Source organism: Trichosurus vulpecula, chromosome 1 (genome assembly GCF_011100635.1).
Source record: "Trichosurus vulpecula isolate mTriVul1 chromosome 1, mTriVul1.pri, whole genome shotgun sequence".
NCBI classification, from domain to species: domain Eukaryota; kingdom Metazoa; phylum Chordata; class Mammalia; order Diprotodontia; family Phalangeridae; genus Trichosurus; species Trichosurus vulpecula.
In genome coordinates this window covers 434190514-434262602 of record NC_050573.1, presented here as the reverse complement: position 1 = coordinate 434262602, position 72089 = coordinate 434190514, and the positions used below count along the sequence as shown (strand labels likewise).

The 72089-nt window shown below is 39.0% G+C and overlaps 1 pseudogene; it reads left to right on the top strand.

Annotated features, from left to right (window-relative positions):
• Nucleotides 1–11776: 11776 nt before the first annotated feature.
• Nucleotides 11777–44231, top strand: LOC118839536 (annotated as a pseudogene).
• The last annotated feature ends 27858 nt before the right edge of the window (nt 44232–72089 follow it).

The following is a 72089-nucleotide window of genomic DNA, read 5'->3' as shown; positions in this document are numbered from 1 at the left end:
ATCTCGAAGAAGAAGGGTAAAAGCATCGGTGGTGGTGGTGCTGCTGGTGGTGTTGGGGTGGATTAGGGTTAAGGTTAAAAACAGCTCACCTTGTTTAATCAATCATGGAGCAATGGAATGTTACAATCAGAAAGGACCTTAGCGACTATCTAGTAGCTAGATCAGAGCTTCGAGGCCTCATGTGGCCCTCTAGGTCCTCAAGTGCGGCCCTTTAACTGAATCCAAGCTTCACAGAACAAATCCCCTTAATAAAAGGATTTGTTCAGTAAAACTTCGTCTCTGTCAAAAGGCCGCACCCAAGGACTTAGAAGGCCACATGTTGCCTTGAGGCCGTAGGTTCCCCACCCCTGAACTAGACACTCCCCTCTTTTTAGTCTAATTTCTTTATCCCATCCTTCCATCCACCTAGATGCTAGGGCCTATGCCATATAAGCATGCTGCCACATTTCCTGCTGCTTTCTGAATAGATGCTCGTCTTCTCTTTCTACCTTTTACTCTTTCTCAGAGAACAATAAGGCTCCAGATGGTTAACTTAGACTACTTTTCTGTTACTCTAATGATGCTTTGTTTTTCCAGATATATTGTATATATTCACTGTACTACCTACACCCAAACATGGCAGTTACCAGAAACAAAGGCATACCAAAGATTATGCTCCAGCTATCAGGCAGTTTAAGCTTAAACTACCCTAGTCCTCCTCCCAAGGTCTTTATATATTTGAAGGTCATTGTTAACACCTGTAAAAAGAGGTGTTTTCAACTAAGAAATTAGCTTTATTTTTCTCAACTCATATTTTCCTCTACCCTGTCCCTTTCTCTCTCTCACATACACGTGTTCCATATGCTTTATGGCACTCAGAGATGGCAAGGAAACAATCACACTCAATGATTTTACTTTTGTTTCTGCTCCCTGCAATTTGAGCTGACACTGATCATTACCTTCATTTCCTTAGTACCGCCTGGTGTTCTATGAACACTCTGCTACATGACAGCTACCTGGTTTGCACCTGGGAGCTGAAGATAAAGAGGCAGAGGACAATGGCATGGCCTTCAGTATTTGGTAGTGAGGACATCTTTTCATCACTCTGCTTGAGGTACTTTGGCATTGAGTTACAGTTTAGCCTCGCAGATATGCATCTGGAGAGAACAAAACACTCTGATTCTCTTCTTCCTTCCTTCCTTCCTTTCTTCCCTTCTTTCCTAACTTCTTTCTTTCTCTTTTTTCTTTCTTATCCTTTCTACCACCTTTTTTTCTCTTTTCTTCCCTCTCTCTCTCTTCCTTATTCCTCTCCTTTTCCTTCTTCCCTTCCTCTCTTCTTCCCTCCCTTTCTTCCTTCCTCCCTCCCTTCTGTTACTAATTATACCCTTCCTTCCTTCCTTCCTTTCTTCCTTCCTTCCTTCCTTCCTTCCTTCCTTCCTTCCTTCCTTCCTTCCTTCCTTCCTTCCTTCCTTCCTTCCTTCCTTCCCACTCTGTAGAGAACCTATAGTCTAGAGCAGGGGTTCTTAACTTTTTTTGTCTCATAGACCCCTTTGGTAATCTGGTGAAGCCTATAGACAGCTTCCCAGAATGTTTTTTCCCTCCAAAAGATTCACAATGGAAGAAAAAGCTAAATTTAAGTTAAAGGTTAGTGAAAATATAATTTTTTTTCCCTATTCAAGTTCACAGACTTCCTGACATCCATCCATAGTCCACCAGCCCCAAGTCAAGAAGTCTTGGTCTAGAGAGTCTCTCCCAAAATTCCATTAATTCTCTGTGTTGAACACAATCTGAATGTTTTTAACATGATGTTTGATTGAATTAAAGTAAATTCAATGCATTAAGGTCCTACGTTATTTATTAATTTTTTTGTTTTAGAAAAGACACAATGTTAGGACAGCTTTCATTCCCTATACATCTCCACATTTCTACCTTAATCAGTCTATTTTATATCTCTTACTCTGGCTTCTCCTATGGAATTCCTATCCATCTTCAAGTCCAATTCAAATGCTGTTCTTCTCCATAACTGGAGACTGGTATATGTTCAGGAATAGGATTAGAAGAGAATGAGATAAATATGGAGAAAAGCAAAGAATCAAGTTTGGCTAAAATATAGAGTATGGTCAGAGGCTAGAAAGTTCTGTTGGGACCTGAGGACATTGAATGACAGTTGGTCAGGGACTTTGGACTTTATTTTATAGGGAAGAAGGAAGGTTTTGAGCACAGAATAATAGGATCAAAGTGTTTGTCATGAAGATAAATTTGGCCCTTGTGTGGAGGATGGATCAGAGACTAGAAAGCCTTTATGAGTTATGAGGGTCTGAATTAGAACATTGGCAGTAGGAGTGGGGAGGAAGGAACAGAAGCAAAGAAGTACAAATTGTGCAAGGACCAATAGGGCAATGGAAATAAGGAGCGAATTGCGGCCTCCATTTTTTTTTCCGATAGGAGGTGCCAATACTAGGAGAGAGACCTGGGCTTCAAAAAGTATCATACCGCCACAATTAATGTCCCAAGGTGTCGTTTCAAAGGGTGGAGGCCATGTCATTTAAACTGGCAACAAGGGCCCAAAGGGAGGAGGTGCACACATCTGGTTTTTAGATCTGAAGCTTGCCAGCGGGTCTGCTTGCCTCATTACCATTCCAAAAAGGCTTTCAGGTGGCTCAAATAGGAAATTCTTCCACTGAGTTCATCTCTAGTTTGGGCTAGAGTTTCAACAGGTTATTTTCTCTCTAGAATTGCTTGGAGCATTTGGATTTGGGAGGAGTTTTCACAAGGTCTGAATATTTTCTCTTAGTAATATGATTACCCTTCTATCCAGGTTACAATTAATTGACTGCAATAGATTAGCTGCAGCTGATTGTAACTTCCTCTGGGCACGCTCTCAGAACTCTGGGAATAGTTATCAGGTAAGCCAGCTTGCCTGGCCCTAGAATAAATGTAAATCTGGTTTTACTTATGTGAAATAATTACCTGGAAATTATGGGCCAAGAGAGAGCCTGATGATGATTAATATTGTTCTCAACCCCAAAGAGTAAGCATTTGATCCATGACAAATGGAGTAGGCAGGATGAGTTGCATTTTTTTTTTTATTAGATGGGATAAAAGCCATTTGGTGGATGGGGAGACTGGAGCACATGGACCTTATTCCAAGGTTAGTTGGAAGCATTTTCAACAATGCAAATCATATTAGTTACAGATGATAATTATGGATCATTTACTCATGGAATTTAATGCCCGGAGAACAATAGAAAGTTCAAGAAGGGCAGTCAGATGCAGGCTGTGACAAATATTTTAGGAGTAAATATATGAATTTCAGTTCTCTTCTACACAGAAATTGTGCTAGTCTAGAAACAGACTAAAATAAAAGCTCTGGTTTTTCTGACCTGGTCTTTCTTGTGATGGACTGTGTATGCTTGACATCTCCACTTCTTGTGACTTAGCTACCCTTCCTTAAAAAGCTGAAAACTTCCATGACCCATGAAGCTTCACTAACTAGTACTTTCCTAAGATAGCACATCAGAAGTGGGCAACCAATCAGACATGCCTGATTGTGAACACACACACGCCCTCTATAAAAAACCTGGTCCTCTTCAGTGTCATTGAGCAGCCCAAGTTGATAGAATGAGTACGGGGGAGTAGAGGGGTTGGTATAATGATTGGCATGGCGGCCTCTCACAGGCCCATTAATCAATCAGTGAACAAATATTTTTAAGACCTCTGTTAGGCCTGATGATACAAAGAAAAAGATGACAGTTCCTGCACTCAAGGAACCTACATTCTATTGAGAGAGGCAACATAAATATAATATAATATAATACATATACACACACATATACACATTCAGAAATATATATACACACAGTATTTAGGTATGCATATATACATACACACATAGATAGGCACACATGTGTGTATGTATGGGTATATATATGTATATGTTATATTTGTGTGTGTGTGTCTGTATATGTACACACAGAAAAAATAGATTAAAGATGATTTCAGGGTGAAAGCACTAGCAGCTGGTAGCATGAGGAAAGGCCTTATATAGAAGAAAATGGCTCTTAAGCTGACCTTTGAAGGAAACAGAAGTGATGAGTGAGTATGTTCCAGGCATGGTGGACAGTCATGTTAACGTACAGAGATGGGAAATGGAGTGCCATGTCAAAGGAAATGTAAGAAGGGCCATTTTGACTGAAATGAAGAATTTGTGAAAAGATGTATAATAAACTTGGAAAAGTAGACCGGGTCTGAGGTTGTAAAGGACTTTTAATTAAGTGCCAAAGAAAGGAGGTTCTAGGGGGCCCTTTGGTGTTTATTAAGTAGGGATGCTACATTGTGAGAACTATGGACTCTCTGTTTTTGACCCAGCACACAAGGCCCCCTCCAGATTCTAGACTGTCTAGAAGAGAACTGAAATTCATATATTTAGTCCTAAAATATTTGTCACACTGGTGACTGTGACTGGACTACTTATATCTTGGCCTCTCTGAGGTGTAGTTGTCTCTCTTCCCCTTCTTCTACACCCCCATGTCCTTGGGTGTCTCCACTAAGCATTTCCTGGTGAGTTAAAACTGGCCAGTAAAGGGTTTATTACTTTGAATCACCAGACATTCTAATTCTTCTGCAGAGTCCCTTTAAGTTCTTGCAACAAATCACCTCAAACATGTGTATGTTATTTCTACACATAGGTTCATAGGCTCTCTAGAGCTGATTGAGTGTTAGGCAATGAGTCCAGTGATCCTCACCTTAATTAATGATTTTACGGTCAGGGATGCCAATTGTTAACAAACCCAATGAAGTCAAACCCTCGTAGACTTTTGGAAATAAAAATGTAGAAAGTAAAGCTGCTGTGATTGAGGTGAGGATCTAATTCGGTGGAAAGAGCATTGATTTTACAATCCTGACTCCAAATCCCAATTGTTTTCCTTACTGCCTTTGTAACCTGGGGCAAGGTACTTCATACTCCGAAGCTTGGGTTCCTTACCTATAATGAGGAGGATAGGCTAGATAATCTCTGAAGCCCTTCTGGCTCTAGATTGATGCCCAAAGCTCACAGATGCCCACTGCTCTGGCCCCCTTCTCTACAAATCAGTAGCTTCACTGATACCATTCAGAGGAGCAATTCAAAGCTGGTTCCTCACCCATTTCCAGTCTCAGGTGAGAGCAGCACCAGCTCAGAACAATGCAGGCACCCAAGAATCCCTCTGATTACTACAGTGAGGGTACAAGGGGAGAAGAACAACAGTTCACTGCCCCTGAGGCTCTTAGCTTCCATCAGTAGCTTCCCAGCCCTGAGTCCTTTCTATACCCCTTACTATACACTCTGTGATCTGGTGAGATTGACCTTCCTGTTTCTTAAACTAAATAATCCACCTACAGATTCCATGCATTTTTACTACTTATCCACCACGCTTGGAGTTCTTTCCCTTCTCATCTTCATATCTTGGCTACCTTCAAGTCTTAGCTGAAGTCCTACCTTCTTTAAGAAGCCTTTCTGGATTTCCCTTAACGATGGTGCTTTTCCTCTGCTGATTAGCTCCAACTTACTCTGCACATGTCTTGTTTGGAGGTAGTTCTTTGCATGTTATCTCCTCCATTAGACTGTGAGTTCCTTGAGAGCAAGGTGCCTTTCTTGGTGCCCTCAGCACTTATTGTTGTTCATCCTTTATGCTCAAAGAGGACCAATGGCATCAGGAAGGTAATATCTTGACTTGCAAGTGAATTGGATTTAAGTGAGGCGGAGCTATGCAAAGTCATCAGCCTCACCCTATCCCCCAGAGTCATCGGAATCCAGTGACAAGAGAGGGCAAGACAATTGGTGATATGCCCCCTCTCCCCCCACTCAACACAATGCCTGGTATGTAGTAGGCACTTAATAAATGCTAATTGAATGATTGGCTCCATTGACACCAAAATACATAATTATTTGCCTCTTTTCTCTCCTATTAAATGTCAACTCCTTGAGAGCACAAGAACTATGTTTTTGCCTTTTTTTTTTATCCCCAAAGCTTAGCATGTGGCCTCCAGGCTACAGGTTCCTGCTGCCCCACCTCAGAACACAATCCCTGGCACATAGTAAGGATTTAATAAATGCTTATTGATTGATTTCTATAGTCTGGGAGCTTGACCAGTTTATCTCTTGGGGTTCCATCTAACTCTCAAAACTGAAACTCTGATTTAAGACTTGGAAAACTCTAGGCTTCTGTGTTTCTTTTTCATTTTTTCTTATTGTGAGAACTTCATATCTCAGTTTTGATGGTAATATTTCTTCTTAACTCATGTACTAATGCCCTCTTTTAACATCCTACCCCAGAATGTGCTGTGTAGTTATATATAAAATGTCAGGCAAGGATATCTTGATATAAGGGTCATCTATAAAAGAAATCAGATTCCCATTCCCTGGAGGCGGCATCATTAATCCTAAGAATGTGGGTGATGTGGAAGCAGCTCCAAAAACAATTTGAGATCACTCAAAAAGATGCCAATTATTTCCTTCAGAAGCTATACCACCAAGAGCATTTTATTTTCTATGGTAAGGCCTATTTGACTCGGTCAATAAAGAGAAGGATCTTTTGTATGCTATTAGCCGTTTTCATTCTTGCTCAAGACCTCTGCTTAGGCCAGTCTGGGATCATTGCCATATGTAGAATGAAGGAAAGTATCATTAGACATATGTGACATTGGCATTAGTGGGGGGCCTTTGATGACTGATATGACCAGTATATTTTTCCTGCTATTGACAGTACCTCCTGCTCATTAGCGTCATTCAGCATTCTCATCAAAAGATCGTAGCATCATATAACTAGAGCTGGAAAAGAAACTTGGGGCTCATTGAGGCTAATAGTTTCATTTTATAGATGAGGAACCTGAGGTCTATAGGGGTTAAACAACTTGTTCAAGGGGCAGCGAGGTGGTGCAGTGGATAGGGCACCAGCCCTGGAGTCAGGAGGACCTGAGTTCAAATTCAATCTCATATACTCACTGCTATGTGACCCTGGTCAAGTCATTTCACCCCAATTACCCCCCTCTCCCGTAAATGAGTTATTCAAAGGTCACATTTAATTAAGTAGCAAAGCTGGGATTTGAACCTGGGCACTTCAACTCCTTTGTTTGTTTGAAATATCAAGTACAGTGTGGAAGACAAAAGTGACTCAGGCTGAATGCAATACTTATGGCACATGGTATATAGCCAGGTTATATTATCTCCAGGTCATTTATCCCCAATCTCTAGCTGCTTCATCCCAACCATTGTGAGCTGTTAAGTTGGAAACCCTACCCTTTGACACTCCATCCACAGAGTCAAGAAGACCTGAGTTTAAATCTGGCCTCAGACATTTACTAGCTGTGTGACCCTAGACAAGTCACTTCATTTTGTTTGCATCATTTCCCTCATGTAGAAAATGAGCTGGAGAAGGAAATGGCAAACCACTCTGGTGTCTTTGCCAAGAAAACCCCAAATAGGGTCACGATGACTTGGACGTGACGGAAATGACTCAATAACAACAACTAAATTTTCATATAAAGTGGGAAAGGGTTGCATGCCGTAGCTCCTTAAAAATAGGTATCCTGTTATCTCATCATGGTTTTCCTTCATTTCTTTTATTTAAGTCTAGTTGCCAAAAGCATTCTCCTTCAGCTCTTGCTCAGATCCATGTTTTGAATTTATGTGGGTTTTTCTTGCAATGATTTAGGTTCTAATCCACCCATTTCTTTCACCCAATGGGACTCTTGTGCATGATTTGGGTCCCAATTGAAATTATAGGCTGTACCCAAGATATCCTTCGCTCTCACTAAATGACTACCCTGCCTTTTCTATTCGTATATTCCTTTGATCATTTTTTTTATGCTGCCATTCGTAACATGGCACTGGCTATTAATACCCACAAGGTGCCTCTTCATTGCTTTTTGGGTCACTTATAATGTTGATTCCTTAGAGGTTGTTGTATTCCATGACCAGCAGTCATACAACCTCACTGGAATAATATTGGCATCTTAGGAAGAAGCACTGTTCAGTTTTCCTAGAGCAAGGCTTCTTAATCTAGGGACTGTGAACTTGATTTAAAATATGTACATATATTTGTGACTATTTCAGCATAATTGGTTTCCTTTGAAATCCTATGTGTTTTATTTTATGCATTTGAAAAAGCAAGATTATTCTGAGAAGGGGTTCATAGGCTTTACCACATTGCTGAAGAGAGCCATGAAACAAGAAAAGCTCTGAACACCTGCTAAATCTGTTGGCAGAGCTGTGAATTGGTTGAGCCATTCTGGAAAATAATTTGGAACTCTGCCCCCAAAGTTACTTAACTTTGCAAATCTTTTGACTCAGCAATACCACTACTGGGCTGACACCCCTAAAGAGATTAAAGAAAGAGGAAAAAGGATCCATATGTACAAAAATATTTATAGGATCTCTTTTTGTGGTAGCAAAGAACTGGAAACTAGAGGGGTGTCCATCAATTGGGGAGTAATAAAATTATGGTATCCTAATTTAATGGAATACTATCGGGCTATAAGCAATGGTGAAGGGTATGGTTCCAGAAAAACCTGGGAAGTAAGCAGAACTAAGAGAACAATTTATATAATAACAATGTAAAGATGAATGACTGAAAGACATGGCAACTTTGGTCAGTGCAATGGCCAACGATCAGAGGATCCAAGATGAAACATGCTACCTACTTCCTGACACAGAGGTAAGTGATGGACTAAGGATATAGAGGGAGACATCTATTTTTTGAACATGAACAATGTGGGAATTAGTTTTGCTTGATTATGCATATTTTGTGAGAGTCTTGCTTTTTTTTTATTGGGAGTAAGAAAGAAAAAAATAGATTTTTGTTAATTAAAAAATTAAATTAAAAATCTATACTTGCCCACATTAAAAAGGACCATTGCCAGAGCAACACATCCTGCTCTTTTCTCCCTATTCAATTTTGGGCCCAGTTCATCATCTGTTTATCTGTTCAAGAAAATTCTATCCTGTATGTATTGCCAGGGAGAAATTACTCTGCACTGAAAAGGTCTCTCCCTCAAGCATTTTCAGTTTTATTCAACAAGCATTTATTAAGTCTTTGCTATTAAGTTCCAGTGTTCTCACTAGGCCCTAAGTGCAAAAGACACAACCATAATCATGCCTGTCCTCAAGTTGCTTACATTCTACTGGCCTGGTAATCGAGTTATGGTCTGGTCAGGTTGGAACAAAGTACCCATAGAATATACCAGGGGTGGGGAAATTGCAGCTTCGAGGCTACATGTGGTCCTCTAGGTCTGCAAGTGTGGCCCTGTGACTGAATACAAACTTCATAGAACAAATTCAGTCAAAGGGCTGAACTTGAGGACCTAGAGCACCACAGGAAGCCTCAAGGCCACAGGTTTCCCACCCCAATCTAGTTTCTCCCTCTTATCAAACCTTCTCATTCCTCTTTCTCATTCCTTTTCTCATTCCTTTCTCATTCCTCCGATTGCTATAGGGAGCTGAGCCCTCTCTTTTCCTGGTTATCCTAAATGGGAGAAAGGATTGAAAAAGGAGTTCTCATCACCAAAGCACCCCAGGCTCTAGCTTTTAAAAGCAGCTGATTTCAATTTTTCCCTTGGCCTTTTCACACATATCCTTTTGCAAACTTAATTCATTTCTTTTCAGTTCTGGAAAAAATGTTCCGGCTGGAATGAGAAGTCAAGAATGTGGGAATTCATACATTGCGTGCATGTGTGGTTTGCTGGTGTGTGCCATTTGTACACATCACTGACTGGGGAAGTTAAATCATTGTTGGATACAAATCGTAGTAATAGCATCCAAAACACCACGGACCACGGCCTTTGAAGTTATGTTCTGTACAACCTGTTCTTGCAGCCTTTCTTGCCACCTGTGAGGAGAGGAAGTACCAGAGGAGAGGGAATATATGCCTGCTTTCAACATTTGAGCCACTTGCTGGCATTCTTTCATCCTACCTGAAAGAAGAGACTTCTCATTTTTTCTTTGTTTTCCTTCTATCTAGTGATGACATGGGGATATGAATATTTTAGCATTCTCACATTTGCTCTCAGCAACTCTAGGAAGGGAGGATTGAAAAAGCAGAGGAACAAAGAAAAGTTTACTCCTATCAGCAGATATAATTAGGAGGGGAGGTGGTGGTGCTGTCATGTAAGCAGGGCCTCCATCCTTACAGGCTTAGGGCTGGAAGCCCAGCTCCCCGCTGACTCCCAGTGACCTTTAGCAAATTGCTCAATCCTCCCTGTGTCTCTTTGATAAAATGAGGATAACGGCCACAATAATACCAACCTCGGTCTGGCAAGCCTGTTCGGAGGCCCATCTCATTAAGACAGAGGGAAAAGCTCTTTGCAAATAGAAACTGCCTCATCATAGCTAGCTAGAAGCAGCCCCTGTTCCCTGCTTCCCAGAGGTTAATGGATTTGCCGATGCTATTTTAACAGTGCTTCCTGCTGGGTTTTATAATGTGCTAAGAAGTAAAAATCCACATGACCAGAGAATTTTAAAAAGCATACCAACCCCTTAACACGTATATCAAGGGTGTCAGGTTTTAACCACTGATAAGAATTTCACAAACCAACAACTGGTTGGAGAACTGCCCACAATGGCTATGGGATACAGGGACTTAATTTGCTTCTTTCGGGTTCCCTGGTTGGGGGACAGTTTTTTCCCCAGTTCTTAGGTTCAGTTGGGGCTGTGAAGCAGCCTGGGACTTTCCAAACTGACCTTGCTGAAGGCTGTGACCTTGACTGTTAATCGTACCCCACCCAGATATGCAGCCCTCACCACATGCCCCTGCCACCCCGCCCCAGGCCAGTTCTTGTGGTTAGGAGAAAAAGAACAGAGGTAAAGCCCCAGGAAAAAAAAAAATGATCCCTCACAAGCAGGCTTGGACAGCCCTAGCCAAACAGTCTAGGCAAATTCCCACAATTCCAGGCTACTTTGGAAACTTTTCTAGGGTGGATGGCTCTCTCTCCCCTCCCTGATTCTCTATGGAAAAATTAAAAACACAGGGGTATCTCACAGACCACCAGATATAGTTCTGCCAAAGTTCTAAATCATATTCACTCGACAACCATTTATTCAGTGTCTACACTATGCAAATACTTAAAGAAAGAAATAGGCCAGGAATTATTCAAATTCATTGTCTCACACATAGAAGATTTGGGGATTTGGCTGCTGCTGGTTGAGAAGATCTCTCCCAGGCAACACCTGGGTAGCTGGGCTTTCAGCACTGGGAGGAAGTGGTTTCTCTAAGTATTACATACAGTAACACTGTTAGGTGACACTCACAGCATGCCAGTCTCTCAACTTCCTTCCCTAACATCCCACTACCACAATAAAAACTTTTTAAAAAATCACCGCCACCATGGCTGACCTAAGCCATGAACAGCCTGTGTTTATTGAAGGTGGGATGTTTTCTGTAAGGCAGTGTCAGAGTCTGAACTATGCACAAGGGAGCCATTTGTCAAAATCCAGTGACTGCTGCTTGCCAGGGTCTTTGACCTCTGATACAGGTGTACTTGTGGTAATAGGGAAGGTCTCAGAGGGCACTGTCAATGATGCAGCTGTTGCTGAGATTCATTATTGCCAAACCCTTCAGTGTCCTCTGTGCCCAATAGCTTACAGAGGAGGTGTCCTCAAATAGAAATGGGAGGCTGCTGAACTGTCCGTAAAGATCCCTGCAGGCTGGTTATTGACTTAGTTTTCAAATACAATATTATCTATGTTTTATTGTATTTTTATTAATTTTGCTAAATATTTTCCAGTTACATATTAATCTGGTTCAGGCTGTACTCAGCGGGCCACATGTCCAACACTTGTGGCTTACAGGAGGGTGCAGGTGAGATTTATCCCAGGGCCAACACAGGGGAACAGAACCTAAACACACAAAAGTGGCCATCCGGGTAACGAGATTCCCAAGAGCCGGATTCTGCTTTTCTGCAACTCTGCAAGAAGAGATCTTAAATAATTGTAACTCACCTCTGACACACTGAGAAGTGTGACAGAATCTGGGTCATTCTCAGTACTCTAGGCGGCTCTCTATGGCTAGAAGTTGGCAGGGAAGGTGCTGATTGACTTGGTGAAGGGAGTTTCCTCACCTGGAAGTTCTCTATAATGGTGACATCACACATTCAGTCCATTTCCCTATAATCATTCTCATTATTCCACATTTGTGTAACACTTTAAGGTATACTAATTAAGGCATACTAATGCTATTGTGTGGTTATTCAGTCATTTCAGTCACGTTCAATTCTTTGTGGCCCCATTTGGGGTTTTCTTGGCAGAGATACTGGAGGGGTTTGCCATTTCCTTCCCCAGCTCGTTTACTAGATAAGGAAACTGATGCAAACAGGGTGGAGTGACTTGCCCAGTGTCACACAGCTAGGAAGGGTGTGAGGCCAGATTTGGACTCAGGAAGATGAGTCTTCCTGACTGCAGGCCCAGCACTGTATCCACTGTGCCCAAGGACAGCAGCAGCAGCAACAACCTTACACTTTCCTCACAGAATCCTGAAACTTAAGTAGTACAAGCACCTCCCCTTACTCCTTTGAGCAACTGGTTCGAGATCACATAACTCCTAATACTAGACCTGGGTCTTGAGCTCGGGTCTCCTGTCTCCGAGCCCGACTTTCTCTAACTGACTTGCTTTTCACTAATAACATCCTTAGAGGCAAAGCAACATGAACAGTCTCAATGCATCTACACCGAACTCCCCTTTATGCTTTTCATAGAGGGGAGGTTTGCTGTTGGGCAGCTTTAACCTGGGCACATCCTGGGTTATCTCTCCTCTGGGGATGAGAGTATCTGGGAAGGAAGAACAAACTTCTCCCTGTTTCTGCATAGATAGAGCCTAGGAGAACGCAGCAGGGAAATGAATAGATAGTACCCGAAGACCTTTGGGAAGAATGAGCCCAAACCGGCTGTTATTTTTCTCCAAGCAACAGATCAATGGAAGTGAACTCTGTTAAGCATCTATATTCTGGCAGCAGACTAATAAAACCGAGTGAGATAGGGCTCCTGCTATGGATTGGAGACATAGTCTGATTGTTCACATCTGAATGGCAAGCACTGATGGCAAGATTATCAGATCATTTCTTTTGCCAGAAAAGAAAAATGTTGGGTTCATCATTTCCTTCTTATGGTTTGGGGCTCATTAGGGCAGCTAAGTGGCACAGTGGTTAGAGTGCCGGACCTGGAGTCAGGAAGACTCATCTTCCTGAGTTAAAATCTATCCTCAGATAGTAGTTGTGTGACCCTGGGCAAGTCATTTCACCCTGTTTGCCTCAGTTTCCTCATCTGTAAAATGAGCTGGAGAAGGAAAATGTAAACTACTCTAATATCTTTGCCAAGAAAACCCCAAATGGGGTCATGAAGAGTCAGACACAATTGAAAACAACTAAACAAAAAAAAAGTGGGGGAAGGGGAGCCCAGATCTGAGATTAACAGAGTAGGAAATTTCCTCTTCTGTTGCAGATTGGCATCTATTCCGTCTGCGGTATTGAGAGGTGTAGTAGTAGGAGTGGTCGTAGTGTAGTAGTAGTAGTAGAGGTAATGGTGGTGATAGTAGTAGTAGTAAAAGTGGTGGTAGTGGTAGTAGTAACGCTAGTAATTGCAGCGGCAGCAGCAATCAATGCCATAATACTAAACAGCGGCAGTTTATAGTAGTAACAGTGATAACAGCTAGGATTTATAACAAGGCTTTAAGGTTTACAAAGCCCTTCGCGATTGCCGTCTGCTCTGATCTGCACAGTAACTGTTAAAGGTAGATGACATTATCCTTCCCATTTTTCATATGAGAGACTGAGGTTGAGAAAGGTTAAGTGACTTGCTGAGGGCCTCACAGCTAAGTGATTTGCAATAATATGTGTCAAAGGTAGGACCGGGTCTTCCTGACTCTGAGGACCACATACTATCCATCTACTCTGCTGTGCCGCCCTCCTACATCTGAGTATCATTATAAGGCCATACATGTGTGTGTGTGTGTATAGAATATACATTTGTACAGTGCCATGTAAAGGATGTATAAATATCACAGAGTGGTGGTTAGAGCTGGCCTTGCTGTGGAGATCAAGTCATGTCTATGACACATGCTGCCCGTATGACTCTGGGTGAGTCATGGCATTTCAGTGTTCTAAGAATGGAAATTGTTGGGCTTCATTAGTAGGAGTTTCCCCATTCCAGTGTTCTTCACACCAATGAAATCATAGATCCAACTCTTTCCTTAGCTCCTATTAATACATATTCTTCATTATTAAATGTTATAAGTAATACATGCTAGACTTCCTAGCCCTTGGCCCCCTAGATCACTGGAACTAAAGACTGACTCCCCCCTCCCCTTCCCTCCTCCCCACCTCTCTCTCTTTCTCTCTCTCTCCCTCCCTCTCTCTCTCTCTCACCTATAAATATACCCAGATCTTCCTTATTCTTAAAAAAAATGAAAATAATTCCCTTATTTGACTCTGGAATCTCCTCAAATAATCATCCAATATCTTTCTTCTCTTTCATTGCTATATTCCTAGCTTTGCTTCATGTATTGCCTTAATTTCCTCACTTCCCATTCATTTCTCAACCCAACACAATTTGGTTTTCAAAACCCATCACTGCTCTCTTAAACTGCCCTCTCCAAAATTATCATTTGTCTCCTAATTGCTAAATCCAATGGCTTTCTATTACTTTCTTCAGGCCATTTTCTGAAATCTCTCTAGTTTTTAGTGTTCTCCAAATCCCCAACCTCTAAATTACTTTGTAGTTTTTCAGTATGTATTTTGTGTATACTTAATTATACATATGTTGTTTTTCCCTCAGTAGATTCTAAGCTTTTTAAGGTCAGGGACTGTTTTGTTTTTATCTTTACATTTTAGCTTTTAGCACAAGTCTTGGCACGTTAAGAGGCATTCAATTATTTGTTGAATGGAATTGATTTTTTTTACATTATTTGTGATAAATAACATGAGTACATGAAGGAGCCATGACTTCCCCAGCATACTTTCAGTATGGAAACTACTTCCTTCACCACTGGAGATAAATTCCAGTCCTTTCCTGGCTCTGTTTCTAACTCTCCAGGCTTAACCTACCATAACATAGATTGCTTCTCACCTTAAACATCCTTCTGTTCCCTTCTCCCATTGGTAAGTTTTGCCTGGAACCCCCATTTTGAAGAAAGGCCCCAGGCCAACCATCCTTTATTCCTCTCCTGGCTCTACTTCTGATCTCTAATACGTTGCTGTCATGGCCGATGTGCAGGCACCTTTCCCCCAAAATAAACCTTTTCAGCTCCCTTTTATGTGTTGTCTTCCCCAACTAGAATGTAAGCTTCTTGAGGGTAGGGACCGTTTTTCTTTTTCTGCTCGTATTGTATCTCCAGGACTAAATACAGTGCCTGGTATACAGCAAGCATTTAATATATGCTTGTGGACTGAGTGACTGACTAAAGAGTTGCTTAGGGAACATAGAGGTTATGTCAGTGACAAATTACCCAATCAGCAAATATTTATTAAGTACCTACTACATATCAGAGGTTGTGCTATGCAATGCGCATACAAATGCAAAGAATGAAACAATCTCTACTTTGAGCTTACGTTCTAATGAGGGTTACAGTAAGTATATGAAAAAATGTCTACGCTATAAACATAAAGTTAATAAATACATGTGAAGTAACATACACAACTAATTTGGAAGTGAGAACAGTAGCACTGGGGGGGAATCAAGACATACAATGCAGAAAATAGTAGGAGACAGAGACTCTGTGAAGTGGACTTATTATGCCCACTATGTGCCAGGCACTGTGCTATGCACTTTACAAATATTATCTCATTTGATCCTCACAACAACTCTTCGAGGTAGGTGCTATTATTACACCCATTTTATAGTTGAGGAAAGTGAGGCAGACAGAAGTTAAGTGACTTGCCCAGGATCATATACCTAGTGTCTGAGGTCAAATTTGAACTCAGGTTTTCCTGACTTCAAGTCCAGCATTCTATACTCCCTGCCCCCCTAGTTGAGGCAGAGATAAGGAGGAAGTACATCATGGGGAGAAGAGAAAGCTGATGAAAAGTCATGGAAATGGGAAATAGATTATCATGAGTAAGGAACAGAGGAAAGGACAATTTGGCTAGAGATCAAAGAGTGTAGGCAGGAGAGTAATGCCCAGGGAGACTGGAAAGGTAGGTTGAGGCCAGGTTGTTCAGGGACTTTAAAAGATAAACCAAGTAGTTTATATTTTATTTCAGAGGCATAATAATTCATAGGAATTGGTTGAAGAATCACTGGTAAGATCTGCACTTAAGGCAACTTGGTCATCAGCATGTATAATGGAGTGGAGTAGGGAAAAACATGAGGCAGGAAGAACAATTAGGAGGTTGTTGTAACAATGTAGGTGAGAGGTGATGATATCCTGAATCAAGGTGGTAGCTGTGTGGATGGAGAGAAGTAGGGTTCAAGAGATATGGCAAGGTAAAAAAAGGCAAGATCTAGTACTCCTGGATATGTGGAGTAAGGGAAATCAAGGAATCTAGGACGATACTGAGATTATATTATGGGAGACTGATAAGATGGTGGTGCCTTTGAGAGAAATAGGCAAGTGTGGAAGAGGGAAGGATTTGTGAGGGGAAGATAATGCAATAACAACCACACTGGCATACTCAGGATGGCTGCTAGTGCAGACTCTTTATCTACTCTACTAAGGAAAGATAGCCATTTCAGGGGTCAACAATTATTTTGTAAAAATTACAGATAATACGAATAGAGGAAATACAGAGAAAAGAAATAAAGACCATCAGACAGGGCTCTACTGCCTGAATCAAAGCTTTACATCCACCACTGAAACAAGAGAGCCTTTACTTCTGAGGAGTCGGGGAGCTCTGAACATACTGCCCCTCAGAATCTGGACCAGAGTCTCACAACATCTTTCTCATAAGCGAGCCCCCCAAGCAAAAGCTCACCCCGCAGAATATATACTCTTTCAGCTAATAGGCTCAGAGCCAGAAGGCATCACAACCCAACTCATTGCCTAATTAGCTTATTAACAAAAGGTGCACAAGCCTCCCTACAAGCAAGTAAGCTTCCCTTAATGGGTTCCACATGAAGCCTATTGAGGGGTGGGGAAGATCTTATTCCCCATTAACCTTGTAGATAATGAATTAAGCTTTAGACATATTGAGTTTTAGATATCTATGGGATATCATAGCAGGCAACCAGTAGGCAACTGGTTGTTTTTGGTGGTGGTACTTAGTTTTCAAAGAAGATCAATAACTTTATAGGATGATGTGTTGACTTTCACGTGAACTGGATTTAAGTGAGGCAGAGTTGCACAAAGTCATCAGCCTCACTCTCTCTTCCAGAGTCATTAAAGTCTAGTGGCAAGACAAAAGTCAAGATGACTTGATGATGGCCCAGGGTGCAGCAACGTCTGACCAAGCTCTAAGTGCTCCACAGTGCCTGCTTTAGACACCTTCACGGCCATCAGAATCAATTGTTCTCTCTCACCCCTTCTGCTGTGTGATTGGTGATGGGGGACTAAAGCTTAGGAGAGAGACTGGGACTAAATATAGAGATCTGGGGGTCATCTGTGTTGAGGTGATAGTGAAATTCATGGGAGCTGATGAGATTACCAAGAGAGAATCTAGACAGAGGAAAGAAGCAGGGCCAGAGCTTTAGAGACCATCCACAGTTCAGGGACACGATGAGCTAGCAAAGGCAGCAAGCGAGGTGTGGACGTGTATGTACAAGAAGTGAACCAGTAAGAAAGGAAAGAATATCCAGAATGAGAGGATGGCCAACAGTGTCAAATGCAATAGAGAGATTAAGAAGGACTAAAACAGAAAAAAATAAAGAACAGCAGGTTTGGTAGTTAAAAGATCATTAGTAACTTTGGAGAGAACAGTTTCAGTCGAGGGAAAAGGGTCAAAGCCAGATTGCAAAGAATTAAGGAGTGAATGAGAAATTCTGCATTGTAACGATGGACTCTTAATCATCCCTATCATTATCTCCTTCATTCTCTAAAGTCCCTTCTAATAGTGACATTATCTGAAATATCAAATAAATACCAGACACACATGCAATTCAATGATCCATGTTTGTTGTTATTTCATTGTTTTTCAGTCATGTCCTTCTCTTGGTGATTCCATTTGGGGTTTTCCTGGCGAGGATACAGCCATTTCCTTCTCCAGCTTGTTTTACAGATGAGGAAACTGAGAAAAACAGAGTGAAGCAATTTCCCCAGGGTCACATAGCTAGTAAATGTCTGAGGCCAGATTTGAACTCAGATCCTCTTAACTCCAGGACCAGCATTCTATCTACTGTACCACCCAGCTGTCCCATGAGGAATGTCACTTAAGTCATAAAACTGGAAGACAGTCATGCAATTCCTTCATTTTAGAGATGAGGCAACCGAAGGCAAGAAAAATTCAATCGTTTGCCCAAAGTCAACAGGTACTGAGTGCCAGAGCTTGGTGATGGCTTCAAATCCCAATGTCCTTTATATTCTACCAAATGGATTCAAAGATAGGTCAGATTCACTATTGCCATGGGGATAAAAGGTAGAACCAAAGCCCTCATACTGCCTTACTAGCTACATAAGGAAGCACTCCTGAAGCACCTCTATGCCCACTCCCCTAATCATCCCCTCCACACTGTGCTAGGCTCTAATCATATATAGAGATCAGAAGAGAACAGTCTATGCCCTCAGGGAGCTTACCTTCTGCTGCTGCCTCCCTTGTGGGCTCTATCAAGAAGAAAAGCCAGTTCTGATGGGTGTTTAAAAGACGTTGATGCCAGAAAAGTGAGAAAAATGTGAGTGAATGGGGCACCTTATCTCAACTAACAGAATATTTCCTCTTAGTGGAAATGAGCCCTTCTGCCAAGAGAACCTAAGGGAGAGATTGTGAGGTTTCACATATTATGTAAGCGAGTTTATTTTGGGAGCTTGGGGTATTGTGTGCTGATGCCTCTGTCTTTGACCACATCTGTTCTATTTCCATAATGACCACTTCATTCCTGAGAGGAGCAAGGAATGTGGCCTCTATTAATTCTGAGTGAGAGGCATTAAGCAGCAGGAGCTTCTAAACCAGCAAGAGACAGAATCTTGGTAGACTCTGCCCAGGAGTAAACAAATTGATTTTGAAAAGGTAATACACTCCCAGTTAAGGTGACCAGTTGGGTTTGGGTTCCCTCTCCAAAAGAGCAGTGGGCCCAGCATCCTGAGGGACGTTGCCCCGGTTGCCCCTTCTCTGTAGGCCCAAGAAAACAAGATCTCCTTTAACTTAGTCTGCATTCAGTTAAGGGGGGATATTGACGGAATTTTCCTCATGAGTCCTTAATGCAAATTTGTTTTGTTTCAAACCTCAATCTCTAAATGACTTTTTCTCCTTTTTTTTTTCCTGGGGTGTAGGGGTGGAGTGTATTTCGGATACTTCAGAGACTTTCCTCAAGTCTGATTGTGTATGTGACCTGGCCCCTGAAAAATCACAGCCTTGCCTCCAGCCCTTTAAATCCCCCTCCCTTAACTACCCTCCCAACCCTATCCCCGCTCCCCGCCCCCATCTGCCAATTTTTACTCTGATTCTTGGATGTGGTCTAAATAAATTCAGGGAGTGTGGCATAATGGTTCAAGAGCATGAATTTAAGTCCCCAACTCTGACGCATCCTGGCTGTGTGATGTTGGGTAAATCATTTAATATCATCAAGGAGTTTCTTTTTTGGGGGGGGCAGGGCAATTGGGGTTAGGTGACTTGCCCAAGGTCACACAGCTAGTACATGTGTCAAGTGTCTGAGGCGGGATTCGAACTCAGATCCTTCTGATTCCAGGGCTAGTGCTCTACTCACTGCGCCACCTAGCTGCCCCAAGGAGTTTCTTAAAATCAAGGAAATCACAGGTAGTCATTCTTTACTCTGTTATTTTTTGATGTGTTGGATTTTTTAAATGGATTTTTTCACTTCCTCCTCTTTAAAAATAACTTCTTTGTTACAAGGGATGGCTCTCTGGGACTAGGGAGGGAGAGGGATAGAGGAGGAAAATGTAGTTCATGTAAAAAAACCACAAAATATATTTGTAAAAATATACTTTTTACAAAGGGTTCCTGGACTTTAGAAAATCACAGAGGAGGCACTTAAATTAGGTTCATGACACATGCAAGGTTGGCGTACAGTTGCTAAGCTAGTCTGTGCAGTCTTCAAAATAGTGTTGTAGTGAAAGATTCAGTAAGCCTTCAGGAAGTTTGCAGTTCATCCTTGGTGGTCTGGGGCTCCTTTTCTGTTACCCTCTGTATTACTGTGTGTGGCTCTGGCTATTGACCCTCTTGGAAAGACATTTAGTAGTCCATACAGTATGGCTGTGTTCTGTCCCATGAGCCTGTCCTGCTCTGGAACCAGGACCCCAGCTTCATCAAAGAAGGAATCTGAGAGCTAATGACATGATCTACAGATTTGGCTAACGAGTTACCTATTGGATCCATCATACCTGAGCTCAGTCCCCAATTATCAGGAAAAATGGTCTCCTGATAGGTACCTTATATTACAATGGAGAAGAAGGATGCAACAGGAACATGGACATTTTTCTTTGTCAGTTCCAAGACAGACAGGTTAGGACCTGGAGCAGGCATGCCATGTAACTACATCAGGTGATCTTCGGATGGCTTATTAGAGCAGACAGAGTCCTGAACTGAGACAGTCCGGACCGGAGCATTGTTGATAGGGTAGCAGGTTCTCACCTCATTATTTTTTCAGTTTTAAGACCTTTTTGACCTCACTGTTTTTTTTTCTACCATCTATTGAGACATGCCTGACTATTCATCGTAGAACACATTATTTCCTCTGGACTCATTTTTCTTTTCTTCTTGACTCAGCACTTCTCTACATAAATATGTCTCTTGGTCCCATTCATCAGCTGGATGGGGTCCTTCCAAGAATGACACTAACCCTTTCCAAAGTGGTTCTTATTAGAAAAGAGCCTAAAAAGATATAATATGGATGAACACACACATAAAAGGCAAACAGATATGAAAAAGAAGAAAAAATATTTATTTTTTTTTTCTGTTTCATTTCTTTTGAGGGTAGAGAAGATGGGTTAAGGGCAGGAGATGGACAGTGAGGTAGAGGCAGGGAAGGGAAAATTTTGAACCTAAATCATCATGCATCTAGAATGATTTGAGGTAGGGGCATTTAGCCAAGGATCTGGTGCTGTAGAAAGGAATTTTGCGCACAAAGAAGCAAAAAGATAGCTACCGTTGGGCTCTGGAGACCACAGAACCAGCAGGAAAGCCTTGTGATTATTGACTGGCAGGTACCTTAGCCACTTTGTAAACTTCATTTTTAATAATAAAACTCATCTAATTTGTGAAGCAGCCCTGAAATGAAGAACATCTGGCTTTTGATGGCCAGCCCAGCACCTAGAATTGCTGCGTCCACCTGGCCTGGGCTTGCAACATGTTACGCTACTCATCTGCACATGGAATTCCACTGCAAAAAATTTGTAAGGGCCTCCCCTCAATGAGATAAATATAATGACATGAGGAATGTTTTCTTCCAAACAAAGAAACTGCAGATCTAGGAAATTTTCCTTCCTCCTCCCACTGCTTCATCTCCCCTTTTAAAAATCTGACCCTAACTATCTCTTATGCAATAGCATGATAATGATCGTTGCTATTAAGTATTTCAACAGCATCTTTGCATATTATCTCTGTGTGTTGGACAACTGCCATTCTTAGTTATTTTTTGCAACCTCACAATAATGTAGATGGCTATCATTTTTCCCCCACTTCATCTTTTCCTTTTACACTTTAAGAAGATGAGAAAGACAGAGACAGAGACTGAGAGACAGAGACAGAGAGACAAAGATGAAGAGAGAACTAACTTATGGTTAGGCAATGAGTTCCTGTCAAATCTGGTGTGTGAATTCTTTGATCTTCATTCTTTAATCCATATAGTAGTTGCTGAGGGTTTTGTAGTCAATTCAAATCCCCTTGACATCAATGCTGAGTCATAACAAATGATATTGGCTAGCTTTGGTAGCCATAGACGCAGAATGCATTCCTAAAGCATTGTTATCTCACTTCTGGCAGGCCTTACCTTGGGAAGATGCTTGAAAGATACCAAAAGATACATGCCCTCCAGATACAGGCACTTGGCCATTGCCATGGGAGGGGCCTAGACACAATAATGAACTTGAGGCACAAAAGCTAAGTCATTCATATACTCACAGAATGATAGAGCCAGATGGGGATTTAGAGATCAACTACTTTAGGAATTCTTAACATTATGTGTCCTGGGCCTCTTTGGTGGTCTGTGGAAGCCCATGAAGCCCTTCTCAGCAAATATTTTCTTTAAAATTCATAATTGAAGTAAGTGCTAAATTTCAGTGTTTTCATGTGAATATATATCCATGTTAGGGCTTTTAAAGGCAGCTCAGTGAAGTTGTCCTTGCATGATGCAGTGTTATAAGCTGTATAAAAGGGACAGAGAGTGGACTTGCAATTTTATTGGTATAAAGCACCAATAAAAGTGAACCATGCTGGGCAAAAGACTTAAAAGATGAGAAAACTCCCTTTATCACAGTCAGATATCTTCTCTGAAACATATAGAAAGAGGTATCTAAAACACTGTGGAGTTTAAGTGACTTGCCCAGAGTCACCCAGCTAATCTATATCAGGGGCAGAACTTAAACTTGGACCTACTCTCTATCTACTATACCATGTTGACTTCTCACTGTACATACAGCGTCCTGGGTCATCTCCAGTCGTCCTGGTGAATATCTGGTCATTGGATGCAGATGGCTCTGGAGGAGAAAGTGAGGTTAGTGACCTTGCCCAGCCCTCCCTCGCTCAAATCAAAGTCAACTGCAAGTCATGTCATCATCTCCCTGATGTCATGGTCCTCTTCCAGAAGGAAGGACAAACACAACAGCACTACATGATTAAGTATTTAATAATGGCTGGCATTTATATCAAACTTTAAGATTTGCAAAATACTTTACAAGTACTACCTCATTTGATCTTCATAGCAACTCTGGGAAGGAAGTGCTATATTTTACAGATGAGAAAACAGAGACAGGCTGAAGTTAAATGACTTGTACAGGATCCCTCAGTAAGTGTCTGAAGATGGACTTGAACTCAGGTCTCAGTGACTTTGGGTAGAGTAATGTGCTACCTGGATGCTGCCAGTGGTGATGCTTTCCTGCTACCATTGGCTGTACGAAAGTCAGAGGGGCTTGGGGAGAAACAGACAAACAGACTCAAGATTTATTTACATTGACAAGGTGAACAGCTGCACATTTGTTGTTATTTAGTCATTTTTCAGCCATATCTAACTCTTCATGACTTCTTTTAGGGTTTTCTTGGCAAGGATACCAGAGTGATTTGCCATTTCCTTCTCCAGATCATTTTATAGAAGAGGAAACTGAGGCAAACAGGATCAAGTGACTTGCGCAGGGTCATACAGCTAGTAAGTATCTGAGCTGGATTTGAACTCAGATCTTCCCGACTCCAGGCCACATAGCTTTCCCAGCCATGTATTCATAGCATAAAAGAAACAGGGTTTGGTGTCTCTTTGTCCCCTGAATGTTTGCAGAATGCTTTGGGGTCCTTTCTCCCCATCTAACAAAGGTAACAAGTCTTTCATTTACCAAAGGTTAGGAACCAAAGGGAGCTCCATAGCTGAGCACATAGACATGCCCCTTTTGTATAGCAATAAACAAGTAGACAAGCATTGGTTTCTTTTTTAAAAGTATTTACTTAATGCTGACAGATTTCCTCTTACATAGAGATAAATCTGACAGGAGGAGCTTATCCTGGCCATTTGAAAAATTGTATCTTTTATCTTTTGAGACAAGAGGAAGCAAAAGCATATAACTTAAGTTAAGCCCTCAGGAAAGGAGGTGATGGAATAAAAAAGCCATTCATTCATTCATTCATTCATTCATGCATGCATTCATTCATCTCAACAAGTATTTATTAAGCACCTACCAAGTCCAAGAAAAACTATCCAAAGTTTTTGTAAAGAAACTAAATGACCAATTAAAGGAAGCCCTTCAATGATTCCAAAATACCTTCTGAGAGAGAAAACATGACATCAGCTTTCCTAACACAGGAATGTGTCAGAGAAAAAAGAAACCACCTTTATGCCTTTTTCCAGTTCATTCTTGGCTCCTAGGGCAAAGTGTTACCTCACCTAATAAAAGCATCTCCCCACTTGTAACCAGTACCTAGATGTGTTTCAGTGGATAGAGCACTGGGCATGGAATCAGAAAGTTCTGAGTTTGAATGTGGCCTCAGATACTAGCTGTGCAGCCCTGGGTAGGTCACATGACCCTGTTTGCCTCAATTTCCTCATCTTTAAATGGAAATAATAACAGCACCCTCCTCACAGGGTTATTGTGAAGATTAAATGAATATGTGTAAAGCACTTAATAGGGCCTGGCACATAGTAGGCCCTCAAGAGGTGTTTATTCTTATCTATTACACAAGCAAGATTCACCATGTGGCCCCATGTGGGGTAGGCTTTTGGGTCTTCATATGGAACATCGCTTAGAAAGGCACCTCTGCCCCAGGTACTGCACCTCCACTTCAGGACTGGTTGCGGTTACCAGGTTACCAATGACCCTGCAATGGGAAAGGCAGGAACTCAAGCATTTATTAAATACTCACTATGTGCCAGGCACTCTGCCCGATGCTGGGGATACAGAAAAGGGTAAAAACATGGTTCCTTCTCTCAAGAAGCTCACTTTTTAAAGAGGCAGATAAACTGGCAAACAACTACATATAAACAAGAAGGTAAATTTGATTTAACTCCAGGTGGAAAACACTACCAGTGGGAGGAAAGGGAAAGACTCCATGCAGAAGATGGGATGTGAGCAGAGTCTTGAAGGAAGCTAGAGAAGCAGAGAGGAGGAGGGAGAGCACTTCAGACATGGGGGAAGGAGGGGAAGGTGCAACGTGTGGATTCCCAAATGAGAGAGTTTGCTAAATGTGTCCATGAGTGGATAGATATACTCCCCACCACAGACATAGGTGGAAGATGTGCCAAGGGTGCCCGCCCTCTGGTGTTACTGCAATGCTGCTTACTTCCCCTGAGGGATGAGGAGGGCCACTGGCAAAGTATACCACAGGGTAAACCAGGAACTTGGGTATTCCAATCTACATGACTTAACCCTTCCTAAAAGCAGGGGTTAAGAATCAAGTTCACTTTGCATCCAGCTGGAAAAGCTACAATGTCATTTACCTCACCTCATTTCCCAAGAATTACATGAAGTATGTACTCATGTAGTATTTTGCAGACAAGCTAAAATCCTTCAGGACCACACTCCACTAAGGCAAGTCTTATTCAAAGTCCATCAGTGAGTTGCAGGGTATAGAATAAACACACATAAATCATCAGCATTTCTATGTATTACTAACAAAGCCCAACAGCAAGATATAGAAAGAGAAATTCCTTTTAAAGTAACTGTAGACAGTATAAAATATTGGAGTGTCTACTTGCCAAAACAAACCCAGGAACTATATGAACAAAATTACAAAACACTTTTCACACAAATAAAATCAGATCTAAATAATTGGAAAAACATCAGTTGCTCATGGGTAGGCTGAGCTAACATAATAAAAATGATAATTCTACCTAAATTAATTTACTTATTTAGTTCCATACCCAACAAACTACCAAAAATTATTTTATAGAGCTAGAAAAAAATAACGAAATTCATCTGGAAGAACAAAAGGTCCAGAATATGAAAGGAATTAGTAAAGAAATGCAAGGGAAAGTGGCCTAGCCATGCCAGATTTTAAATTTTATTATAAAGTAGGAATCATCAAAACTACTTGGTACTAGCCAAGAAATAGAGTGGTAGATCAGTGGAATAGGTTAGGTATACAAGACACAGTAGTCAATGACTATAGTAATCTACTGTTCGATAAACCCAAAGACTCCAGTTTCTGGGATAAGAACTCACTATTTGACAAAAAGTGCTGGGAAAACTGGAAAATAGTATGGCAGAAACTGGGCATAGACCAACATCTTACACTGTACACCAAGATAAAGTCAAAATGGGTACAGGATTTAGATGTAAATGCTGATACTATAAGCAAACTGGGAGAGCAAGGATTAGTTTACCTGTCAGATTTATGGAGAAGAGATAGAGAATATTATGAAATGCAAAATGGATTTTTGATTACACTAAATTGAAAAGTTTTTGCATAAACAAAGCCAATGCAACCAAGATTAGGAGGGGAGAAGAAAATTGGGAAAGAATTTTTACACCCACCATCTCTGATAAAGGCCTCATTTCTAAAATATATAGAGAACTAAGTCAAATTTAGAAGAATGCAAGTCATTCCCCAATTGATAAATAATCAAAGGATATGAACAGGCAGTTTTCAGATGAAGAAATTAAAGCTATCTATAGTCATAGGAAGAAATGCTCTAAATCACTATTGATTAGAGTAATGCAAATCAAAACAGCTTTGAGGTATCACATCACACCCATCAGATTGGCTAACATGACAAAACAGTAAAATAATAAATGTTGGAGAAGATGTGGGAAAATTGGAACACTAATGCACTGTTGGTGGAGTTGTGAACTGGTCCAACCATTTTGGAAAGCAGTTTGGAATTATGCCCAAAGAGCTATGAAACTGTGCATATCCTTTGACTCAGCAATACCACTTCTAGGTCGGTATCCCAAAGATAACATAAAATGGGAAAAGGACCCACATGTACAAAGATATTTATAGTATCTCTTTTTGTGGTGGCCAAGGATTGGAAATTGAGGGGATGCCCATCAGTTGGGCAATGGCTAAACAAGTTGTGGTATATGAATGTAATGGAACACTATTGTGCTATAAGAAATGAGGAGCAAGCAGATTTCAGAAAAACCTAGAAAGATTTATATGAACTGATGCTGAGTGAAATGAGCAGAACCAGGTGAACACTGTACACAGTAAAAACCGCATTGTACTACGATTGGCTTTGATATATTTAGCTCTTCTCAGCAATGCAAAGATCTAAGAGAACTCCAAAAGACTCACAATGGAAAATGCTGTCCATATGCAGAAAAAGAACTTTGGAGTCTGAATGCAGATGGAAGCATACTATTTGCCATCCTTTTCTTTTGCTGTTTTGTTTCTTCTTTCTCATGGTTCCTCCCATTAGCTCTAATTCTTCTTTACATCATGACTAATGTGAAAATATGTTTAGTATGAATGCCTAAGTAGAGCCTATATCAGATGCATGCCATCATGGGGTGGAAGGAGGAGAGCAAGAGGGAGAAAATTTAAAATTTAAAATCTATGGAAGTGAATGTTGAAAACTAAAAAGAAGTAAATTAATTTAAAAATTAAAAAAAAGTCCATCAGTGGGTTTCTTCTTGCTTCTTATTTAAAAAAATATTGATATATCTCGGTACATAACTCTTAGATTTCCCCTGTATCCTTCTTTCTCCCCTCTTCCAGAGAACCATCCTTTATAACAAAGACTTTTTTAAAAAAAGAAAAAGAAGAAGAGGAGGAGAAATCAACAAAATTGATAAATAAATGGAACTTAATCTGACAATATATGCAATGTTCTACATCTATAGACTCCTCCTCCTCCAGCACCACTTATATGAAGGAATGGGAGAAATATCTTCTCATATCTCTTCTTTGGTGCTGTCCTTGTTCTTCATGCAACATTCACTCAAAAATGTTTTCTGGTTGCCTTTTCCATTTACATTGTTATAATCATTGCGTATGTTGTTTTCTTGCCTCCGCTTATATCACATTGCATCAGTTTGTGGGAGTCTTTCCAAGCTTCTCTGTATTTCCCATACTTATAGCTTCCTATAGCACAGCAATTATTCTTTATTTATATGACTCTTAAAGTCATTCTCATCATGGGCTAGTGCCCATTTAGGAGGAAGACATTGGAGTAATAGTTAGCATAATAATGGCTCATTTTTGAGAAACCATCATGGCAAAGCTCTTTTGAGTTGAGAAATAGTGCTTTCTTCTCTAGCGTCAATAATTGCTTCTTTTTCTTTTACAAATCTCAGAGCATGAACCTTTAAGAGTAATTCTTCAGAGATCACAGCTGAACAGTGACAAAAACTTATGGACAGGTCACAACAATGGATCCCTCACACAGAGACTCCAATAAGGTGTTGGCATCTCCCAGGGACACAAACTTCTCCAAAGACAGTGTGAGTTAAAACGTAGGCTCCTCCATTAGATTATAAGCTCCTTGACAGCAAGGTCTTCTTTTCCCTTTTTTTGTATCCCTAGCTCTTAGCATAGCGCCTAGCACACAGTAAGCTCTTAATAAGTACTTGGTGACCAATTGAATTTCCTGTTCTCTTGGCCCCTGGGATCATAGTCACAGGAGCCTGCTTCAATTCTTACAGAACATATCTCAAGAATAACAAAAACTTTCTTCCATGGACTTATGATAAATTATTCTTCCTGTCTTAAAGGTGACCATAACAGCAGTTCAATCTATAATTAAAAAAAACTCTGATAAATAAAGAAAATCATCTTATTTGCTTTACATTTTAAGAAAGTCAGAGAACGATAAGCTGAGTCATTGTGGACCAGAGAAGGCTTCTGATCTGCTGTGGTAGCTACCAAGTGAGCTGGGAACAACATGTTTGCTGTCTTCTAACCTATTAGAACTACATCAGTCAAAGGCTGATGCATCATGCATTTCGTTAAAAGAAAATTTCTGTTTCTAAAAATAAACACAAATAAATAGGTGATTCTGAATTCTGATCATTATTTGCTGTTAGGCTAAAAATGGTTAAACAATTTTTCAAAACAAAAGCCTCTCTCTAAGACAAATAGATGGGCAGAAAGATAGGTGGATACGTACATATATACCTACAAATATGTACTGGTTCCTCTTGGTTCTCCTCCTACACTCTGGCCACTTTTTCTCAGTCTCCTTTGCTATATCTCCATCTATTTCACATCGACTACTTGTGAATATGCCCCGAGATTCTGTCCTGGATCCTCTTTATTTTTCCCTCTATATTATCTCACTTAGTGATCTCATAAGCTCCCAAGGGTTCATTTGTCATCTGTAAGCAGATGATTCTCAGGTTTATATGTATCTAACCCCAATCTTCCTCCCGAGCTCTAGTCCTGCATCATCAACTACATTTTAGGCATCTTGAACTGGATCTCCATAGACATCTTGAATTCTATATATTCCAATTAGAATTCATTATCTTTTCCTGAAAACTCACTTCCCGCCCCCAACTTTCCTATTACTGCTGACAGAATCACCATCCTCCCAGTCCCCCAGACTTACAACCTCAGTGTCATAATCAACTCTTCTCTTCCTCCACATATCCAAACTTTTGTGAATCTTGTCATTTCTACCTTCAATTCTCTCATATGTATCCTTTCACATTGCTACTATCCTGGTGGCGTCTCATCACCTCACTCTTGTAGTAGCATTAAATTTCTAATCCAGTTCCCTTCCTCAGGTTTCTCTTCATTCCAATACATTCGACACTTAGCAAAGTTATTTTCCTAAGGCACAGGAATGACCATATCTTGCCCCCCTCCCAGCTCAACTCATTCAGTAAAAAACAGTGCTTCCCTTTTAGCCCTAGAATTAACTATAAAGTCTTCTGGCATTTAAAATTCTTTATAACCTGTCCCCTTCTTCCACTCTTCCTTCCATGGACTCTAGGTTCCAGCTTCACTGGACTACTTGCAGTTCTTCCTACTTGACACTATCTTTTGACTCCATGCCTTTTCAAGGGCTGTCCCATGCTTGAAATGTCCTCCTTACACACCTTCGCCTCTTAGGTGCCATGATTTCTTTCAAACAATAATTGAAATCCCACCTTCTTTAGGAAACTTTTCCCAGCCTTTCTTCTCCCTTCCTCTAGTATTGTCCTTTGGAAATTATCTTCCATTTGCACTATATATATCTATATCTATATATCTTTATATATATATATGTATGTATATGTATATATATGTATGTATATATACACATAATGTCTAGTATATAAATAAATATTTGCATGTTGTCTTCCCTATTAGAATGTGAGTGCCTTCAGGACAAAGACAATGTTTTGTCCCTTTCTTTGTATCCAGAGTGCTTAGCCCAGTGTCTGGCACATGTTATGTGCTAAATAAATGCTTGTTGACCCACCAACTGACTGTACATATAGTATATCATATACATACATGCCCAATAATGTCACATTCAATTAATAGTTAACCTAACCTGCTCAGGAAAGCATAGCACTAACAAAGAACTGTCAAGTAAGAGGAAAAAATACTCAAACATTTATGAATGCATTATTATAATGATGAAATAATGATCACATTATATTATCATAATACAATATATAATATAACAATATTATCATATCATATAATTATATTGTAATTTGTCATAATATTATAATATATTTTATAACTATATTGTTATAATAGATTATTATAATATAATATTAATTTCTTAAACATATTATATATACATTGGACATATAGTGAGGTTGAGAGGTGTCCAATTTATTCAATTAATCACCCTAACCCCCTTAAAGTAACAAACAGAATAACACTGATACTTTTATCAGGAGAGAACATCTTTACTGAATCAATCAATCTTTCACAGACATTAAACTAATGTATATCCATTCACTCCTTATGGCTTTTGTATAAAATAGCAAGCTAGATGAGAAACAGGGGATTAAAGTCAGAATAAACTATTGAAAGTCCCTGGGCAGGAGAGGCAGCCACTTTGAGCCCCTTGTATTCTTGCCCAGGATGCCTTGTGATTCAAACACATGGTGACTGGTTTCATCTGTCTCTGCTGTATTTATTCTTTCCCTATCCTAGATGAATGAGTAATGGAGATAGAATGACCTTTTCAGTTTTGAAAGGTAGAAGAACTACCATAGGTCCAGAGATAATGGTGCACAGCAGAATCTTCTATAACCGTAGTAACTAAGCCAGTAAACACAGTTACCTGCTTGACCTAGCCTTGCCATGAATTGACCCTGCCGACGAGACACTATATCCTAAAACCAAGGGACTGACTCATCCACTGGCTGTGCCTCTCTTGCCCAGTAGTGAATTTGAGAGAAGGAATATTTCAAAGAACCACTTTACACTGGGACCCGCTCTTCCCAGGAATCTAGGCAGAGAGGGGACAGCATGCTCCAGTTCTGTGGGGCTGGAGGGGTGTGTATTTTCATCATCTAGTACTTCCTGTATCTTCTCAGTAAATATCTCTTTGAAATAGCTATTAGATGATCATAAGTTCTCATTGCCCTCAAGGAGATATCAACTGTTCAAAATGATATTAGGGCACTATTTACTGGCCACAAATTTGTGAAGACATAACTGTTTGATGGATATTGGGAAGAATATGATGGTGGAGGCTCAAGAGTGATAGCATTAGAAGAATCTTACTGCCCTTTGGAGGTACTCCTAGAACCATGAGAGGAGGTAGAGGAGTAGCCTAGCCCTGTGCAAGTGTGGGACTGGAAAAGTGTGTCCAGAGTCCATATGTGCTATACACACCTAGAAGGGATGACCTTACAGTTGTTATGGTCTATTGTAGGTAGTAGGGAAAGCTAAAGCAACTCCATTTTGTCTGCAGCTCCTCTATCTGGTCCCTGACCCTGTTTGTACTGCAGTCTCCCCCCAGCCCCATGTCCCCATCTGCAACCTTCCCTTCTGCTGAAACAGGAAGGTCCTATCAGGGCAGGGTTATGAGAGATAGCTAACCTAAAGAAGAGCCTTTCCTATTACTAGCCCCCAACAACTGGCCCTGTCCAGTCATGGGGTACTACATTATTATTCCCATCCTACAAGCCTCCAGCAACGGTCTTGTCCAATAAAGAGGTACGTCATACCTAATTCACATCCTGCCCAAATTGAAAATTGTATAAGCTTTCTTCTTCTGTTCCTTTGGGGAGGGGCCACCTTGCTGGCAACCTTATCGGTTCTTAAATTTTTGTTTCGGGGTTCTGGTTTGTTCTAGCACCAACAATCTTACCCTTAATAAATGATGGTAGTAGTGGGATTCCCAGATGAACTGACTCGTGGAATTCCAGGGATTATGATCTGGGAATGGCATGGGTTCTTCTACTCAGTATAGCTCTTAAAGATCAGTGCTGAGAACCTCTAACTATTTGTACTTGGGTGGCTGAAGACTGGCCATGCTATCCCGATCTGCAAATGACAATACCCCCAGTTTGATCAGTTGGGTAGTTTGGTTTGGTCTGTTTTGATTTGGTTTGGTTCTGGGTTAGAAACTGGTTTCTCCGGATGAATTAGAAAAGACTTCACCAGTGTGTGTCTGTCTTGTCTTTGTTTCAGTTTCTATGTGTAATGTCCAGTATGTTGTTAATATTGTCTGCGTTTTATGTCTTGATAAATCCAACTAACTTTTCCCCACATTCCAATTAGGCAAAAAAAAGGGTATAAAGAATGAAAACTTTTCTGCAGAGCTTTCAAAGCCTTCAAAAAAGTCTCTTGCTCTTTGACTTTCTAACTCTGATCAAGTTGAGAAGGCAGAAGAGACACAAAGAAGAGGGAAGAGAACTTTTTTCTCAATCTGCAGAAACTTATGGAATGATAAACTAGAGACTAAATTTGTGACTGAAATGTAATTTATCTACTGTGAATTTCCCATTGTGGTTTGAAAGTTTATATAAATGCTGAAATATCTCAGTGAGTTTCAGGGTAACACTCTGTAGAATTTGTTTTAAGGAAGAACAACAATAAAATGTTAACATTACATGGAAACAATACTTAGACCTTTTCATCACTCTTTCCCTGGAGAGTGACAAATTTATTGTTTTAGTGCAAAGGAGGAAGGTCATTTCACTGACTAAAGAAAAAAAAGGGAACTGAAATTACTTTGAAAGTAGTATCAGTGAAGTTTCAAAATGAAGAAAGAAATGGGTTTGCAGTTTGCAGTTTGAATTGATCTGGTACTTAAGAACTGTCTATTATCAACTCTTCTCTTGACCGTGAAAAGAGAGAAACTTGTTTAAATCAGTGAGCAATTAGAAAAGTAAGAAAAATTTAATTTGGGAGAATTTTTTATATTATCACTGTATTTTCTTTTGTGAGTGACATAACAATGTAATCGTTTAGGTAAATTAGAAGCTGTCACCTAGAAGAAACTGGAACAAACTATGCATTTGTAAGCTTTTAAAACCCCCCACAAGTAGCATCATTGCAATTAAGTGGTGTTGTGTATTAAAAACTTATGCTAAAATGTAAAAGAAGAAATCAGTGGAGTGAAGATAATTCTATAGGCATTCTGAAATATGCCTGGGAAATAAAGACTAGAAAAATTAAGCAGTAGAAGAAAGTAAGAGAAGTTTTGGATTGGAATATGAAAAGACAACAAAAAAGGTCCAGTTTTGAAATGATTTATTCAAACTTCATAGGAAGGATATAAAAAGAAAGGAAGAGAGAAAATTTAAGCAAGTTTGGATGAAGGGAGAATGGGTATAAAGTTAAAGAAAATTGGAGTCTGCACTGAATGTGAATGAAGATTTGAAAGTAAAGGGTTTGGAGTTTGGAGACAGAGAAGTTTGAAGGAGATTTTTTTTTATTTCATTGAGATAAGAACAATATGTGAAACTTCATTTTGTTATTCTTTATGATATAGAAACTATAAAAATAAATTTTCTGCATGGAATTATTTGGGGATGGCATACTAAAATTCTGTTATAGAAGGACCATTAGCAGGGGATATTTTAGTCATTATATGAGGAATACAACATTCTTATGGACCCTAGAAGAGGGAGTGGAGAATACAAGACTGTCACTTTAAATCTTTGGCAGAAGACTAATTAAAAGTAGCAGACCCTATAATTTGAAGTGCTAGCAGTAAACGGCCCTTGGGAAAAATTAGATCTGTATGATATCATTTGTAAAAATAGATCCAGATGTGATTGCATTTATTCTAGTCTCATTTTTAATGAGATGTGTTCTTAGGATAATTGTGATGTTTGACCCTCTATAAGTAAGTCAGAACTTAATAGAAAAGACATATTTGCAATTTGGGCAATATGTTTAGAAACTGCAAAAAGTCAGTTTTGTTAAAGGTAAAAATTTCTCAATATTGGTCTTGAATACAATCAATGTAGAATGCCAAAAGTGTTGAAAATGAATGGAGTGATTTTATATGTAAGATAATTTGGAAATATATTCAATTGATGTTATTTGACTGGCAATAAGTTTTGTTTCATGTTTTAAATACGTGACATTGTGTATGTTATTATTGTGTTTCTAAATTTTCTTGGTTTGTGAATTTTGTGAAACCATCATGTAAGAAATGCTATTAAGAGGATGATGCAATTGTATCAGTGAAAAATCTATCTCCTTTTGAGTTGGATATTGTGAAATAATTATTATTAGAGGCTATTGTCATAATATTAAAACCTATCAAGTATGTAATTGGATATATGTTTTAAAGGGATGAATGATAAGTACTTACAGTATAGCAAAAGAGAGAAAAAAAGATGACCTTGTAAAATCTCCTTATTTGTAAACTTGCCAGGTTCCTTGGGACCATCTGCTTGGGCAAGATCATGAAATCTTATTGGCCCTATGAAAGAACTTGCTAAATGTTGCAAAATTATAAAATATTGAGTTGGTTTACTGAGAAACTGGGATCCCCTCTTCTATCACAAACACTCCTTGCTAAAGGAGAGATTGGAGGAGGATTTATAAGTTTGCTTATGGTAAAGAAGCAATTTTATGATTTCTGATTATAGAAATTATGTAATTATACCTAGAATAGCATATATTGAAGTTACATCTTGAGCCAACTTAGTCTCAACAGACTCCAGTCTTAAAGATTTATTTTTGCCTTATGGATGAATACACAATATCTTAAGAGGTGGACATCTGTTAGTCTGGAGACTTATAATAAGTTGCCAGTGTTCTTTCTGAATTTTGACTGAACTATCATATATTCATTCTCTATGTGGAATTCAAGAATATGATTATTTTCTTAATTTCTAATGATTGATTTTTATACCAGGATGAATTTAAACTTGAGAAGAAAAAAGAAGAAAAAGGTGTTGAGTGATTTTTTTTTCAAAGACCTGATAAACTTTTTATTGTTAACTGTTATTGCAACAACATGCGAGTAATAATAACTGTATCTAGTCCTAAGCTATGATTAGTGAAACTTGCTATTTGAGGTAAAATCTCTTAGGATTGTAATTTTATATTGTTATAAGTTTTGAATTCAGGTATACATATCTGAATTATCACTTAGTAATCTGTCATTTGATGGAAATTCCACAAGCTGCTCAAAAGGGTTGTGATCTGAGAACTGCTATAGGTGGATTTCTGTCTTGGAATGTTGAGAAGATGACTTTGTGGAGTTGAAAGCAGGAGCCTCTTGACTCAGTTTTTTCATTGTGTTATTTCTGTTTTGAACAGAAATGTTTTCTACCTGGTTAATCATAAGCCTGGTTATGATACCCTGTGAATAATGTGGAATATTTGTGGCATGATTGGCTTTTCCAAAAAGTTAACTCTTAACTGAAATAAAATAGACTAAGGATACTTTATTCTATTAAACCCATGTTAAGTATGTGAAGTCTTAGACTTCAGTCTGAAGAACCAGTCTTGATGTTGTTACAGCCATGTCCCTCCTTCTTTTCATATCAAATCTCTCCAACCATGGCAGGTAAAATTGTAATTTTTAAAAAATATAATGAATCTCGTTGCAATACTCCAGCACTTTTAAACTTCTATAAAAGGATGCAAGTATAAGGTACCTAATTATGTAGCCTATTTTAATGTTCTTCTCTATAATTCTATTGTTTATAAAGTTAGCTCCATACAGTCTGAAGTGGTTTTTCTCACATGAACTAATTATTGGAAGGCTAATATGATTAGATTTTGTTGGGTTTTAACTAAATTATCGTAAGTCTTATCACTAACAGATTTTAGCAACATTATCTAGAGAATCTCCACAAGTGACCAGAAACCTGGAGATGGTCAAGGAAATACCTCCAGAAACCTGCCCTTATATATCCACAGACATTTCCTGAAGATCATGAGCACTGCCAAAGGACATGACACACCTAAAGCTACAGTTATATTGAATTTCATTATTCATGCTATTGTTATTTTGCTTTCTTTTTAAGTTCTATGTGTGTTATGTACTTGTTACCTGTTCCATAAGCAGCTTATAATAACTACTTGGACTGAAACTGATTTGGGAATTGTCAAAAAACAAAACAAAACATACCAAAAACCTGTGAAGCTATTTACAATTTCAAAGGGGGTAATTGTAGGTAGCAGAGAAAGCTAAATCAACTTCATTTTGTCTACAATTCCTCTATCTAGCCCCTGACCCTGTTTGTATTGAAGCCCATACCCTGTCTATGACATCTTACTGATGAAACATCAAGGACAGGCCTCTCTATTAGGACAGGATTACAAGAAATAGCTAACCTGGAGAAGAACCTTTCTTGTTACCAAGCCAGCAAAAGGCCTGTCCAATCAAAAGATAACACATCCTGTATTCCTACGTGTATCAGTAAGGCAAGATTCATGACTTCGAGGATGACCATGAACATGCCTATATGGTTCAGAATCGCAAAGTATGAAAAACTCTAGAGAGAAGGCAGAGGAAGTATACCATTTGTTTAGACACTAGATGATCAAATCCCAAGACCAATAACTTCAATCTGATATGGCAGTAATTATATACCAAAACCAAGAAGCCCACCTCAGTGTAGCAACAAGGAAATTATAACGAAGTATTATAGCAAGGAACCAAGTCATCCTGTAACCTTCGCCTCTGATGGGGCCTCCCCATAAACACTCACGAACCCTAACTGTCTGCTTGCCTGCATTCTCTTCCTCCCTCAGTTCTCTGGTCTCAGCAGCTCCCTGGTTTCCGCTCCACTCTTGACCCCACACTCTATCAGCAGCTCTGTCCTCTCAGAGTTCTTACTTCTCCTCCTTGGGCTAGATTCTAAATTCTCACTTCTGACTTCAGACTTCTGAATTCTCAGTTGGCTACCTTCTGAGTATATACACTCTTTTTAGGGCCCCAAGGGCTTCATCCCCAATCAACAAAAGGGTGTGGGCCTGGGGCTTAGTGCCTAGGCCTGCCTATAAACAAACCTCTTTTAACTGGCCCTACCTGAGCTATTGAATGATTGAATGGGTGGGAAAGATATTTAATGATATTATCAACCCACTACTGTGTAATCCCCCTGCAACAGTCCTGTCCAATCCTGAGCTACCCCATATTTCATTCTCCTCCTACCTGACTTGAAACCTATATAAGCTTTGTCCTTTTATTCCTTCAGGGAGTCTCTGCCTGTGCAGGTGGAGCTCCTTTTCTTGTGAGCTCAATAAACCTTTGTTGGTTCCTAAATTTTTGGCTTTGGTTTTTGGTTTTGGTTCTGGTTCTGGTTCTGGTTTGCTCTAGTATCAACTATTTTACCATGCCAATAGGACTGCTTGGCTCAGCTCAAAGGGAAAAAAAAAATAAAGGAGCACTCAAAAGTAATTAAAATTCTAATACACTTTGAAAATGAGCTATTAACATGTAAATGTGAAGTCTATACTCTTGATAAGCACTACAAAAAGTCCTTTAGGCAGCACAATACAGTAGAAAAAGCACTAGCTTTGGATTAAGAGGCCCTGAGTTTGAATTCTGCTCTGTAGGATGTCTGGGTGACCTTAGACAAGTCCCTTAAATATCATTTTCTTGTTAGTAAAATAAGGGAATTGAACTAGATTGGCTTTTAAAAGTCCTTCCAGCTCTCTCTCTCTCTCTCTCTCTCTCTCTCTCTCTCTCTCTGTCTAAGTTGTCATTCATGGATCAACTTTCGTCCTTCAGACAGGCTTCCTAAATGATGTCCCTCTAATTCTTTCCCCTACAATTCTTCTTTCACTGTGCTATCAGATTATTGTTGGAATCACAGGATTTGTAGAGTTGGAAGGGATCTTAGATGACATCAGATTCAATTCCTTTATATTATAGAATAGGGAGCTGAAGACCATAGAATTAAAGCAAATTGGTAAAGGTCATCTAGTCAGTTACAAATTGGAGACTAGATTCCAAGACTCCTGACTTCCAGTTTATTTCATTGTTCCATACTGACCTGCAAAGCATCTCTATGACTACATCTCTCTTCTCCTCAAAAATTTCCATTAGTACTCCAAAGACCATAGGAAAAAAGCCCTTTATCATCTGTCCTCAAACTACTTCTCTAACCTTATGGCCAAGTCAACATTATCCCCCAACCAATACAGCAATGTCAAACACAAATAAAAATGGATCACTGTAGGCTGCATATTGTCTTAGAAGATAACGAGTTAACATCATCAATGTTCTACTGTATTTTTAAATTTTATTAAATACTTCCCAGTTGCATATGAATCTGGTTCAGGCAGCATTAAAGACTTTTGTGTGCCAGTTGTGGCCTGCACAACTTCAACACCTGCGGTCTATACTCCTTAGCATTCTCCGAACAAATATTGGACTTTCTTTTCCCTGGATTTGTAAATAATTCCATTTACTCTGCCTAAAGTATTTAATACTATATCTTTCAAAGTCCATCAGTAGTTAAGAACTTAGTTGCCACTCTTTCTGGGATACCTTTGCTGATTCCTCCTTCCATATACACTCTTAGTGATCTTAAGTTTTGATTACTCATGTGCCTTTTATCAGGTGAAGAAATAGTCACAGGAAGACCTCTTGCATGTTAGGTAGATCATTTTTATAAAATTCTTAGAGGAATATGGAAAAGAATTACCTAAGATAGAATGGACAAATTGAGATATGTACTCATGGAGGCAAGGCGAGGAAATAAGCTTTTATTAAATATTTACTACATGCCAGGCACTGAGTTAAGTGCTGGAGATACAAATACAAGCAAAAGAAACAGTAAGATCCCTCAAGGATCTTACATTCTAATGGGGAAAGACAATAGATAAAACTGTCATTTAAAGTCCTCCACAAGAAAGTCCTCCCTTCCTAGATTTATGCCCTGTTACTCAAAACCACAAAATTACCAGATTTCTAAGTTGGAAAAAAAATCTCAGAAGCTATCCAGTCCTACCCATATTTGAACAAGAATTCCCTCTACAAGGTAGCCAATAAGTGGCTTTCTAATCTTCTCTTGAAGGTATCCAGTGAAGGGAAATCCATTTTCTCTAGAGGCAGAACAATCAATTTTGGGGTAGTTCTAATTGGGAGGAAAGTTTTCCTTACATCAAGGGTAAATTTTCCCTCTGCCACTTCTTCCTTTGCTCCTAGTCCTGCTCTCTGGGGGCCAAACAGGGCAAGTCTAATCCCTCTTCCGTGTATTAATCTTTCAAATGCTTAGAGACAGCCATCATGCCAACTTCCTGCTCCCAAGTCTTCCATTCTCCAAGCTAAACATTCCAAATGCCTTCAACCAGCCCTCATATGGTATTAATTTGTATCCTTTCATCAGTGTGGTTGCCTTCCTATGAAATATTCTCCATCTTTTTCCCATGTGTTTTCCAAAATATGACATCCAGAACCAAACAAAATACTTTAGATGTGGTTTGACCAGGGAAGAGTAAAGTGATACTATTACCTGTGAGTCCTGGACACTCTGACTCTCTCAATACAGCTAAGTTCATATTATTATTAATTTTTTGCCTGCCACATCACACTGTTGACTCATAGTGAGCTTGTACCCAACATTCACACACCCTGTGTCCCAGCCAAATTGGTCTGTTCCTATTCCCTAAAATCAACATTCCATCTTTTGTCTTTGAACACCCTGTTCCTTACTCTTGGAATGCACACTTTCTTCACCTCCATCTTTTAGAATCCTTTCTTTCTTTCACAGCTCAGGTCAGGTGTCATGTCCTATGAGAAGCCCTTTCTGATACTCCTAACCCAGTTTTTAGTCTCCTCCCCTCTCCTCTCCACTTTTATCCTTTCCTGCCCTCTCCTTTTCCTCTCTTTTTATCTTTCTCCTCTTCCTCCTCCTTTTCTTCTCCTTCTTCTTTCTTCTTCTTCTTCTTCTTCTTCTTCTTCTTCTTCTTCTTCTTCTTCTTCTTCTTCTTCTTCTTCTTCTTCTTCTCCTCTCTGTCTCTTTCTGTGTCTCTCTCCTCCTTCTCCTCCTCTCTCTCTGTCTCTTTCTCTCTCTCTCTCTCTCTGTCTCTCTCTCTCTCTCTCTTCCATATCCCTCTTTCTCCATCTTTGTCTCTCCCTCCCTCTCCCTCCCTGTCTCCCTCTCCCTTTCCCTTTTCCTTTTCCTTTCCCTTTCCATTTCCCTTTTCTCTCTACCCCTGCTCTGTCTCTCTCTCTTTTTCCTTCCTCAAAATAATGTGTCTTATAATTATTTATATGATATATCTCCCAAGCTTCTTGAGGGGAGGGGATATTTTGTTTTTCTTTTGTCTCCTCAGAACCTGGTGTGGTGCAGTGTACATAACAGGCATCTTAATTAAACTGAATGCTGGCATGGAGAGACTTCAAGCAGGAAACAACCTGAATAGAAAGAAAATAAAGACTCCTCTGAGAAAACTAATGAAGCAAAAGCAGTCTAATTCATTAAAAAAAAACTGACACAAAAATTTTCTTCTAACAGTGCCCACAACGTCTGCCTCCTGCTTTAATTGTTTTCAAACAACTTTCTGGATCACTGATGACAAGAGCCTGGTCATAGTGGGTGAGGACTCCACTGAGAATGAGAATGTCAAGGAAAAAGAGGTTAGTCTAAGTCTGAGACCACCTTCCCCATGGAGCCCATGCAAGACTTGGGCTTCCTCTCCTCAGCTGAATTCTAAATTTGCTCATGGAATGTGCTGTAAACTGGTGTTCTCCCCTAAGAGAGCCTGATTTGTTCTTACCAGTTTAGGGTCCACCTAGTAGAATTCTTGGCTGAACAGTAAATTCAATTAAAACTTGACCCCCCCCTTTTTAACCATTGGTCATATAAGACGATGAGCTTAATACTTGGTCTCGTCTACCATCATCATATTAAGAGGATAGAGGTGTATGGGGTATTCAGAGAAAACTAGCATCTCTGGTGTGAGGGCTTACTGAGCCCTTCTCAGGGGCTGCTTATCCACTTTGGGTATCTGTCTGGCACTCAATTCTCACCTGTGGCTCCAAGAAGCTGTAGCATGCACAGCAGCCACACCCCAGTATAAGAGTCTTGGCAGATGGGCTAAACTAAGTGGAGGGTAACCAACCAGCCTACAACCTGTTGGTGAGTTTGGAGAGGGGGTGTGTCTACATGTGAAGACTTCCTCTGGTGGAATGAGCAGATGAGAACAATTTGTTCCAATGGCCACTAAGGCAGCTGAAGCAGGAGCTATGGAGCTCTTAGAGCTTGGACAGACATTGAAGATGCCAAGGTCATCTGCTGCATCGCAGGTCATTGCCAGTTGTCTTGATTTTTATTTTGCCGCTGTACTTTGATGACTCTGGAAGAGAGAGTGAAGTTGATGACTTGTGCAACCCCGCTTCACTTAAATCCAATTCACGTATAAGTCAAGACATCGCCCCATGAAGTTATCGGTCCTTTTCAAAAATGAAGGACTAACAAGAAGTGGCTAGGGGAGCTTGATAATGCAGGATAATTGAGTGTAATCTAGCATGTATCATCTTTTATTAAAAGAAATATCACAACTGGTCCAACCATTCTGGAGAGCAATTTGGAACTATGCCCAAAGGACTATGAAACTGTGCACACTTTTTGATCCAGCACTACCATTGCTAGTTCTATATCCGCAACAATATTAAAAAGGGTGGTAGGGGGAAGGATCTATTTGTACCAAAACATTTATAACAGCTTTTTTGTGGTGGCTAAGAATTGGAAATCAAAGGGATGCCCATCAGTTGGGGAATGGCTAAAGAAGAAATAAGACAATGCGAAATGACAAGCAAGATAATTTCAGAAAAGTCTGTAAAAACTTGCATGAACTGATGCACACAGTAGCAGCAATATTGTATGATGAAGAACTGCGAATGACTTAGCTATTCTCAGCTATACAATGATCCCAAAGGACTAATGATGAAGCAGACTATCTGTCTCCAGAGAAAGAACTGATATTGTTTGAATACAGACTGAAGAATGCTATTTTCACTTTCTATCTTTTTCTTTTAGTCAAGTCTTTTTGTACAAAATGACTAATATAGAAATCTTTTACATGATTGCACATGTATAACCTATATCTGATTGCTTACTATCTCAGGGAGGGGGAAGGGATAGAATTTGGAACTCAAAACTTAAAAAAAAAACAAATATTTAAAAAAATGTTTCAACATGTAATTGGGAGGAAAATAAAATATATTTTTAAAAGAGGTATTGTGATATAGGGGGTAGCAAGGTGACTTTGATATCAAGGAGACTCTAGTTCAAGTCTGAACTCTGGCCGTGAGGCCTGGACAGAGGGCAGGGACCGTGTTGTTGTTATTGTTTTTGTTTGTTTTTGGTTTGGTTTGATTGTTGTGGTTTGCCAGCCTTTCTTTATATCCTCAGTGTTTAGTCCGGTGCTTGTACATAATAAAGGTTACATTAATTCTGGTTGACCAACAGCCTCTAAACGTCCCTGGCACATTGTTAATAATAGTAGCTAACATTTAGACAATCCTTTAAATATATTGTCTCATTTGATCATCACAACAACCCTGTGAGATGGGAGCTATTATGATGCCCATTTTATAGATGAAAGGCTAAGTAACTTGCCCAGAAGCACCCTACTGGAAAGCAATATGGCAGAATTTAAATGTATGTTTTCCTATATAAAAGGCCAGCACTCTACGCGCTATGCCAATCTGTTTCTTCAGACTATATGTTGCAGAACGGTTGCTAATCTATCCTGGTAGAAGTTCTTTGATCATGGGGAATTCATTGTATGGATGAAACCACAGGTTTAGACCAAAAAAAAATTTTTTTTCGGGTAGGCTTTTCTGAGATGACACTATTTGACTTCTTCCCTATGCCTACTCTGGCCAAGTGTTCAAATGTGTATCTGCTTTTGCTAGAAGGTCTTACTCTAGTCATACTCAGAAATAGATTCTTACCCTAAGAGAAAGTTGAAAAAAAATCACATTGGTTGAGGCAGGTGGTTGCCTAGGTTATTAAGGTGCCCTAGGAGCTAGTACCTGGATCTTTGCGTTCTTTCCGCCTGCTTCCTGTCCTGTCATCTCCTGTAGAGTTTCTGACAATTAGACCCTAGACTTGGAACCAGAAGGCCTGGGTTCAAATCTCATCTATGATACTTAGCAGCTGTGTGACCATGAGGAGATCACACAGCTGCCTCTCTGAGCCTGAGTAGACAATCATAGGGGCAGCTAGTTGGTTCAGTGGATAGAGTGCTCGACCTGGAGTCAGGAAGACTCATCTTCCTGAGTTCAGATCTGGCCTTAAACACTTACTAGCTGTGTGATCCTGGGCAAGTCATTTAAACCTGTTTGCCTCAGTTTCCTCATTTGTAAAATGAACTGGAGAAGGAAGTGGCAAACCACTAAAGTATCTTTGTCAACAAAACCCCAAATGGGGTCACAAAGAATCTGATACAACTGAAACAACAAAGCAACAGCTAAGAGGCTGCTGTATAAAATGAAAATACAAATAAGAATTCTATACAGTAACTCACAGTGTCGTTGCGAGAAAGGTCATTTGAAAACTGTGAAATTGTCACTGGTGGAGAGCTTTTCTTCCATTTGCAACAAAAGCATTGTTTCCTAGAACCTTGAACTTGATTTGATGTTGCTGCAATGGTCAGTACTATCAGCCACCTGCATTCTCTCAACATAATTTACAGGGACTTGAAACCAGAAAACATTCTCATAGATTGCCAGGGCCATGTTGTGTTGGAACCAGAAGAAACCATACCCACTTTCTGTACCACCCAAGTATTTGGCTCCTGAAGTATTGAGAAAACAACCTCATGACCGAACAATAGACTCGTGGTGTTTGGGGGCTATTCTTTATGAGATGCTCTGTGACTTGCCACCTTTCTATGGCTGGGATGTTTCTGAGATGTATAAGAACTTCCTTCATAAGACTCTCCAGATCCAGGGAGGCAAGACAGTAGCAGCCTGAGAGCTCCACAGGTGCCAAAGCAGACTTTCTTGAGAATCATGATAATTTATACCACAAACAACTCGCTCCTTTCATCCTGCATGTGGTAGAGCCTACTGACTTAAGACACTGATCCATAGTTCACTAAGGAAGCAATTTCCAGTTCTATTGGATGTACACCAAGTTTAACACCTAGTAGCTTGGGGGCTTCAAAATGCATTTTTAGCTTTTTCTTTGGTACCTGGGAATGAGAATTTTTAAGACTGCTAATAACAGGCATCAGCTCTAAAGAGGTGCTTATGTTATTTGTCTTTTGATGCAAGTTATGCCATCCTAAAATGGTAGATGTGATAAGTATAATGGTACATGTCCCAGTTTTCTCATGATGACTATATAGCATTTTTAGGTGCTACATCTGAATGGTATTCATTTAATGGGATAAAACTGGAAGGAAGAAGGGAACAGAGAAAAAAGAGAGGAAGGAAGGAAAGAAGGAAGAAGGAAGGAAGGAAAGAAGGAAGGAAGGAAGGAAGGAAAGGAGGATAGAAGGAAGGAACAAAGAGTAAGGTGGGGTATATGGCCTACTAAAGATTGACCTACCTTAGTTGTGGTGATAGCACAATTGTGATGGGGTACCGCCATGATCTATAGTCTGTTTTAGAAACTTATCTTTGTCTATTCCCCTAATGGTAGTCAGGTACTGGAAGACTGATGCATAAGCTACTCATTTATAAACCAGAAAGCCAATTTATTAATATATAAGGGGAGGCATATTTGGCCTCAGGAGCAGTAATGGCTATTTTCACAGGGTATCTTTAAATGAGCCAGTTCAAAGAATCTTGAAATCATCTAGAATTGTGCAACCTTTTGACCCAATAATTCTATTATTGGGCATATACTCCAAGGATATCAATGACAGAAAGCCTAGCAGTAGTCTTTTTACTAGCAAACTTGGTGCCTATTTATTGTAGAGTGGTAGAACAAATTGTGATATAAGAAGATAGCACAATATTACATTTAAGGAATAATGAATATGAAGGATTCAGAGAAATTCAGAAGGACTTGTAAGAACTGATATCTTCAAAATAAATAGAACCAAGAGAACACTATACACAGTGACCATAACACTATAAATGAAAACAATCCTAAATGACATCAGGACTGAGAAAAATGAAAACACTAATTGTGATTCCAGAGGACTGTTAATGCAATATATCTCTCTCTTCTCAGCAGAGATGTGGTAGAAACAAGTGTGGAATGAGGCCTGAAGTTCACAAAGTCAGTATGTCAGTAGTTTTGCTTCGCTATGATAATGTAACAGTAGTTAACATTTATATGGTGCTTTAAAATTTGCAAAGCACTTCCAAATATTATTGCTTTTGAGCCTCATCACAATGCATTATCTTCAATTTCTAAGTGAAGAAATTGAGGTATTTTGAGATTAAGAGACTGTTCAGGGTCACCCAGCTCAGAAAATTTCAGACAAGAATTGAACCTAAATTTTTTTTAAATTTATTTTTTATTTTTAGTTTACAACACTCAGTTTAACAAGTTTTTGAGTTACAAATTTTCTCCCCCTTCCTCTCTTCCCCCCTCCCTCCCAAGATAGCATGTAATCCAATATAGGTTATGCATATACCTTCGCATTAAATTTATATACACAATAGTCAAGTTGTAGAGAAGAATTATAACCAATGGAATGAATCATGAGAAAGAAGAAACAAAACCAAAAAAGAATGGAAAAAAAGAGAGAAAATAGTTTGCCTCAATCTGCATTCAGACTCTGTAATTCTTTCTCTGAATCCATCATAAGTCTTTTGAAGCTGTCTTTGAACCTTGTATTGCTGAGACGATCCAAGTCTATCAAAGTTAGTCATCACAGATACCATGAGTCTGTAATTGTGTGTAATGTTCTCCTGGTTCTGCTCCCCTCACTCAGCTTCAGATCATGTAAGTCTTTCCAGGTTATTATGAAGTCCGTCATTTTTTATAGCACAATAGTATTCTATTACATTCATTTACCACAACTTGTTTAGCTATTCCCCAATTGATGGGTATCCCCTTGATTTCCAATTCCTTGCCACCATAAAAAGAGCTGCTATAAATATTTTTTGTACATATGGGTCCTTTTCCCACTTGTGTGATCTCTTTGGGTTACAGCCCTAGAAGTGGTATTGTTGGGTCAAAGGGCATGCACTTTTTTATAGCCCTTTGGGCATAGTTCCAAATTGCTCTCCAGAATGGCTGGATCAGTTCGCAACTCCACCAACAATGTAACAGTGTTCCAATTTTCCAACATCTTCTCCAGCATTTATGATTTTCCTATTTTGTCATCTTGGCCAAGCTGACAGGAGAGATGTGGTACCTAAGAATTGTTTTAATTTGCATTTCTCTAAGCAATAGTGAGTTAAAGCATTTTTTCATGTGACTATAGATAGCTTTAATTTCTTCCTCTGAAAACTGCCTGTTCATATCTATCCTTTGACCATTTCTCAATTGTAGGATGACTTATATTTCTGTAAATTTGACTCAGTTCCCTGTGTATTTTAGGGATGAGACCTTTATCAGAGACACTGATTGTAAAATTTTTTCCCAATTTTCTGCTTCCCTCCTAATCTTGGTTGCATTGCCTTTGATTGTACAAAAACTTTTCAATTTAACATAATCAAAATTATCCATTTTGCATTTTGTAATGCTCTCTATTTTTTGTTTGGTCATAAATTCTTCCCTTTTCCATAAATCTGACAGGTAAACTATTCTTTGCTCTCCCAAATTGCTTATAGTATCAGCCTTTATACCTAAATTGTGAAGTCATTTTGACTTTATTTTGGTATATCGTGCAAGATATTGGTCTATGCCCAGTTTCTGCCATACTATTTTCCAGTTTTCCCAACAGTTTTTGTGAAATAGTGAATTCTTAGCCCAGAAGCTGGACTCTTTGGTTTTATCAAAGAGTAGATTGCTATAGTCATTGACTACTGTGTATTGTGTACCTTACCTATTCCACTGATTCACCACTCTATTTCTTAGCCAGTAACAAGTAGTTTTGATGACTGCTGCTTTATAATACGGTTTAATATCTGGTATGGCTAGGCCACCTTCACTAGCATTTCTTTTCATTAATTCCCTTGATATTCTGAAACTTTTGTTCTTCCAGATGAATTTTGTTATTATTTTATCCATCTATAAAATAATTTTTTTGGTAGTTTGATTGGTATGGCACTGAATAAGTAAATTAATTTAGGTAAAATTGTCATTTTTATTATATTACCTTGGCCAAACCATGGGCAACTGATGTTTTTCCATTTATTCAGATCTGACTTTATCTGTGTGGAACATATTTTGTAATTGTGTTCATATAGGTCCTGGGTTTGTCTTGGCAGGTAAACCCTCAAATATTTTATAGTGTCTATAGTAACCTTAAATGGAATTTCTCTTTCTGTCTCTTTCTGTTGGGATTTGTTAATAATATATAGGAATGCTGAAAATTTATGTCGGGTTTATTTTATATCCTGCAACTTTGCTAAAGTTTTTTATTATTTCAAGTAGTTTTTTACTTGATTCTCTTGGATTCTCTAAATCATCATATCATCTGCAAAGAGTGATAACTTAATTTCTTCTTTGCCTATTCTAATTCCTTCAATTTCTTTTTATTCTCTTATTGCTAAAGCTAGCATTTACTGCCACATTGAATAATTGAGGTGATAATGGACAACCTTGTTTCACCCCTGATCTTACTGGAAATGCATCTAGCTTATCCCCATTCCATTTAATGCTTGCTGATGGTTTTAGGTAGATGCTACTTATGATTTTAAGGAAGACTCTGTTCATTCCTATGCTTTCTAGTGTTTTTAATAGGAATGGATGTTGTATTTTGTCAAAAGCTTTTTCTGCATCTGTTGAGATAATCATATGGTTTCTGCTAGTTTTGTTGTTGATATGATCAATTATGCTGATAGTTTTCCTAATATTAAACCAGTCTTGCATTCCTGGAAAAAATAGTACCTAGTCATAGTGTATTATTCTTATGATAAGTTGCTGTAGTCTTTTTGCTAATATTTTATTTAAAATTTTTGTATGAATATTCATTAGGGAAATTGGTCTATAATTTTCTTTCTTTGTTTTGCCTTTTCCTGGTTTAGGTATTAATACTGTATTTGTGTCATAATAAGAATTTGGTAGGACTCCTTCACCTCTTTTTCCAAATAGTCTGTAAAGTATAAGAATTAATTGTTCTTTGAATGTTTGATAGAATTCACATGTAAATCCATCTTTTCCTGGAGATTTTTTCCTAGGGAGTTCATTGATGGCTTGCTCAATTTCTTTTTCTGAGATGGGGCTAATTAGGTATTTTATTTCCTCTTCTGTTAATCCGGGCAATTTATATTTTTGTAAATATTCATCCATTTCCCTAAGATTATCAAATTTATGGGCATGCAATTGGGTAAAATAATTCCTAATTATTGTTTTAATTTCCTCCTCATTGGAGGTGAATTTCCCCTTTTCATTTTTGTTACTGGTAATTTGGTTTTCTTCTTTCTTTTTTAAAATCAAATTGACCAAAGGTTCATCAATTTTATTGTTTTTTTCCATAAAACCAGCTCTTAGTTTTATTTATTAGTTCAATATTTTTCTTGATTTCAATTTTATTAATCTCCCTTTTGGTTTTCAGTATCTAATTTGGTGTTTAATTGGGGATTTTCAATTTGTTCTTTTTGTGTAGCATTTTCAGTTGCATGCCCAATTCATTGATCTCCTTTTTCTCTATTTCATTCATGAAACATTCAGAGATATAAAACTTCCCCTAAGAACTGCTTTTGCTGCATCCCTTAAGTTTTGGTATGTTGTCTCATTATTGTCATTCTCTTGAATGAAGTTATTGATTGTTTGTACGATTTGTTGTTTGACCCATTCATTCTTTAGGAGTAGATTATTTTGTTTCCAATTAATTTTTAGTCTATCTTTCCATGGTCCTTTATTACAAATAATTTTTATTGCGCCATGATCTGAGAAGGATGCATTGACTATTTCTACCTTTCTGCACTGGATTGTGAGGTTTTTATGCCCTAGTACTTGGTCAGTTTTTGTGTATGCACCATGTACTGCTGAGAAAAAGGTATATTCTTTTCTATCACCATTCAGTTTTCTCCAGAGGTCTATCATATCTACCATTTCTAAAATTCTATTCACTTCCTTAACTTCTTTCTAATTTATTTTGAGGTTAGATTTATCAAGTTCAGAGAAGGGGAGGTTAAAGTCCCTCACTAGTACAGTTTTGCTGTCTGTTTCTTCCTGTAACTTTCTTAACTTTTCCTCTAAGAATTTGGATGTTATACCGCTTGGTGCATATATGTTAAGTAATGATATTACTTCATTGTCTATGGTACCTTTTAGCAGGATATAGTTTCCTTCCTTTTATCTTTTAATTAGATCTGTCTTTGCTTTTGCTTTGTCTGAGATTAAGATTGCTACCCCTGACTTTTTTTTTTACTTCAGCTGAAGCATAATATATTGTACTCCAGCCTTTTACCTTTGCCCTATGTGTATCCCACATTTCAAATGTGTTTCTTGTAAACAACATATTGTAGGATTTTGGCTTTTAATCCATTCTGCTATCCACCTCCATTTTATGGAAGAGTTCATCCCATTCACATTCACAGTTATAATTACTCTCTGTGTCTTTTTTTTTCATCCTATTCCCCCACCCCTGTTTATATTTTTATTTCTCCCTTCTCCCTTCCCCTCCTCCAAAGAGTTTTACTTTTGACCACTGCCTCCCTCCATATTCCCTCCCTTTCAGCCCCACCCTTTATCTTACCCTTTTCCCTTACTACTCCTTTCCTCCTTTCTAACCAACCCCCCCCCTTTTTTCTTTTCCCTTTCCCTTCCTACTGCCTGTAGGGCAAGTTTGATTTCTATGCTTAACAGAGTATGTTATTCCCTCCTTGAACAAAATTCAATTAGAGTAAAGCTCAACCACTGTTCTTCTCCCTCCCTTCTTCCCCTCTAGTATACTATGTTTTTGTACCTCTTCATCTATGTAATTTACCCATTTCTGCCTCTTCCTTACCTCCTTTCCCATTACAATCCCTTTTCATCCCTTAACTAAGTTTTTTATCATCACATCAGTTAATTTACACCCACACCCTCTGTCTATGTATGTCCCTTTTAGATGTTGTACTAACTATACAATTCTCAAAATTAGCAAATATCATCCTCCCCTATAGCAATATAAACAGTTTGCCCTTGTTGAATAATAAGGGTTTTTTTTTTCTTTTTCATGTACTTTTTCCCCTATATACCTTTTTATGCCTCTCTTGAGTCTTGTATTTGAAGATCAAATTTTCCATTGAGCTCTGGTCTTTTCATCAGGAAGGTCTGGAATTCCCTTATTTCATTGAATGTCCATCTCCTTGACTCAAAGATTGTGCCCGATTTTGCTGGGTAATTGATCTTTGGTTGTAGTCCAAGCTCCTTTGCTTTCAGAATTTCATATTCAATTCCCTACAATCTTTTAATGTAGAAGCTGCATGGTCCTGTGTTATCCTGACTGTAGTTTCATGATATTTGAATTATTCCTTTCTTGCTGCTTGCAGTATTTTCTCCTTGACCTGATAATTCTGGGGTTTGGCTGCAATATTCCTTGGAGTTTTCAATTTGGGATCTCTTTCAGGGGGTGATTGGTGGATTCTTTCAATGACTATTTTACCCCCTGGTTCTAGGACCTCAGAGAAGTTTTCCTTGATGATTTCTTGGAAGATACTGCCCAGGCTCTTTTTTTTTTTCATCATGGCTTTCCGGTAGACCAATAATTCTTAGATTATCTCTCTTGGAGCTATTTTTTCAATGAGATATTTGATGTTTTCTTCTACTTTTTCATTCTTTAGATTTTGTTTGACTGATTCTTGATGCCTCATAGAGTCATTAACTTCTACTTGCCCAATTCTAATTTTTGATGAACTGTTTTCTTCAGCTAGCTTCTGCATCTCTCTTTCCATTTGGCAAATTTTACTTTTCAAGGAGACATTTTCTCCTGTTAGATTCTGTAATTTTTCTTTTACCTCTTTAATTAGGCTTTTAAAATCCTCTTTGAGCTCTTCCAGGAATGCTTTTTGGGCTTGAGACCAGATCATATTCCCTTTTGAGGTTTCAGATGTGGGTATAGTGTCAATGCTGTCCTCTTCTGAATTCATATTTTGATCTTCTATGTCCCCATAATATGAATCAATGGTTTTTTTTCACTTTTTTAGCTTGCTTCCTCATGGTGGTTGCCTTTTTCCTGGCTTTTACAGTGGATCTCTGCTTCTAGGGCCCAGGGGTCCCTATCCCAAGCTTCTCATGTTGATAGCGAGGGGCCTAATTACTGGCTTTGTGTGCTGTAGCCTCTGGTTTTGTTAGTTAGAAGCTATATACTGCTGCAGCTCACCTGATGCTGAACTGGAGCTGACTGCATGCCAAGAATCGATGTCCAGTGAAGTCTTCCTGAGTTTCCCTGGGGTCACAGTGTGAGGTGTCAGGTAGGAGTGGTCTCAGTTGTAGGTCTGCGCTGGTGCCTGCCAATTCCCCTGGCTGTGCAAAGGCACATCTGGGGCCCTGGTGTTGGTGCTTGCTGGCTCCACCCCCCTGGGGCTCAGGAACTCCCACTGGTCTGCTAAAGTGGGGCTTCCTGTGATGCCTCCCTTCCTGTGCTGGTCTTCTTCTGTCACTGCAAGAGGAGGTCTGCCCAGCTTCTAGAGCTAAAAGACTACTGAATCCCTACTTCTGGCTTCTCTATTCTAGGGTTTCTCCTAAGGCAGTATTCTCTGGGTTATTCAAAGGAGGAATGAGAGCTCTTAGAGTTTACTGGATCGTCATGGTCCCTGGAAGTTCAAGAAGGTGAGTTTCAAACCTTTAGATTGTGGGCTGATAACTCCAGGAGTAGCTGCTGCTGCTGCCACAGACTCTGTGCTTCTGTCTTACCTAGCTCTGTGCCAAGAGGTCTGGGGATTGCCCCACAGCCAGCGGGCTGGGCCTGCTCCTGTTCTGGTATGGTACTACGGTATGGTTGGTGGTGGTTCTGTATGCCCAGTGCTATCCCAGCCCAGGTGCAACAGATCTCTCTCTTTCTGGACTCTCCTGGCTTAGAAATCTGCCACACTCTGTCTCCTAGTGGATTGTACTTTTCTCAAATCTGTTCAAATTCACTTCTCAAGAGGTATCTGAAAGAATTTGTGAGAGAGGTCAGGCATATCCCTGCTTTCACTCAGCCATCTTGGCTCTGCTGCCCCTTTGAATCCAGATTTCTTGATACCACATCCAGTACAAGACTCACTATACCTCTCTACTTTGTTATAAGGGAAGGTTTTATCTAGGAAATGATAACAATTTTTGAAAATCAATAAAAAAACTAATAAATTATACTTATAAAATATAATTAATAAATTACAATAAATATATAAAATTAATAAAATAATTAAATAAATGCATAAATAAAATAATTAAAATTAATAAAAAATAATTTTAAAAGAAAAGTGTAAAATAGCATGTAAATGTGCATTGTTATGATTATGTTATAAATGCAAAATCCTCTCCTCACTGAGGGAGGATGTGGTAAATACAGAACAGCACGTCAGAGACAAAAAGGTCCAGAGATTAATGCATAAGGTTAGGGAATCAAATATTAATTATAAAAATATTTAAATTGAATTTTTATGTTATCTATAAATTTATATATAAAATAGTGTTTGTTAGTCAAAAGAGAGGCAGTGTGGCTGAGTAGATAGAGAGATGATGCAAGTCAGGAAGGCCTACATTTAAGTCTCCCCTTTGCTACAAGGTACCTATGTGAGCCTGTGCAATATACTTGCCTCCTGTGCACCACAGACAAATCTCTAAAGGTATAAGTTGCTAGCAGTGGGTTAATCTGCATGGATTGAGGGAGTTCCTCAGTGAGAGTTCTCTTGCAACCTCATCTTCACTCAGCCCTTTTTTCACACAGCCACTGGATCTTCCAATCCAGCTCATAAAAGAAGATGCCCAAGAAGAACTAAATCACTTGGGTCTGCACTTGTTGGGACAATGCAGCCTCATCTTCACTCCCATTTTTCTGTCCTGCTACTGGGCTTACCAGGCTTACCAGGCTTACCCCCTTTCTACATCTTACTTGGTGAACTGAATCAAATCAACACTACCATTGCTTGTGGAAAAGGTAGGTCGGTGAACCATCCTATTATTCTGGTTATATCCTCAGACCACAACTCTCTCCTTTGGCTACTACCCCCCCTCCCCATGTATGTTGCATCTTCCTTCAAAACATGTAAATTCCTAAAAGTAGAGACTGGCTTACTTAGTGCTTGGTGCATAATAAGCCCTATGTATACACATACATATGTAGATATAGATATAGTTATAGATATGGATACAGTTATAGATATAGATGTAGATATAGATATACATGTGTATGTATGTATTTCATTTTTTCCAATTACATGTAAAGACAATTTTTATAATTCATTTAAACAATTTTTTTGAGTTCCAAATTTTCTTCCTCCCTGCCTCCCCTCTGTCTCCCTAAAATGGTAAGCAATTTGATATAGGTAATGTATGTGCAATCATGTAAAACATATTTCCATATTAGTCATGTTGTGAAAGAAGAAACAGACCAAAAGAAAAAAAAAACATGAAAAAATAAAGTGAAAACAGTGTGCTTCGATCTGCATTCAGACTATATTAGTTCTTTCTCTGCATGTGGATAGCATTTTCTATCATGAGTTCTTTGGAATTGTCTTGAATTATTATATTACTGAGAAGAGCTAAGTTATTCATAGTTGATCATTACACAATGTTGCTGTTACTGTGTACAATGTTCTCCTGGTTCTTCTCACTTCACTTTGTATTGGTTCATGTAATGCTTTCCAGGTTTTTCTGAAATCCCCTTGCTTGTCACTTTTTATGGCAAAATAGTGTTCTATTACATTTAGATACCACAACTTATTCAGACATTCCTCAATTGATGGACATATAAGCACTTGAGTATGTGCGCATGTGTTTGTAGTGTATAGGGAAGGGAGCAAGCATTAATTAGGCACCTACTGTGGGCTAGGCATTGTGCTAAGTATTTTACAAATATTACCTCATTTGATCCTTACAACAAACCTGGCTCATATCATCTCTCAATGTACTCAACTACACTGTATCCCTTGACTAATTTAATATTTTTGTATATAAATGTATATGTAACATATAAACTTAATATTATTATTTTAACAATTTGTTGTAAGGTAGATATTATTATTATCCCCACTACAGAGGCAAACTGAGGTTAAGAGACTTACCAGAACCATATAACTGAAGCTGGATTTGAATTCAGCTCTGACTGTTCTATCAGCTAGGTCACCTAGTTGCCTCTACAGGAAAGGAAAATGGAATATCTTTGTCTCCATTTTTAGTTAGTGTGATGTTGTGCAAAATCACTAGATTTACAATAAGAGGACCAGGGTTCAAACCTTGGTTCTGCCACTTTTTATGACTTGAAGCACGTGACTTTGCATCTTCTGGACCTTGGTTTTTTCTACTATAAAAAAAATAGGTGGTTGGCCCTGATTTATTGTGTAAGGAAAGATCACTGGATTTAAAGTTAGAAGACCTAGGTTCAAATGTAGGTTCTTCAGTTGTGTAACCTTAAACAAATCACATCTTTTGGGCCTCAGTTTCCTCATTTGTAAAATTAAGAGGTTGAACTAGAAGGCCTCTAAGGTCTCTTCTAGCTATAAATCTATGAATTAGATGATCTTTAGGGATCCTCTCCAGCTCTAAATCCTAAGATCCCATGATTATCTGGCTTACCTTCTCTGGGACTTATGCCCTGATGTTTTCACCTGCTGATTAGTTTCTGACCCACCACTTGCCCACATTTCTAGTTTTTGTGTTGACAATGATTTCTGTTTCCTCAACCTGTTTTCTGACTTCCTGGTTCACCCTGACCTTGATTTGTTTATGGTCTGTCAGTCTGGTCACTGACCACCCCTCCTCTATGATCTTGGTTTTCCCCATCCTGATCCCTTATGCCATCCTTCTGGCCCACAGTCAGCCCTGGTCCTGGTCCTGGTCCTGACTTATAATCAACCCTTCACCCTAAATGGTCCCTTACAAATCCTTAAAGGCTATCACAGTTCTCCAAATGCCTAAGTCACAGCTGGAGATTGACTTAGAACCGAGGAAGAAAAAGTCCAGTGTCTCTTACTGAAACCATGTTAATTTCCTTGCTATTTCCAAGGTTTGACAAATAGCTTTAGGACAGACATCTCAGAAAAGCCTCCACATCTTTTACATGATAACGACAACTAACCTTTATATAGTGCTTACAATGTGCCAAGTGCTTTACAATTATTATCTCATCTGATCCTTACAACAATCCTGGAGGTAAGGGCTTTATTCCTCAGCTAAACAAAAATAATCTGAATTATACATTTTAAGAGAAGAACTTATTTTTCTTTTTTTTGCTTTCAACAAAATTCCAGGGAGATTTCAAAATATCAGCAACTGGGAAGGAGAAGAAGAAACAACATTCTTTGTAGCTTGCAGAGAAGCACAGTTCTCGTTATTTGTATATGGTGCTTGTATGTGAGCCTTCTGTATGTCTTGGTAGCAGGTACTGCAAGCTGTTACACACTAGGAACTCATCTCAAGTCTATAGCATTCAATTGAAGAAAAATTGAGTAAGATCTTTCATTGATAAGATTGATTCTGGTTATCCTGATTACCCAGTTCAACTACAGAAAGGATTCTTGTTATTCAGTTGTTTCAGTTGTATCTGACTCTTCACGGTTCCTTTCCTTGGCAAAGATACTGGAGTGGTTTGACATTTCCTTCTCCAGCTCATTTTACACATGAGGAAACTGAGGCAACCAGGGTGCCCAGGGTCACACAGCTAGTAAGTATCTGACTAGATTTGAATTCAGGTCTGCGAAACTCAATGGCTAATATCCACTGAGTCACCTAGCTTCCCTTTTCCACTACTAGATGACAAATGTCATGCTACAAATATGTACCTCGAAACATCCCTAAGTATTAAGAAAAACTAATCTGTCCTAGAACTGGAATATTAACACAGAGAAAGCTTTTGTCCTCAACTAACCAGTCGATTGATCTATAAACATTTAAGGACAATATTTTAAATAGATTTCTCCACACTGAATTCTCATAAGTGCCAGATTTAGGCAAATAAAAATATTACAAAATATGTAGCTGTCATCGTTGTCTTTGTCGTTGTTGTTATAGTACCAGCAACACCAGTGGCAGTAGTCATGGTTGTAGTTGTAGGAAGGAGAAGAAGGCAAAGAAGAAGATGAAGACGAAGATGAAGAGGAAGAAAAAGAGGAAGAGGAAGAGGAAGAGGAAGAAGGAGAAGGAGAAGGAGATGAAGAAGAAGAAGAAGAAGAAGAAGAAGAAGAAGAAGAAGAAGAAGAGAAGAAGAAGAAGAAGAAGAAGAAGGAGAAGGAAGAAGAAGGAGAAGAAGAAGGGAGAAGAAGAAGGAGAAGAAGAAGAGAAGACGAAGAGAAGAAGAAGGAGAGGGAGGAGGAGGAGGAGGGAGGAGGAGAAGAAGAAGAAGAAGAAGAGAAGAAAGAAGAAGAAGAAGAAGAAGAAGGAAGAAGAAGAGGGAATAGGAAGAGGAGAGAGAAGAGGAAGAGGAAGAAGGAGAAGAAGGAGGAGGAGGAGGAGGAGGAGGAGGAGGAAGAGAAGCAGATAGCCTCTTTATAGTAGAAGAAATCAAAATAGGAACAGGATGAAGTACTTATCATATCTGCTATTCTGTCTGCACATGGTTCCAAAGAGTAACAGTGAACCTACAGAAGAAGAGTTGAAATTCAGATACTTTTATTCAATGACAAATAGTAGATACTTTATCCACCTACGCAATAATCTGTAAACCAGTCCACATAAAACAATGTTTATCCATCCCTGGACAATTTCTATCTGAGCTCCATCGGGCTAAGACAAAAAGAACAATACAATAGCAACAATAACCCACAGAGAAAGCATATTTTCTCCTTATTTCTGATTCAGGTCTGGAGTCCTGTTTAAGGTGCTGTAATGCTTTTGGTCATCAAGTTGGTCATCACAGAGGGTTGGATTAGGAGCAATGGATAGAAATTACAAAGATTTCTGCAGACATTAGGAAAAACTTCCTAACCATTAGAGCTATCCCAGAGTAGCATGTGGGATGCCCCAAAACAACTGTGTTCTCCTTCATTGGAGGACTTCAAACAGGAACTAAAAGAGAAAACTTAGGGATACCGTAGAGGGAATTCTCAGGAAGCTATGGGGTTGGATTAGATGATCTCTGAGCTCTTGTACAAATCTGAGACTCTGGTCTGTACCATATTCTGTTTCATGAAGGAGTGTGTCAGAGAGAAAAGGGAGATGAGGAAAAAATGAGATCCAAATGTGTTTGAAGTAGTTTTTGCTGAGAAATGGCCATACTATTCTGGGATGAATTATGGAGCTCGTTAGTTCTGTGGGTCTGGATTCCATGTGAAAATACAGTGTATGGAACATATTCTCTGCTTATAAAGGGCTACATGTACAAGCTATGTGGCTATGAGCAAGTCGCATATCCTTTCTGGGCCTCAGTTCCTAATTTGTTGGATCAGTTGAACTCTAAGGACCTTCCAGTCGTAGCATCCAATGATTCCTCACTTCTGCCTCCTAGAATCCCTAGTTTCCATCTAAGCCCAACTCAGTTAACAACTCAATCACAAGGCCCTTTGTTAATACTCTCCCTAGCCCAAAATTTCTTTTCATTTACTCTTTCATAATAATTAATAATAATAGCTAGCATTTGCATAGCACTTTAAGGTTTGTGAAGCACTTTATACATATCCTCATAACAATCCTCAGATGTCAGGGTTATTATTACCCCCATTTTATGGATGAGGGAATTGAGGCAGACAAAATTTAAGTGACTTACTAAGGGTTGCATAACTAGTAACTGTCTGAGGAAGGATTTGAACTCAGGTCTTCTTGACTCTAGAACCAGGACTCCATCCACTGCACCACCTCTCTGTCTCTGTCTGTCTGTTATTTACAATATTATTACATATGTATATGTCTCTTGCTCCCCCTTTCTTGAGATATTTGTGTATATATGCATATATCCAGAAGATGAGTTCAAATGTGATCCTTTTATTCATAAATTTATACACATAGAATAATATGAGAGAAGAGAGAAGCAGAGAGAGAGAAAGAGAGAGAGAGAGAGAGAGAGAGAGAAAGAGAGAGTGAGAGAGAGGTAATGAGTACATGGAGTATTGTGTCTGCTGTATCTGGAATCAGGAAGACCTGAGTTCAAATTCTGCAACAGATATTTACTGACATATACATTAAATTCACACATGCATATACATATTTTATATTATTATTCATGTATATATCATACATGTATCAAGAGAGTTGTATACATACATATTATGCATGTGTATGTACACATGCATGATAAAATTTATGTATGCACATTGTCCCCCGTAGAATTTCATTTGTGTCTTGGTGTCTCAGCGTCTAGCTAGCATAGTGCCTGGCACATAGTAGGCATTTCATAAAGACTTGTTGAAGGGAATTAATCCTAGGTATAATGATTGGATTCTGGTGTACAGAATAGCTGTTGATACCCATTCTAAAGAGCCTGTGACAGTCTGGGACATTTGTAACAACAACCTTCAGGTGTATGAGCTTTAGCCTTGTCTAGGAGCACAAAAACCCAGTCTTGGCTGGAGCAAGGTGGCTGCTTGTGGATCACTGTTATATTTGTAGTGGAAACAAACCAATGTTATTCTCACCATCATTGGCCAATGCAGGTAACGCCAGGGATGGTGGCTTCTGTTTCATCCATTTTTTTAGGTGCCTCCTGTCTCATCTCATTTTCACATCCCAGGCAGCCTACTAAGAAATATACCAACCAGAATCATAGGAAATAATTATGTCTCTGGCAGGGGGTGAGCTGCAAGTTCCAATAAAGTTTCCCCATTTCCAGTTTTTCAGATACTGGACTCTTTGCTGTATTTCCAATGACACTCTCCCCTTCCCTCTCTGCTTCTCTACCCCACTAGAATCTGCATTTCCCTTATATGCTTGTGACCACTGCTAGGGAGCAAGTTGTGGGGACCCAAGCCCAGTGTTTCTGCATATATACATTCATTGCCATGTTGGCAAAGGGGACAGGGACATTTCTTCAACCTACCTGCCCTATTAGTAAAGCACATATGAAAAACTGGAAGCCTGGAGAGGCGCAGGAACAGGAGCTTTGAGTTTCAAGCATAGGAACTAAAACAAGACCCTGTCCCCTCCCAAACAGATGCCCACAAATGTACATTGACCAGCAAGTAGAAGTACCTCTTCACAAATTTCAATTTGAATACTCCAAAGAACCAGACTGGAAATATTTGTGTCCCACTGACTTCCTACAAGACTGGGCATAACACATTGCCTCATTTTGTGGGTCTACCTTCATTGACTTTCCTTCCTCCCTGAATGTGGGAGGAAACACACCTTCTCTGTCAGCATGTTAATCCATTTTGGCCTCTGTGTTCTGGACAAATAGAGCCATCTCAGCTTGGGGCAGGATCTTGAGAGTATCCCACAGTCTCCATTCCCATTTCAAATCTAGGAGAGAATTCTACCTGCCTCTGTCTGGGAAAGCCACAGTATGCCCTCCTACTCATGATTCTTCTTTCCTACTAGTATGATATCTTGATCACATATGGGAGAATACCACAAGAACCACATATACAGAGTAGACAATGTCCTAGAAACCATACCTTGAATCAACAAAGACAGTAATGGGTTTTATTTCTGTTGTCATTGACAACTGTGGTCATAGATGTGCGCAGAGAATTGGTCAGACATCCTGGAACACCCTAGGAAAAGTTTCACCATTAGATATCTCTCTAAGACAGGACTTCTTAGACAGAGGTCCATCGACCTCATAGATTTCAAGGGGTCCATGAACTTGGATAGAAAAATTATGGATTTCATTATAATTTTCCCTCTATAATCCTAGGTATTTTTAGTGCATTTAAAAAATACTCTGAGAAGGGGTCCTTTAACTTTGGCACCAGACTGCCAAAGGGGTCCGTGACACAAAAAAAGGCTACTATCCCCTGCCCTGGAGAAAAGAGGAAGAGGAATGCACCCCTGTGTCCACCTAGCTCTGCATAGATTTGTCAGCATGTTGTCTCCTCCATTAGATCATAAGCTCTTTGAGAGTAGGGGCTATCTTTTGCTTCTTTTTGTATCCCCAGCATTTACCACAGTGCCTGACACATAGTAGGAGCTTAATAAATTTCGATTGATTAATTGACCCGTAGCCAATGCCCTATGCATGCCTATGCCTGTGGCCATACTTCCTCTCCTTTCTATAGAGGAGAATCCTGGGTAAAAAAGGTAGTACTTGTTAAACATCTTCCCATCTCTTTCTTTTCCTACTTAGTCTCTTCTCCACGCATCATATGGAGGCTTCTTTGCTATCTCTTAAGGATGGCACATATTTTGATCTTTACCCTGCCCTTCCACACACCTCAGACTCCCCCTACCCCCACCCTCCACCTCTGCCACCTTTTTTCTGTTTCCCATCTAAGTTTCTCTCCATGCACTAAGAAGCAAGGCTTCTCAGCTCTCTCTCTCAGTGGCAATTACTCTGATTACTTTTTTTTTCCCTTTTCCTGTTTCTGCCCATTCTGTTTGTGTGTGCTAGGATTACTGTTGTTTCATCAAAGCCTTCCTGCCAAGTTGATCCTGCCTCCCACTGAGCACAACTGCTTCTCGTCCTTATTCTTTTCCACATGGCAAATAGAACAGAAGTCTCAGTGATCTCTGGGAGCCCTGGAAATAGATGGGATTTTCCCCCTATCATGCATCATTCCCGTTCCACCGGTAAACTCGGTCTCCTCTTCGGTCTCATGGTGACGCACCACGGCTACTGTCTGGGACAGAATAGGCCTAATTATTTGACCTAGGCCCTCATCCTGCTCTAAGTCAATTTGAAACTCTATTACATAACTGTTCTTGGTCTCTTGTCGACCTTGATGTCAAATGGCGGTCAAGCTGTACCAGCCTGAAGAAGGGAGGAGGGCTTTCTGCTTGGCTCTTGTGATCCTTCTCATTTCAAGGCCAAGCTTTGGAGATGGAATGTGGCAGAGAAGGGCCAAACCATACCAGAAAATTCTTGGGCAGGGCGGAGAACAGGGAAAACTGATTTCTTGTCAGGCGGACCCTGTTGACGTGCATTGAAATTGTGTGTTGCCTGAATGGTGACAATTACTCCTCCCCAAACCATGGCATGAGCACAAATACTCTGTTTCCCAGCAAACTGTGATGGAGGAGTGGTCCTCCTTGGCGAATCGGAAGCTTGACCAATCTCTCTGGGCAGGAGTTCTTTCAAGGGCAGGCCCTCAGGACATTTCCAGCGCTTCCTGATTTCAAAACACTGACAAGAATAGTCGACCTTCTTGTCCTCTGATACTCATGCTTCTGATCCCAAAAGAGTCCAGAGGTTACGAGAATGAAAGCAAACAAAATCAAAACCCCAAACTGAGCAAAATAGGTGAGAAACTGGTCAGAATTGTTGTAGAGGGAATTAATCTCTCAGACCGATGATTAGACTAGATGCTCCTCAAGGATTCTGCCATCTCTTAGATTCTGTGATTCCTCTTTGGTGTAGTTCACTCCAGCCTACCTCATACAGGAGCTAATAACAACAGCAATGAAAAATAAACCTAAATAATGGAGCATCGGGTTGAATAAACTTGCTCACAATGGGAGAAGGCCTGGAGAAATTTCAAACATGCTCACCTACTAAGTTACCTGTAGCTGGAGTAGCTGCGGCTTTCAAGTTTCCTGTCCCACTGAGACCCATTTTATTTTACCAACAGCTGTTAACACCATCTTTAGCACTTGAGTATACTTAGTAACAGGCAGCTAGGTGGCTCAGTGAATAGACTGCTGGGCCTAGAGTCAAGAAGACCTGAATCCAAATCTAGCCTGAGATATTTATTATCTGGGTAATCCTGAGCAAGTCACTTCACCCTGTTTGCCTCAATTTCTTCATCTGTAAAATGAGCTGGAGAAGGAAATGGCAAACCACTCCAGGATCTTTGCCAAGAAAACCCCAAATGGGGTCACAAAGAGTTAGACATAAATGAAACGACTGAACAACAACAGCACTTAGGCTCAGTTCAAGAAAGATGTTCCCTGTGGAATTTTGATATGTCTTCTGAATGTAATTGTTACAGTTTACCTGGAGGATCCACGTGATCATACCTGAACCAGGAGGAGTCTGCAAGTCTCCCATGACAGTCAGCCTCCTTCTTAAATACTCACACCTAGCCAGGGCAGAAGGTGTACCTTCAATACGCTGTACTATTCAAACTTGCTAGCTCACTAGCTTTGAATGGAAAATACTTTTCCTTAAATGACATCATTTGAGATGCTTGCATTCCAATGAATTTAACTGAAATTCTTTTTTTAAAAAAATCTTTACTCTTACATCAAAGTTATGTGTCATTCTTTGGGGCCTCATGCTATGATGAAGAATGTAGGCTTAGACTCAAAAATACCAAGTATGGGGGGAAGCCTAGTTCTGCTATGTGACTGGAAAAATCATTTAAATTCTCTGAGACTCAGTTTCCTTATTCTAAAGAGGGGCTAATAAAACTTGTACTCTATGGCCCTTGTTCTTCTCCAACTCCATCTGAAACTCTGTTACATAACTGTTCCTTGTCCCTTGTCAATCCCAATGTCAATAGCAGCTATGAGGAAAACACTGTGCACACCATACAGCATTAAATTAATGTGAGATGGAACTATTATCTTTGCTGTTAAAATGAGACTCAGTGTGGCAAAATGGATAGAGTTGGCTTAAAAGCTATGAATACCTGAGTTCTTCCTTCTGTACATTCTGGCTTTGTGACCCTGGATAAGTTGCAAAATCTCTCCATGCTCTAGGCAGCTCTCTAAGACTATAAGTATTGAGAAGGTTCAACAGTCTTTGGTGGAGGGAATTTCTTTACCTGGAGCTCCTGACTTCAGTGAAGGGCTCCAGACTCTTTCTCTCTCCTATTAAAATGAAAGGTTGGGGCGGGGAGTGAAGCATAGGGGAGACCATTGAGTTCCAAGAGGAGAAAAAGAGACAAAAGGCAGGAAAAGTCAGCGAAACAGTAAGACGAGTCAGAAGAGAGAAGAGAGGATTAAATCTGGGACTCAGAGATTCAAGGGAAAGAGGGACCCAGTTTGAGCTGGTACCACATTACAGGCTTTTCTACAGAGAATGTGTCACCAAAAGTCTTTGGGAAGAGGCAACAAAAAACAAGGAAACTCTTGTTAGTATATACCTTAAAAAGTAGGTGGCAAAATGGGTATTGCAGTAGATGTGGAGATAGAAGTCCTAAATTCGAATCCCACATTGGATACTTATTATCTGTGAGCCTCTGGAACATCATGTCAGTTAACCTTTATCAGCCTCAGCTTCCTGAGGCTGTAAAGCGGAGATAAGAGGAACACCTGCCTCACGGGATTGCTGTGATCAAAAGAGGTAATGATATGTGTAAAGTGCTTTGTGAACCTCAGAGTGATATACATATACACACAGACACACGAATACTAGGTATGTATGTATATGAACGTATACATATGTTCATATGGATATACAAATATGTCTACACCTGTGTGTATATATATACACATGTGTATATATGTATGTACATACAAATGTACATATATGTATATGTATATACAAATATGCAATTGGGATTATTGTTATTATTATTGGATAGGCACTCAGATGAAGTCCCTTCCAGCTCTAAATTCTGTCATTCTAAGATACAAAAACTGCTGGGAAAGTTGAAGAAAAGCTTGCTCTGATGAAGATTAATGAATTGAAAGGAACAGGCATTGATTTACATTTAAACTTTTCCGATATGAAACCCTCACAAACATATGTAGTTTCTGCATATTTGTGTGTGCGCATAAAATGACCGAAGTCCATCAGCACTTACTTTAATGGTCCGTTGTTATAATTGAGCATCCTTAGGACATAAAAACTTACATCGATGCTTCAGTGTGTCCACCTTCTCATCGTCCATCTCTTGGAACAGATGATGATCCATCCATGCCTTCCTTCCTTCTGTGTAGGTCTTATTTTTGCCCCTCTGTGAATCTCCCATAGGCTTACTATGCAATATACTGAATATTTCTTTTGGGTCATTTTATTTTATTTTATGAGCAACCAATGCAACGATTATACTGTCATGTTATTCCTGCCTCTTGCTACATGATTGGCTCAACCAGTCATGACTAGTTCATTTTCTAGAACATGTATCATATATCGATGCCACTTCTTTTTCACATTTAAGGCATCATTGATAATATGGTTTACTTATACTCCCTCCATATCTCCCTCTTCCCCCTTTCCCCACCCTCTGTAGTTTTCTATTCCCCTTTAGCTCACCTACAATTATGATCCCTTTGTGATGGTGGTATTCCATACATTACAATGTATTATATCTTATACACATATATGTAATAACATATTATATATGGATATTTGTGTATATATATATATGTATATATATGTGTGTGTGTGTGTGTGTGTGTGTGTGTGTGTGTGTGTGCAATGGTAACCTGACTGACTCAGTATATAAAGTAGTAAATAAAAAAGCCAGGGTTTGAACCCAGACCCCATGATTCTAGGTTCTCAATACAAAACATTTCCAGTTAGAGCACCGGACTTGGAATCAGAAATAATTGATTTTTACCTCAGACACTTACTAGGTCTGTGATCCTTGGAAAGTCCCCTAACCTCTCACCATCCCCAAGAAGCTCTCCAATATTGATTTTCAGAGCAGATGATACTTTGAGGGAGGGAGTTTCCTTCCTGGAAATTCTCTATACCAGTGAAACCGGAAGTCCAGTCCAAATGTGATAGTGTATACACACAAACACACAATGCATATCTATACATACATATACACACACATATATATTATATATACATACAAATAAATATATACATATACATAAATATATATTATATTTATATATCTATAATGATACTGTCTCAGAAAAAAATTTTTTCTATTTTGTACTTAGTATCACTGGGAGAATATGATGTATTTAAATGATGTATTTGGTCTCAGGGAATGCCTTGAGATCATTGAAACCACTGTATAATTATTCAGTAATGATTAATCCCACAATCTTCTGCCTATTCAATTCTCGGCCTAGCTCACTGTCCACTTGCATTGCTTATATATGTATTGATGGAGTAAGTCAATTGTATGTCATGATCTGGGCACAACGCAGTCTTCATCCCCGCCCTCCTCCTACCTCCTCCCCCCAGCTATGGACGACAAGGCCACCTTCTTTTCAGATCTATGCCATACTAAAGTATCAGAATGGGAATTTAGGGGAGGATACATGATATAGGCCCATATGTATGAATCAATTTTGATAAGTAAAGTAAAATAGAACTATAACTCAATGATCTGACTATATTTTGTCCCTGCTCCTCCTTTAAGAGCCTGCTCTGTGGTTCACTATAGGATGAAGGTAACCTTGATTATTTCTGATGGCAAACAGGACTGCTCCAACAAGCTAGAAAGGCTCAAAAGATGGGTCCAACAATGGAATATGTATACATTGTTTAAGGACAAGACTAAGTATAAAAGACTTACATGCACACATTTATATATATTCACATGCATGTATATATGTACATGTGTGTATGTATATATGTATAGTTATTGGTCGGTCATTTTAGTTGTAACTGACTCTTTGTGACCTCATCTGCGGTTTTCATGGCCCATTTCCTTCATTTGCCATTTCCTTTTCCATCTCATTTTACAGATGAGGAAACTGAGGCAAACACGGATAAATGACTTGTCCGGGGTCAAATAGCTAAAAAGTGCTTGAGGCTGCATTTGAATTCAGGTCCAGTGCTCTATTCACCTAGTCACCTAGCTGCCATACAGCTATAAACATGTATACACATGCGCATATATAGGTCATTGTGTGTATATACACATATGTACGTGCGCATAGCTACAAATAAACACATACATATACACAAATGTGTGTACATGTCAATGTGTGTGTAGATCTATATCTGTATATGTCTATATATACATGTAAGTGTTTGTGTGTGTGTGTGTGTGTGTGTGTGTGTGTGTGTGTGTGTAATAGGGGCAGCTAGGTAGGGCAGTGGTTAGAGTGCCGTGCCTGAAGTCAGAAAGACTCATCATTGTGAGTTCGACTCTGGCCTCAGATATTTACTAGCTGTGTGACCCTGGTCAAGTCACTTAACTCTGTTTGCCTTAGTTTCCTCAACTGTAACATGAGCTCAAGAAGGAAATGGAAAATCACTCCAGTATTTCTTCCAAAAAAAAAAACACCCAAAGCGGGTCATGAAGAGTCAGACAACAAAACCAGGTGCCAGGAGAGTTTCGACAAGTCTCAAATGTTGTAATGCTGTTTGGTGGACAAAATATTCACCCTGCTAAAGTCACAGTTCTTTCAAACTAACAAAACATAAAGAAAGCAGAATGACTCGGCAGAAGAAATGTTGGATTTGGTGCCAGAACATTTGGGTTTTCAAATCCTGGTATGGTTCCTACCTCTGTGACACTGGGCAGGTTATTTTACCAAAGGGGCTGGATTCCATGACTTCTAAAGACCCTTCCTCTCTAAAACTAGTACCCTTTGTGGTCTTCCCCACCATAAAATGTCCTCTTCCCACCTTCTCCTCTGCTTCTCCAATTACTCCAATTTCTCAACCTTTGATAACTTTAGCCTATGCCAATTTACTCTCTTTCCTGCATACACATAGTATGTCACTGTATAAGCACTTATTAAGTACCTGTAGCATGCCAGGCATTGTGTTGCATTATATTGTTCAGCACCAGGTATGTTTTAGCACTTGAATATATTCTTTTTATGCTTAATTAGAAATTGTCTTTCGTTACTATCTTTGCCTTTCAGATGCAGAAGTCATAGCTCTCTGACATGACTGGACACTTCTGGAGTGGAAGGGCTGACCTTGTTGCTCACAAACATTGACTTTTTCATATCCGCCACAATATTTAGTGCATTACCAGACAGGTAGTAAGTAGGTACCCAATAAATATTTCCTGAATTTAGCCAACATTCAGATCTTACCAACAGACTGTTTACATGTAAATGCAATCTAATGATCAATGTGCAATGTCTTTTCTAAATAAAAGCTACCTTACCCAAATGAATTAATTTGATGAGAGTTCTTTTTTTTTCCCTAAAAAATCCATTGTTTAAGTTGTCAGCATATTTGATGCTAGTGACCACATTACAGTTCGCCTGCAAATGAGTTCAGATGTCTTTGTACTCTGAGCCTGGGGAGGTTGTAAGAAATAGCAAACCTTTGAAACCTCCAGTAAAGGTCTTTCCATTTTTGTGGATTTCCCCAAGGTGCCATCCCCCTCAAAGCTCATTCACTGCTCTGGGCTTGCTTTGCCTAACCATTTAACATCCACTTTCATCTTCATAAATGTTCCTTGTGTTCTTAACTACAAAGGACGTTCTATGGCTGCTCAGTCATTCTTTTTATTTATGAAATGTCAGGAGTCTCAGCACGTTGTGTGATCAGAACAGCCTGATTCCCTTGCCTTGGCTCCTCATGCATAGTCATGGAATGGGTGCTTTAAATAGAGCCTGGGTCCCAATCCCCACAGCCAGCTCTTCCTTAATTGTCCAGTTCTCCAGATTGGTCCCTTTTGAATGCATTCTCCTCATTGCAGAAACAAAAAGTTTAAAAACCATGCTTCGACATCATACTGGGCCTAAGAATATAAAGCACATGGAATGTAATGAGTTTCCTCAATTTTGTCTTGGCAGTAGAAATATTTTTTTTGGACTCCACCTTTTAAAAAATAAAAATAAAAAAAAGTCTTCCAGCAATACCAAAATCCTGTTTTTCATTAGTTAACTCTTAGGGCCTGTACATCATTAGCCTGGGGTGGAACAGGAGACTATAGAAATGATGCCTGCCCATCACCTTGGTAAACTATTGTAGTCTGGAACTGAAATCGCAACCTGGAACACCTTTTCTTTCTTTCCCTCATCCCCTTAGAAGCATAGTCCTCCCTTACTGTTACCCCTTTTGAACCATCCCCAAAGTCTTTTATTCAGAAATTTTCTTAAGCTCTCCCCTCTTTCCTTTTTTTTTTTTCTGCCAACGGTAGTAAATCATAAAGAGCAAGAGGAAAGGTGACTTAATCCAAGCAACAGTCTATCTTACAATGGAGAGATCAGGAACCATCACAAAAGAAATTTAATGCTCTCAGCCTCTCTGCCAATTCCTTTTGTGTCTATTTTCCATGAAAAACAAACAACGTATTTGGATATGAGGTAGAACTCAAGTTGATTTACTAAAAAGCACAGTAGAATATACGGTTTGTTGACTTTCTGGGTCCTAAGTTCTGGTTGATTGGCTTGTTGTCCTTCCTTCTCCAAGAGGACCAAATTGACATCATTACGCTAGAGTCAAGTTTCAATGTGTCCAACTGTGGCTGATCAGACCAATATGAGATCAGAATGCTCTACCACAGGTCGGGCACAAATAGTCCGTATGAACATTTGGGGTGGATACTCCAAACTTGCGCATCCTGTGTTTCCTTTGAGGTGTTTCAATTCTGCTTTGCTCATAGAGCATAGCTCTATGTGGGCACACCATGCTGAGCAATCCTGTGCCAGTGTCTCCCATGTCACACAATTAATTCTAAAGTTCTTCAGACAGACCTTGAGAGTGTCCTTGTATCACTTCTTCTGACCACGATGTGAACGCTTGCCCTGTGTGAATTCTCCATAAAATAGTCTTTTTGGCAAGCAGACATTTTGCATTCGAACAACATGGCCAGCCCATCAGAGTTGCGCTCTCTGAAGCAAAGTTTGAATGCTTGGCAGTTTAGTTCAAGTAAGGAACTCGGTGTTTGGTACCTTATCCTACCAGGTGATCTTCAGAATCTTCCTAAGACAATTCAAGTGGAAGCAATTCAGTTTCCTGGCGTTGCTCTGATATACAAGAACACAAGCACTTTAAAAACATTGAAAGTATTATTTATGTAAACAAAAGTTCCACACAAAAAAATTGTGTGTTGACTAGAGGTGGTAGCAAAGGTCCATAAAGTGGTGAAAATGGCAGAAGCTGTCAGACTAGAAGATGTGAGCAATGCTTCAACTCAGGGACAAGCAAGGAAAATGGGAAGAAGCTCATACAAATGACCAGTGCGCTGAAGACTGGAATGGTCATTATGTTGCATGTTTTTGTCTTTCTTGGTGGTTTCATTACTTGTGGATTGTTTTTACATCCATGATGGTTAATTTACATAATAAAATTTAAATAACAATAATGATTTACAATATATCTAATATAAACTGTAATCAATAAAAGAACTACTAATTACTAATATTTAGAACAGGATATAATTATATTTTAATGTAATTCTTATCTATATGTGTCATGTCCAATCACATACAACAGCTTATGCAAAGTGGTGTGAATTATTTCCAAATATTTCTAACTCAAGTCAACATATACTTCTGTGCCTTGATAGTATAATAGCATAATAATACTTTATTATGTACTATTGCAACTTTTCTGAATTAATTGTTTAAAATTTACTTTTTTAATGAATAAGGTTGCAATTTGGGAATTTGAGGCATAAATTTATTTCAATACAAAGTGTAAATTTAAATTTTTTATTTATTCTTTAATTATCAAAGTTTAAGTGATGTACATATACATTTTGCCAAAAATACCGTTTGCTTTAAAAATATTTCTAAATTGCATTATCTCTTAGTTTTCAAACAAACAAATTCTCATATCAAAATTGTAAAAAAAATTAAAATTTTACATTCTTGTCAAAAACAAAAAGTATTTACATTCTGTGAGTTGATTTTAAACATTATACTACTGTTATGACTTTTAGTAACTTCTTTATATTCTATTTTAAAATTGTTTTATTTTTTCTTTTTCCCCAATTGCTGTTAAGAATTTTGAAAATTTGATTTGCAAGTTTGAATTTTGAGTGTTTACTTCAATGTAAATTATATTAATGTAACTTGTATTGTTTGAAATTTTGACTTTTAAAACGCTATCTAAAGTTTTATTTGTATATGTTTTTGAGAAAGTTTGATTTTCCTATTCCACATTTTATTTGTATTCTAAACAATACATACACATGATATACATACATATGTACACATGCACACATACATATAAATATATATGTATATATGTGTATATATATATACACCTATATGATGTATTTTTTGCACATCAATATAAATGCACTATAAAATTTTTTTGCCAGTTGATTAAGGTCTCCTCTCCTCTTTTCCTTCCTTCCCATCTTGTCCCTTTTGCTTCTCTGCACTCTTCTCCTGCTCCTCTTTCCAACCTTACTAGGGGTCTGGAGAATGAAGGAGAATGAAGAGAAGCAGATATGAGGAGTATGCGAGTCAGGGGTGGGGAGTTGGTAAATATAGATGAAAAAAAACCTGCTTGTGAGGCTGCCAATTTGTCACTTGCCTAGAACAGGTTTTCAGGGGGACAACAGGGCCATTGTGGGAAAAAAGGAAGATGAATTTCCTAGAGAATCCTGAAAAGCAGTCGGGAAATAAAGTTTCTCAGTTGGTGCAGTGATTTGTATTGATGGTTTTGTCCCGTGCCAGGACATCTCTCATTGTCTTAAGGATATGCATGAAGTTCACAGAAGACAGCTAAATTCATTTAAATTTTAAAAGGTTTCACTGAATCAGTGTTTTCACAACTAAAAAAAAATAAGAGATCACATAGCTCTCTTTGTGGTGGCAAAGAACTGGAAATTTCAGGGATGCCCATCAATTGGGGAATGGCTGAACGAGTTGTGGTATATGATTGTGATGGAATACTATTGTCCTTTAAGAAATGATGAGCTCGATGATCTTAGAAAAACCTAGATAGACTTGAATGAAATAATGAAGAGCAAAATGAGCAGAACCAAGAGAATACTGTATACAGTACCAGCAATATTGTTTTAAAAATGACGTTGATTTAATAAGTCATTTTGACTATTATAAATACACAAATTAACTACAAAGGACATATGAAGAAAGACACTATCTGCATGCAAAGAACTGAGAAATAGAAGTATATATAGAATAATTATATATTATATATATTATTTACATGTATATATATATACCTATGTAGACATATATATGTGTGGATATATACACATATATACATACACACACATGACTATTTGTATCTAACAGTAGCCTTCTCTAGGGGGAGGGGAGAGGGAAGAAAAAAAGAAGTGTACATGATAATTTTGTTTTATATTTGAAAGGAAAAAAGCAAGTTGTGTATAGCATATTTGCAGTTTCATGTGTAATCACCTTTTTATTGTACTATGTTACGGAAACACTTGTTTTAGTCCATAAATTAAAAAAAATAGAAATCACTTGTCAAATCTTTATCCATTGACCCTGCCTTAAAATGTTTCACTTCACTTGTACATATTGACCCTATTGAACTCTCTGGGATCGTTTTCTTTCTTTTTCTTTCTTCCTTCCTTCCTTCCTTCCTTCCTTTCTTCCTTCCTTCCTTCCTTCCTTCCTTCCTTCCTTCCTTCCTTCCTCCCTACCTTCCTTCCTTCCTTCCTTCCTTCCTTCCTTCCTTCCTTCCTTCCTTCCATTCTTTCTTTCTTTCTTTCTTTCTTTCTTTCTTTCTTTCTTTCTTTCTTTCTTTCTTTCTTTCTTTCTTTCTTTCTTTCTTCCTTCCTTCCTTCCTTCCTTTCTTTCTTTCTTTCTTTCTTTCTTTCTTTCTTTCTTTCTTTCTTTCTTTCTTTCTTTCCTTCCTTCCTTCCTTCTTTCCTTCTTTCTTTCTTTCTTTCTTTCTTTCTTTCTTTCTTTCTTTCTTTCTTTCTTTCTTGTTTGTTAATTTATTTATTTTCAGTTTTCAACATTCACTTCCATCAGTTTTAAATTTTCTTCCCCTCTCTCCCCCCTCCCTCCCCAAGATGGCATGCAGTCTGATAGGGGTCTACACATGCATTCCTATTAAACTCATTTTCACAT